This window comes from Penicillium canescens, assembly GCF_028828765.1.
Source record: "Penicillium canescens strain IBT 15451 chromosome Unknown utg000015l_segment0_segment0, whole genome shotgun sequence".
Taxonomy (NCBI): Eukaryota; Fungi; Ascomycota; class Eurotiomycetes; order Eurotiales; family Aspergillaceae; genus Penicillium; species Penicillium canescens.
The window spans coordinates 53,882-124,326 of record NW_026703977.1 but is presented as its reverse complement, the minus strand read 5'-3'; the positions used below and the strand labels follow the sequence as shown (position 1 = coordinate 124,326).

At 48.4% G+C, this 70,445-nt stretch overlaps 12 protein-coding genes across 12 annotated transcripts in view; 7 read left to right on the top strand and 5 right to left on the bottom strand.

Moving 5' to 3' along the window:
• The window catches only part of N7446_014188 (DUF3723 domain-containing protein), a gene marked incomplete at both ends in the record, with an annotated part of 3,239 nt that extends 1,708 nt beyond the window's left edge, over window positions 1-1,531 (bottom strand). Inside the window, 3 exons of the mRNA XM_058522927.1 lie at window positions 1-704; window positions 765-1,063; window positions 1,114-1,531. The exon at window positions 1-704 is cut by the window's left edge and continues 1,708 nt beyond it. Coding sequence (XP_058364765.1) covers window positions 1-704; window positions 765-1,063; window positions 1,114-1,531 — 1,421 coding nt within the window. The remainder of the gene's footprint in view (window positions 705-764; window positions 1,064-1,113) is intronic.
• Window positions 1,532-1,785: 254 nt separating this feature from the next.
• N7446_014187 (uncharacterized protein) lies at window positions 1,786-2,949 on the top strand (the record flags this gene model as incomplete). The annotated part of the gene is made up of 3 exons (XM_058522926.1): window positions 1,786-2,355; window positions 2,408-2,507; window positions 2,561-2,949. The coding sequence occupies 3 exons, from the start codon at window positions 1,786-1,788 to the stop codon at window positions 2,947-2,949; spliced, it is 1,059 nt and encodes a 352-aa protein (XP_058364764.1).
• A 269-nt stretch (window positions 2,950-3,218) lies between these two features.
• On the bottom strand, window positions 3,219-5,472 carry N7446_014186 (uncharacterized protein; the record flags this gene model as incomplete). The annotated part of the gene is made up of 6 exons (XM_058522925.1): window positions 3,219-3,543; window positions 3,593-4,730; window positions 4,791-4,941; window positions 4,989-5,042; window positions 5,094-5,288; window positions 5,344-5,472. 6 exons carry the CDS (start codon window positions 5,470-5,472, stop codon window positions 3,219-3,221), a joined length of 1,992 nt encoding a protein of 663 aa, XP_058364763.1.
• Window positions 5,473-29,402: 23,930 nt separating this feature from the next.
• On the top strand, window positions 29,403-29,651 carry N7446_014185 (uncharacterized protein; the record flags this gene model as incomplete). Its single annotated transcript, XM_058522924.1, has 1 exon — window positions 29,403-29,651. One exon carries the CDS (start codon window positions 29,403-29,405, stop codon window positions 29,649-29,651), a length of 249 nt encoding a protein of 82 aa, XP_058364762.1.
• A 143-nt stretch (window positions 29,652-29,794) lies between these two features.
• Window positions 29,795-31,090, top strand: N7446_014184 (DNA/RNA-binding domain; the record flags this gene model as incomplete). The annotated part of the gene is made up of 3 exons (XM_058522923.1): window positions 29,795-30,399; window positions 30,436-30,901; window positions 30,962-31,090. The coding sequence occupies 3 exons, from the start codon at window positions 29,795-29,797 to the stop codon at window positions 31,088-31,090; spliced, it is 1,200 nt and encodes a 399-aa protein (XP_058364761.1).
• A 6,966-nt stretch (window positions 31,091-38,056) lies between these two features.
• Window positions 38,057-39,631, top strand: N7446_014183 (uncharacterized protein; the record flags this gene model as incomplete). Its single annotated transcript, XM_058522922.1, has 5 exons — window positions 38,057-38,278; window positions 38,514-38,723; window positions 38,766-38,959; window positions 39,091-39,295; window positions 39,473-39,631. 5 exons carry the CDS (start codon window positions 38,057-38,059, stop codon window positions 39,629-39,631), a joined length of 990 nt encoding a protein of 329 aa, XP_058364760.1.
• A 6,867-nt stretch (window positions 39,632-46,498) lies between these two features.
• Window positions 46,499-47,391, bottom strand: N7446_014182 (uncharacterized protein; the record flags this gene model as incomplete). Its single annotated transcript, XM_058522921.1, has 2 exons — window positions 46,499-46,589; window positions 46,646-47,391. 2 exons carry the CDS (start codon window positions 47,389-47,391, stop codon window positions 46,499-46,501), a joined length of 837 nt encoding a protein of 278 aa, XP_058364759.1.
• Window positions 47,392-61,079: 13,688 nt separating this feature from the next.
• Window positions 61,080-61,604, top strand: N7446_014181 (uncharacterized protein; the record flags this gene model as incomplete). The annotated part of the gene is made up of 2 exons (XM_058522920.1): window positions 61,080-61,233; window positions 61,366-61,604. 2 exons carry the CDS (start codon window positions 61,080-61,082, stop codon window positions 61,602-61,604), a joined length of 393 nt encoding a protein of 130 aa, XP_058364758.1.
• A 1,019-nt stretch (window positions 61,605-62,623) lies between these two features.
• Window positions 62,624-63,239, bottom strand: N7446_014180 (uncharacterized protein; the record flags this gene model as incomplete). The annotated part of the gene is made up of 3 exons (XM_058522919.1): window positions 62,624-62,680; window positions 62,831-62,901; window positions 62,954-63,239. 3 exons carry the CDS (start codon window positions 63,237-63,239, stop codon window positions 62,624-62,626), a joined length of 414 nt encoding a protein of 137 aa, XP_058364757.1.
• Window positions 63,240-64,327: 1,088 nt separating this feature from the next.
• Window positions 64,328-65,248, top strand: N7446_014179 (uncharacterized protein; the record flags this gene model as incomplete). The annotated part of the gene is made up of 1 exon (XM_058522918.1): window positions 64,328-65,248. The coding sequence occupies one exon, from the start codon at window positions 64,328-64,330 to the stop codon at window positions 65,246-65,248; it is 921 nt and encodes a 306-aa protein (XP_058364756.1).
• Window positions 65,249-65,894: 646 nt separating this feature from the next.
• On the bottom strand, window positions 65,895-66,399 carry N7446_014178 (uncharacterized protein; the record flags this gene model as incomplete). The annotated part of the gene is made up of 2 exons (XM_058522917.1): window positions 65,895-66,081; window positions 66,146-66,399. The coding sequence occupies 2 exons, from the start codon at window positions 66,397-66,399 to the stop codon at window positions 65,895-65,897; spliced, it is 441 nt and encodes a 146-aa protein (XP_058364755.1).
• Window positions 66,400-68,477: 2,078 nt separating this feature from the next.
• Window positions 68,478-69,743, top strand: N7446_014177 (uncharacterized protein; the record flags this gene model as incomplete). The annotated part of the gene is made up of 5 exons (XM_058522916.1): window positions 68,478-68,848; window positions 68,907-69,201; window positions 69,259-69,335; window positions 69,404-69,503; window positions 69,564-69,743. 5 exons carry the CDS (start codon window positions 68,478-68,480, stop codon window positions 69,741-69,743), a joined length of 1,023 nt encoding a protein of 340 aa, XP_058364754.1.
• Window positions 69,744-70,445: the final 702 nt, after the last annotated feature.

Genomic DNA, 70,445 nt, shown 5'->3' with positions numbered 1-70,445 from the left:
TGTAGGAGGGCGGATCGTGCGATCTGATGATCAGGTGAACTCTTGATCAGTGTATCGATTTCGGTGGACTGAAAGCCAAGCTGTTGAGCGAGTTCAGCCATCTCGTAAATCGCCCTTTCATCGGGCTTGGCACGAGTTGATTTTGCCAACAACTCGTCATCGCTCTTTGGGTCCGGTGGCATTAACGTATAGTGCCTCATTGCGTAAAGCCATATTTGTAAATATCCTGTCTCGAGGCGTTCCATATCAGTTGCCGGCTGGCGTCGGAAAGTAGACTCGGAGGTCTGGATGAGGGAATCTGCTGCCCCTGAAGGCGCGGTTCCCTCTTCTGAGGGTGGATTGAATATTGAACTCATTGTTCTCCAGATCGACATATCGATCGGACCACAGAGGCGCTTGACACAGTGGGCACAGGCCTCTAGGTACTTGAAGTCTTCGAAGAAGGTGTACAAAGACGGGATCATGCTGTCAAAATTCTGCATTCGGGACCATATGATCCGTCGCTCTTCGTCGCTGAACTCAGCGAATGCTTGGCCACTAAGGATCATTCCACAGGCTGTTTGCCCATCAGTACGTGATTTACCAGGTGCCAGCAGCTGCAATAGCTCCACAGTATTCTGGTCGATCCTCTTGAGGGAAGCGTGGTCCGAAGCAACCAAGGAGGACCAGAAGTCCCAGATATGATGCAGATAAGTTACAGTCTCCTACTATGGACAAAGCGTTCAATTGGCACGGTGGAAGAGGGGCAGTTTTCTGAAACTCACTTCAACACATCCGGAGGCTATCAGTCTGTGAACTACACTAATCCTCATCCCACCTGGCCAAAGTCCAGGAATTGTTAGTAGCCTGTCAAAGGCACCTCGAGTACGGCGGTTTTTCTTATTGTCCAACTGATCCAAACGCTCTTGGTTGCTGCGCGATAGACGTACAAACCATCGCTCCCGGAAGGTCTCATCGTAATCGCCCTCGTATTGTCGAATCTTGCGATAGATTTCACCGTCGGTCGGCTTCCTTTCGTTGGCATATTCCTCCACCAAGGAAGCTCTGAGTTCTGCACCAATATCTACCATGATTGTCAGCACATGATTAGCCATCTTTTCTCGACATAGTTACCATCTGAGTAAAGATCCACCGTCCACCAACGATCAGCAGGAGGTAGCACCTCAGCTCCGGCCTGGACGCGGTGACGACCATGAAGCCCAAGTAGCTGCCCTTCCAGAAAACTAATTCTGGGTAGTTGATGAGCATCCGTCGTCAATAGTGACTGCTGTGATATGTTGGCCTTCCTCAACGCATCGGCGAGATCATGTGGCGACACGATAGCAGGGACATGATTGTCAACATCTAGACGGCGACAACGGTTCTGGCGGAAGACCCTGCGAAGTCGATCCAAATTCTTAGGATCTAGATCCCGAGGCAAAGGAGGATCGAACTGGATTTGACTAATGCTGACTTTCGCTGTTCCAATATATTTCAGTCGCCGCTCACTTGCCAGTTGCACCTCTTCTTCGGTAAACAGAGCGCGGCTCATTGCAAGATAAAGCAACAGGAAAGAATAGGATCTCACGGCATAATTCAGGATCGAGCGTCATTTATACTGGCCCTGGCCAAATTCAGCCAATCTGCCTAGCGTGGTACTTCTTTCTTGCCACATCCCTGCAGGGCCCCTCAGTGACCCGCAGCACATCACACCAGGGAGCCGTTAAAAGACTACGACAAGTAGTCCTTTGCAAAGCTATCTTTTCTTTACTTTCTCACCTGGATTGAACTATGAGCAGCCCGATCATGAAGTCAAAGGCTGACAAGCGAGCCACAAGAGTCCAACCTTCTCAGATTGCGCTGCTGCTGCAACTCCCACCCGAAAACGAAGCAGTATCGCCATCTTCCGACCTCAAATCAGAGTCGGGGCACTTCGTTCCCAGATCCCATCCAAATATATCCCCTCCATCCTCACTCTCTGAGCCTGGAGGCAAGGTCATCAGAGGTTCGCCACGAGCTATGAGTCTTCAAGCGAACAGCCCTACCGGCTCGGATTCTAATATACGGAATGAGTCCCCTTGGGATACTTACAAGAAATACTACGAATGTGATTTAGCCGGAACAGTGATTGTATGCGTTCGAGCTTCCGATGGGCGTGCTGCACGGGCGATTCGGCGATTCTCCAGCAGGGACAGTGACAAAATCCTGAAGGTTCTCCGTTCGACAAACCATAAGAATGTCGCCTCCGTCTGGGAATTTTTCCGCACCTCCGATGCCCTGTACACTCTTGGCGAATTTGACCCGCTGTCACTAGATCATATTGTTGCCTGCAAAGCTTTCCCGGACCAGCAGCAACTCGCTGCTATTATGTCCCAGGTTTGTGCATAGAATATTTGCACTGAAAGACTGAGTTGCTAACAATGTGTAGTTTCTGGAAGGACTGGCTCATTTAGTAACCCAGGGATTCCATCATACTGCTTTATATTGCTCCAGCGTCCTCATGAATCTTAATGGAGAGGTCAAGATCGGTAAGCCGAATGCAAGGACGCCTCTTCCGAAATGTTGCCTGACAGACGAACAGCGCGGGTTGACTGCTGTATCCCCCGGCAGACAAGCCGGGTCCAAGCGAGTGACCTAGCGCCTGTGTCGAGAATCATGATGGAGTTGATGCAAAAGTACGCCAAGGACGACGGGGCGGTCGGTATTGATGATCTTGAACGCTGGTCAACTTGCCCAGCTGCCATAGAATTTCTTTCTGCGATTACCTCGGCCAGCTCCTTTGAAGAGCTGAAAAATGTTTGTGAGCCACCCAGTAACTTCGCTCTGAATTCGCTTATTGTTTTTCAGCAACCCTTTTTGACAGAAATTCGGTGGAGTCTCGGCGATCTCATCGGCCTGGCCTGGTTTGCTCTGATATCCGCTCGTACGTTCTACTCGTACACATCGAATCCAAACGGAGGTCCAGCATAAAGGCCGGGGCAAAAAGGCCGGGGCAAAAGGGCCGGATAAAGCAGTTAGATCAAAGAAGGGAATTTAAATTGACATTCGTTGCCTTTAACAACCGAGCTCTAGAGATAAATGGAAGATTATGCGTGTGACTGCAGAATTGTCTAAATACCGGTGGGAAGACCCAAGTCACAAGAATATGAGGAGTGGCGACGATTACAGTTTTCGAAAAATCATCTAGTGCATATCTATTTCCAGGATTACGACACATGGGGTCTACGGTCGCACTGGTGCTACTTGTCCGATTCCCAGCCGAGATAATCCACCATTTTACGCCTTGCATTCTTCACAATGTCCACAGCTTCCCAGCAAGTCTGAGAGAGTTGAGTAAGTAGGGCTTGTTCGTCCTCGTTTCGAACCAGTACTAATTCTTCAGGCCTAAGAAGACCGCCGTCATTATTGAAGAGAAAGGCATAAGGATCGTGTGTGACATGGCCAAATATGAGAGATTGGACCATGGACTCCGTCGCCTCAAATACACGTTTGGACCCCGGCTGGGTTTTCAGAGAGAGTGTGACGAAAGCTTTGAGCTGAGCGTCAGTAAAGCTCTTGATGCACCTATTCACAGGGGTCAGCCGAGCCACGCATGAACCAGCGGAAGACATACATGTCGTGTACTAAAGAAGTGTTGCCCAGTAAAAGTATACCGACTCCTACGGTACCCGCAATTCTCCACCACCATTTGCCGCGACGAAGGTGGTAGCCTGTGACCCGATTGCGGCGAACCTGTTCTCCCTTATTAAGGAGAGGATCGTCCTGGTATACCTCGAGTATGTTATTCAGCACACCAGTCTTATCAGCCTTGTCCGAGGTACGATGGGTTAACTTGTTCCGGTTTCTGCAAAGGTCTTCGTAGTTGAAATACAGCAATACCTGTCCAAGGCGCACTGCAATAGGGTTCAAATGAGATGGCTTCCCATCGGAATCAAGTAATTTGAGGTAATTTGCAGCTGCACCTATGCCTCTCCATTGCACTGGGAGGCCTAGCGCCGATACGTCGAGTGACTCGGACAAATTCCAATGGCCCAACAGGGGCCATAGCGTTTGCTCGAGACCCTCCGCAATGAGGGGATTTGCGCTCACGTGGAGGATGCGCTGAACTCGAAAGTCATTAAGCGTAGCATCGCAAGAAAAGAGCAAACGTTTCACGTTCTGCACCCTATAATTGAGCGCCACTGGAACGGATAAATCGCCCGCGTTGGTACTAACAAGCTCATCCATATTTTCTGTTTGGCTAGCCATAAGGCGGCCAGATTCCGGCCGAATAGATTGCTCTCCCACATTGGAGACTTCATTGCCATACGAAGGTGGCGTCGGATAATATGAAGCTCCTTCGTCAACATTCGGTAAAATTATAGGGGCGTGAGGCGCTATCATAGTGTGAGTCTCCGAGCCTGGAAGCTCGCTTTCGCCCGGACTCGGATACGAGTCCAAAGGCGAAGATCGAAATGGCGCTCCATTTCCAGGTGTATGTGCGGTCACGGGTGAAGTCATTTCAAAGCACGAGTTGGGATCACTGTCAAGGATCGGTTCGGTGAAGGAAGAAGCACTTTCCGAGGGCTTATTGGTGAGCAAAGGCAAGTCCGCCAAACTGGAGTCTGTGTCATCAGGTAGATTCAGAGAACTTATCCACGGTTGAGAATCGCCAAGGGCGGTTAATGCATCGTGTGTTGAAAGACTAAGGTCGTAAGGAGGCTGTGGTGGAAGGAACGGAGCGGGTTGCATAGCACCAGTAATAGTGCTTTCTTCAAAAGAGGATTAGCAGTCAGATAAGACGAAAATACCGCGGTCGCATTCAATATTACCTGGTGCTGGTATAGACCAATTCTGAACAGCCTCTGCTGCGTAAACTTCATCCACAAATCCAGCACATTCGAGTCCAATGGCCACTGTACGCAGCTGAGGCCTCGTTAGCTTCCGAAGCTGTTCCAGGTCGGCTCCAAAGCGCCGAACGAGCTACCGAAAGTTAGGGCGAAATATAGTAACTGAAGCAGACGACTTACAGCTGCAAGGTGCTTCTTATCCAAAAGAAGAGCGTCCGCCGCGCGAACGCATTCCTGATAAGTCAGCTCGCAGCTCGTCTGGAAGCTTGAGGAGAATATGCTCACCCTGAAGCCAACCAGAACAGTGAACGATATATGGCAGTTGTTTCGATAAGTTGAGGAAAAAGGCATCCCATCGAGGGTCGCCAGCATGTGCCATCTGGCAAAGCCCGCCCATTTAGCACGCTCCAAGACTTCTGCCATCTGCCTCTGATCTAGTTGTCCGATCTCCTCCAGGATTTTGCCGAGTCTGTTTACCAGCTATTCCTGAGTTAGCACCGTTCAAAAGCGAGGTAACGAGTTAAGGCTCACTTACGTCGGAGGAATCGTCTTCATCCCACTCTTGACCGCATTTCGGGTAAGAATCCTGGGAGAGAAATGAGAGGAACGTTATTGAGTTTACTGGACGGGTGATTACCTGCAGACCAACCCAGAGAAGCGTCATGGTGGTATTAACAGTTCGCGTAACACACAGGCAGGAATGAATGAATGGATAGAATCAGCGATCAACGCAAACGGAAGGAAAGGACGCCGTTTAGCAGCTAGGAAGAAAGCTCCAGTCTGACATTTTGGAGGGAGAGAAGCAAGAAGAGGAAAATAAGGCCTTTAAAAGGCCTGGAAGGAGTGGGGGAGCTGGTGACCGAACCCCTGCCCCTTCGTAAAGGGAGGGTTCCCCAAAACCATAGTGAAGTCGTTGAAATCGTTGAAGTCGGCACAACTGTGGTCCGCCAGGAAGATGAGAGGTGCAAGCGCTAGTCGCTGCAAGAAAGGCTCATGATGTACGCGCCCAGAAACTCTGATTCACGCGAAAGCAGAGCATTCTCAGAGCGAGCAAAACGTTCTCACCTCAAAGAAAGTGGAAGGTGAGGATTGGTGAGAACTGGGTGATGAGGGTGAGCAGTATCTAATGCAATATAGTTCCTCCGAGAGAAATAACCCCCGCATGGGCCCACAACTGACCCGCACTACGGTGATCTAGCCTTCATGGCATTTCTGTGCTTTACGATAACGAAGTACCTTCAGGCGCCTTTTCAGACTGTATCGCGACTCATATTCGAATAGTTTATAGTCTAGAAATAATTTTTACTACCGTAGGAAATTCCGCAGAGCCTGTGATTCCGGGGAGGCAGATACATCGCCAATCCTCCAACCCTCACTGTGTAGCAATTCTGCCGCTGTTCGAATTCTGCCACCGCGTTCCAGTTTTGGCTACAGTTCCATTTTTAGCCACAGTTCCATTTTTGGCTACGGTTCCATTTTTGGCTACGTTCCATTTCTGCCACCACGTTTCTTCACACAATGGTGGAGCCAGATGATTGGACACAGTTCGGACAGGTGAATAAGCAGAAAACCTCCAACCTCCTGTATCACAAACAGACATTTACTATTAGGGCTCCGAAAGGAATAAATGAATGCGAATATAGGGCATATTCATATTCGCACCCCGCGAATATGAATAAATGAATATCGTATTCGCGCGAATAAGCGCATTATTCATATTCGCATTCATATTATTCATATCATGCATTTTGCGCGCATTAATGGATCTTCCGTTTCCCCGGTTTTTGTATTACAGAAAAACACGTTTCCACTAGCCAACTTGTATTTCAAGTGCGATCACGGCCTCGGTCAAGCATAGTAGAAAATATTTCCCATGCAATCCATGTTCTGAAGTATATACCCTATATTGTAGGGCTCGGTAAGCTCTATATATTCTGCGTCATTATTTTTCGTGATTTTTTATAGGTAAATGTCTAGTTTTGGTGACCAACGGTTGCTACAGAAAGTCGAGCGAAATTATATATATCTACAAGTCGTCTTTCCACATCTTTGCTGCTCTAGTTAAATCGACTACCATAACTTCTCTTGTTCCCACTCGATCTACTCCAAAGTTTAGATTTATTATAACCATGACTATTGGCACGTAAAAACGCGTTTATCATGCCACCTTAACTCACTTCTCATGCAGGTTACAGATTGTTTACCATGAGAGTCGCGAGTGAGAAACCGCCGCGTGTAAAGAAAAGACCTATCAACTTTCCACTTTACTGGGATTCGCATCAGGCGAAAGCATAGCTAGTGTTTCCCCATCATTGTTTCATTCTCACCGTTCATTTCCGACCCGCCATGCTATCAAGTATTGTCGAGTGATACTAAAGGTGTGCCCCGCCTCGCTCCCAGGTACCACTTGGACTACTAACACTGAGCAAATACAGAATGGCATCCTCACCTAACCCATTTGTGCGAAAGACGCGTGGTCTTCCGCGTCGCGACTACAATGCTCTGAACAATGGCACACCCTCCCTACTCCCTGAGCCATGGGAAGGAAATATTCGTGAAATAGAGAGCCCCTGCTCACCAGCACCATCCGAGTTTACAGAAGGCGAAGAGACGTCCCCATCCGTGCTGTCCTTACCCATTCCCAGGTCTTCGCCCGCACCGCTAGATCCCACGCTATCAGGGTTGACTAGCAGTCAGAGTAGCCCACCGACTTACAAGAGACGAAAAGCCAAGTCATATTCGAGCTGGACCCTCGAGCATTTCTGGATCACAAAGCTAGACAACACCTGGCGTCGAAAGGGTGGGCCACCAAAGAAGGATCGGCTCTTAGTCTGTAGGCAGTGCAGTTGGTCATCCAGGGATTCGGCACGCTATGGCTCCACTTCGAATTTGTTGGCCCATCTCCAGGCTAAGCACCGCATCAGTTCCGGATCAGACATCACGTCATCGTCAACTATCGGAACGACCCTGGACAGTTTTTTGACACCTGCAAAAGAAAGGGCGGGCCTTGAACAAATGCTGATACAATGGGTTGTCCAAACGAGACAGCCGTTTACGGTAGTGGAGCATCCGGCATTTAGGGCACTTTTTGAAGCGACAGGGGCTATATTACCCATCAAGACGGCCGACACTCTCTTCAACAGGATCAAGGAGGAATTTCGCAAAAACCGGACTTGCGTGAAAGAAGAATTAGCCAGTAGTAGTCGCACGCTTGCGCTGTCTCTTGATGTTTGGACATCGGAGAATCAGATAGCGATCATGGGCATCATTGGCCATTGGATCTCACCCGAGTTTGAGAAGCGGGAAGAGCTTCTGGAGTTTACTGACATATGTGGACCGCACTCTGGGGAGAACCTTGCGGAAATTGTGATTAGAATGCTCGAGGAACTAGACGTCGCGCCAAAGCTCCTCACAATTACGGGGGATAATGCTGCCAACAATGGAACTCTCTGCGACAGTCTTCACGCCGAGCTTCTCAAGAACTATGACGATAAAGACGACCAATTTCGCATCAGACCTCTTATGCGGTTTCGTGGACGGCAGAGCTTCATTCCTTGCCTTGCCCACGTCATAAATCTCATTTGCAGGGACGTACTTGCTTCCCTGAGGGCCGGCTCAGCTCGAGAGGCGAAGGTTATACTGGACGACATGGCCACACAAAGTAGCCCAACATTCACCTCTGCCCACAGCACGAAGGGAGCAATCATGAAGATCCGGCTGCTGACCCTATGGGTTGCCCGCAGTCCACAGCGCCGCCAAAATTGGAAAGATGTGTCACCAGCCAAGCAAGTGGGCTACGATGTTGACACTCGATGGAACTCAACCTATATCATGATAGCGGACGCCCTTCGGCTACAGAAGGAACTTGGACAATTTGTTCGGATGCATCCAGAAGTTCACGCCCTTCAACTAAACGAGAACGAATGGTCGATTCTTCAACAAGTAGCGAAGGTTCTTAAGCCATTCTGGGATCACACCAACTCCGTATCAAAATCTTGTCCCACGATTGTTGAGAGCTTGCCTATCTATTGGAGTCTAGACGACCTCCTTGACGAGGTTCAAAAAGCCGAAGGTGATTTTGAAGGTGTGGATACTGAGATCCGGGATGCGGTGGAAAGAGGAATCCAAAAGATGAACAAGTTTGCGAGGAAGATGGACACCAATCTTCTTTACTACGTGGCTTCCGTCCTAGACCCGCGTATTAAATCGTCTTTGATTGGATCGCAGATGAGCGAGCAAGATGCGGGACTGATCATCTCTCAAGTGCGGGAGTTCCTAAAGAGGGAGTATCCGCAGGAGTTGTCCATGTCGTGTGTAGTGGATCGCCCGCCGGGAATGTCAGAGACTATGTGGAGGACGCTGCGAAAAGTACAGCCATCACAGCGGACGCTTCTTTCAGACATTGATAGATATCTAGACGCGCCACCGGTGAGTTGGTCCCACCATATGATTGACGATGCAGACGAGGAATGGGTTCTCAAATGGTGGAAGGCGAATGTATTTAGCTTTCCACTCATGGCAAAGGCAGCCCGAGATTACCTGCCAATTCCATCAGCGGAGGTAGGGATTGAACGCGAGTTCAGCAATGCCAGGGATGTATTGGGGCTCAGGAGACACTGTCTAAATGCGGAGACTATGCGGTGGCTTATGCTACTGAAGGGACAGTATCAAAAATAGCGTTCCAAAAAAGTGATTGTGATAATATTAAGATTTATGGGAATGTAATATCTTAGAGATGGTGAACGCATTTGTTATAGAGTCTTAGGCACATGAAAATGGGTTCCTGTATTGAGACGTAACAACATGAACGGTAATGTATGCTCTCTCAGTATATGAATAAATATGATCATTCATGAATATTCATGAATAATGCAATATGAATAAGTCTCTTATTCATATTCATATTATGCAATTCATATTATTCATATTCGCAAATATTCATGAATATTCATGAATGATCATATTCCTTTCGGAGCCCTATAGGAGACCATGGAACCCCTAAAGAAGACATCTTCAACAGCCGCGAGGGGTTGCTCATCTCTGTTCGTCAACATGCTATCCGGCATGGCTATGTTATCACTATACATCGCTCAACAGCCAACAGACAAGTCATTCTAGGCTGTGATCGAGGGGGACAACACAGGGATCGATTGACAGCTCCAGACGGAGCAAAGCAGCGATTTACCACCACAAGGAGAATTAATTGTCCGTTCAAGCTCTACGGAAAGAGGCTCCCAAATAACAGATGGGAGTTACAAATTCGATGTCCCACTCACAACCATGAGGCTGACGATCTTATGGGTCATCCACAAGCCCGCCAGCTTACAAGTGACCAATTACAAGACCTCAGCCAAATGGTGGAGATCGGAACACAACCGAGAGACATTTTGGCTCTTCTTCGTGAGAAAGAACCTTCAATTCCATTGATATCTCGCGATATCTACAACAAGCGGCAGACGATCCGCCGGGAAAAGCTAGGCGGGAAATCACCTCTTGAATATCTTCATGACCTGTTGGTTCAAGAGGAATGGAGATTCGGGTTCAAGCAAGACTCTGAAGGCCATGCAATGTTTCTAATATTTGCGCATAGAGAGTCGATTGAGTTCGCCAACAGATACAACAGGGTCTTCGTCTTAGATTGTACGTATAAGACAAATCGATATCAAATGCCTCTTCTTCACATTGTTGGAGTATCACCATCGAATGCTACCTTCAGCGTTGCATTGTGCTTTATGCACAACGAGACCACTGAGAGCTATGTGTGGGCTTTACAAACTTTCTTCTCGTTTCTCCAGCGCTCTGAACATCTTCCAGTTCTTTGTACTGATCGAGATCTCGCGTTAGTAAATGCTATCGAGAAAGTCTGCCCTTTGAATCCGCACCTACTTTGCATTTGGCATATCAATAAGAACGTGACTGCAAGAGCTAAAGGTCAATTTGCCACTTCGGAAGGGTTTGATGAATTCTACGGTCTTTGGATGAAGCTTGTCCACTCCCCGACAGAAGATGAATATAATAAACGACTTGCTGACCTTGAGTCTAAGTGCGCGAAAAATCAGTCTGTTATTCACTATGTGAAGGGGGTGTGGCTTATTCATAAACAAAAATTTGTCGTCGCCTGGACTAGGCAACATCTGCATCTTGGAAACGCTGCAACTTCACGTGTTGAAGGCTCACATGCCTTTATCAAAAAGCATATCGGATCCTCATCTGGCAGCATGTTGATTGTCTTTGAACAAGTGAAGCGAGCCATCCAAACTCAAATTGACATTCTCAAGTTGGACGTTGCGCGTGACCGTTTAGAGAATCCTCTTGTCACATCGCGCCCGATTTATTCAAAGGTCACCACACAAATTACTCGACATGCTATTAAGCTTATTGAGCAACAGTTCCAGAAAGCTAGGTACGCCACAGAGCGTTCACCTCTACCAGCATGCAGCAATGTCTGGACTGTCACGATGGGCTTGCCTTGTGCTCATCGATTGACCGTTCTTCTTCAATGCAGTATTCCGATTGAACTTCAGGAGGTCCATTCATTCTGGTATACGAATGCTAGGCATGGCTCTACAGGTCTACCCCTTTTGGAACCTCGACTGCCAAATCCACTATTCAAGTCTCAGAAAAGACAATCTCCATTCGCAGATCCAGGGAGGATAGAGAAGCGTGATCGATGCTCGTTTGAGGTGGGTGTGGGTGAGACAAGTGATAAGAAAGTCAATGGGGAGAAGAATCAGAAGAGGGCAGTAAAATGCTCTAACTGTGGGAAAATTGGTCATACTTTGCGAACATGTACTGTAGCAAGGAACGCTTGATTTTATACATAGTCAACCTTGAGGCTGTGGCCGTGGAATGTGTGGCATTTGCACGAGACAACGATTATATAAGCAGATGAGGTGTCCGCAGTAAAAGTTGAGGTGTCCCTATCAGTTCCCGTTTTAAAAGCTCATGCCATTTAACTAATACTGTGTATACCATCCCTCACTATCAATGATAGCTTGCACCTAACGTAATCCACATGCGAGCCGGCCACACAAGCGAGCCGGCCACCTACCCTCGATGTATTACATTTAAATGCTTTCATCTCACCACAACGCTATTAAATTGAGTAATAAATCTAACTAGACCTATCTGGACATGCATTTCTTTTATGCCCCTGAATTCCACATAAGCCGCATTTTGGTAAGGCCCTCGTTCGGGGCTGTAAAGGCCCTGAAATCTGCTCACGAACCTGGGCTATACGGGCTATTTGGGACTCAATTGGCTCCGACCGTAGCTCACGAACCTCTTGGACGGAGATACTACCTTCGTGAGCTATCCACCTAGTAGACCGGGTCCTTTTTTGCTTCTGCGTCTCGTTGGCGGCACGCAAATCGCGTACTTCTTTCTCGAGAAAAGCTGTCGATTGCATCGTAATTTGACAAGCCTTTAAAACCTGATTAATCGCGGAATTAAGCGGACTCGGTGGGCTTCTTGAGCGCTGCTTTAATAAAGCTTTAATTGAGGATGCTTGCTTTTGTAATTGCATGTAGTTCGAAGGCGTTTTTGGCTCCCACTCGCTACCCCGGCTTGAGGGGGGTGTTGGGGTATAAAGGCGAATATCGAGCTTCGAGAGCACTCGATCGGGGCCGTAGGGCACTAGACCGGCTGCCGCGAAGCTACTTTTAATTGTCTCGGATTGGAATGTCTCAATTCGAGCGGATGGGTACGCCTCGAGGAAATCTAGCTTATCGATGTGATTGATATTAAGACGCATTTTCGTTTCGACAAGCCGACCGTAAGAGCGCTTTAACACCGCAAAACAGCCGATATCGAGCGGCTGTAAAAGGTGAGATGAATGCGGAGGCATACAAATTGGAATGATATCATTTTTTTCGCAGATTTGATCGAACTTCGGTGTTAAATGGCTTCCGTGGCCGTCGAGGATCAAAAGTCTATACTTCCCCTTCGTTCGTAAAGAAGTAGACGGAATAAAGAGCTTTTCGAGCCACCGAAGTCCAATTTGGTCGGAAGTCCATCCTTTTGGACTAACCTCGAAGTGCCAATCGTCCGGAAGGCCGTCGAACCAAGACTCGATAAAGACTTTGCCTTTAAAAATGATACACGGAGGTAACGCCCACCCCGAGGCATTTATACATTCAATTGCGGTAACCCACTCGCGATTTCCGGGCTGTAAAAGTAATCGCCGACCGTAGAATTCAGCCCTTGTCACGACTTTTGCGGTAGAAATAATACCCATTGCGAATCCAGTCTCGTCAAAGTTATAGATATCGTCGGGATCGATGCCGTATTGAAGTATAGTCTTTTGGACGAGAGAAACCAATCTCCGATGATCTTCGGATCCTCGCAATTTGCGCGCTCGTAGCTATAGCGTCTTGAGAATCGGGCTGATAGATCGGGATGTCTTTTTACGAAGTTAGAAACCCAATTCTGGCCGACGTGTTGAAGTGTAGTAGTCCCACGCGTCGCAAGTAATAAATCGGCCATTTCTCGTACAGTCGCCGGCCGGGGGCTGCTCCGCGTAAATCCATAGAAAGAATCCATTTTTTAAGCGATTCCTCTTCAATGTCTGTCAATTTTTGGCAATTTGGGCGGGTTTCGGCGCGGTTCTGATGGCCGCGTAGTCGATCTTGAAGTGTTGTACGCGGTATATTAAAACAACGCGCTGCTTCGCGAATTGAAGCAATTTCTTGCTTCTTAATAGCTTGGATAGCTAATAAGACCCTGCCTTCTTGCTCAATTAAATTTCGAGAGGATTGAGTACGAACTGGTGGCATGGTGGGTGGTTGAAGAAGAGAGGTCTAATTACTGGACGCGTTTTACGTTAGGTGGCCGGCTCGCTTGTGTGGCCAGCTCGCATGTGGATTACGTTAGCATCCAAAGGGGGGTGTCTGTATCAATGCCCTATATATATATGTATATTTTATTTTACACGTGAATCATTTAATGAAAGATTTGAAGAGATGCGGGGTAGACTGAATATATTCGCTAGTGGAAGTGTCTTTCCCTAGTGTTGATAGAAGCTTTTGCTAGTAAAAGTGTCTTTCCCTGTTAATTAAGCGATAAGCGAAAGACAAATCCAAACCTTGGGATTCGCCCCCTTATCCCCACTTCTTTTTTTGTTTGCCACGTGGACTAAGTGGGCCTCAGCACTTTCCGCGGTTCTTGTAGGGCCAAGCCATGTCATTGACACCATTAGGTCTGTTCGACGGAGATATTATGTACTACTTTCCGTCAGGGGTCCGAAGATTTTATTGGTGGATTTTCAGGTCAAATTAAGCCAAATAATCAGAAATATTCGGGCTAGTTTGTTACGCACGACTAACGGGTCGTCGCTATGTTAGAAGTTCACTAGGGTTATACTTGCCTGAATGCTTCCTTGCTTCCAACGTCAACGATCTGTCTCTCAACTGTACCGTCGCCTAACAGGCCTTATACGGGCTAAGTCCTTTTGAGGGTATCGAGGAGCGATGCCAGGTAGAGCGCCGAACTAACCTATACCGGAGTACGGGTCTATTCGTAGTGTTGTCAAGTTATAATCAAGTTGTACGAGTCACCAAAGGTTCTGAACAGTAGACACAAGTAACAATGGATGATTGAACACCGAGAACTAAACTAAGTACATGAATGAGTGTCCTTATATATCTTCTCGTTCCTACTCCCCGACCTACCCTCGAGGGGTAGCTTCTGGAGTCACGGTCACGTGGTGATTGCTTCGCGGTTTGATCCAGCGTATGCAGATATGGGCGGTAAGCCGAAAGTGGCTTCTTCGGCGCGCAGAGGTTTTCCATCACATATAGCCACATATGTACGTGATAAAGTCTGCCGGGTGGGTCCGCTCAGGGTAAATCATGCTCATGCTCACTGAGCATGATCACGTGATCTGACAGGTGAATCGGTTGGCTCTCGGTGGCCCATCAGTACGTTGCGGTCCCCCGACCGGTTGGTGCCTGGTTGGTCCGTAACATAGTTCCCTGTAGGCCTGGCTTTAAACCGCAGGTTCCAAATCTCAGAACCGGAACCTAACTTCATGAGGTTAGGTTCCAACCTTTCTAACCTGAACCTAACCTGAACCTCAAGGAGGTTCGTTGAGGTTCAACCTCATCGACCCGCATGAACCTGTATATGCATAATTATTTGACGCCTTTCCTCTTTTGGCTGGATAAAATTGATGATTCATCTCTGTTTGTTACAGCTGTTCCGTCAACCTGTAGACATTTTACTAAATACTTTATCAACATGATGAATTATAAAAAGATAGTCATTTCGAAGTAAACAGTAGGCATGGTAACCTACGAATTATAAGTAATATTCGATAATATCGACGTGGTAGGTGGTCAATAGAGGTACCGAGGTCATCGACAAAACAGCATATAAAGGTGCCGATATATATATCGCAGACACTGTAACCTATGTGTATCTTCATCAGTATAATCACTATTATTTAAGAAAACTGCTAAGACGTAGTTTAAATCCAATCATTTCTATATCATTTGAACTATTATGTCTTCTTATATCACTTTTTCTTTAAGAATTCAGGTCAAATGATCTAGGTATGTCGTGAATCCGGGTTGAAGGTAGCAATTGTTGGACTTGGCCGTTCTGATCAAGACGATTTTCTCAAATTGAGGTTTTCTTTGAGGTTTTATGCGGGTAAATGAGGTTCTCTTTGAGGTTCTATGCGGGTAGATGAGGTTCTCTTTGAGGTTCTATGCGGGTAAATGAGGTTCTCTTACAGGTTGATCCACTATACTAGCGAATCAGATCTAGATAGGTGGATACAAAAGACGATAGATCACTTTTAGAATATAGAACAGGGTCAAACGGATGCCCCAAGAATATCGGGTATCTTTTCGTACAAACAAATCAGTAAGTTCCTCACTATCTCCCTCATTATTATACTATCTTCTAGTTTACTAAATCTATTATGTCTCAGCCCTCCGGCGTCCACACATCGTCCAGCTTTGAAACTACAGATGGGTTACCATTAGACGCGCTACAATACCTCATTCCTGACGATTCCCTATCCCAACGCGAAAGCCAGAGCCAACTACTATCTGAAAGCCAGTTTGGATCAGTTCCAGACCTTCCAGACCTTCCAAACCATCGACCGCGCGTAGCATCTCATGCCCCAAGCACCCTTACGCGAATCAAGCCCGACCGTATTAACGAATTTATCGTCTACACACCAGAAATGACAGCGGAATTCGTTAAGTGGTGGCTTGATACTGGCTATGGGAAGTCGAAGCGGATCAACTGGGACGTAAACCCTACAAACCGTCGTGCAGAGTGCTGGAAAGGGTTCCAACAAGTTGCAAATGCCAAAGATGGAAAGCCAGGCGTTATGTGTAATAAGTGCCGCACAGTTCTTACGCATCCAGCTACAAACCATACTGGAACTTCATCGATGCAGAAACATCTCGCTGGGATAAGGTGCCGACAGCAACTACCGAAGAAGGCTAATATTCAGCAACTACTTAGTGACGCGGTACGTTCGAAGTGGCCTAGATTTAACGCTAATACTAATACGAAATTCACTATCCTTTAGGCCGAGAGAAGACCAGCGCCTACCTTTACCCAGCAAATATGGGAGCAGACGCTTCTTGATCTAATCACTACATCTCATTTACCGTTCCTATTCGTCGAGCATCAAAAATTCCCTAACCTCTTTTCCTACGCACGGCTAGCACCCACACCACCAAGCTTTCCATCAAGAAAGGTGATTCGCGAGCGCCTCCGGAGTTTCGTGATAGAGTATCAACAGGAGACACTGCAACGGCTCCCATGATGATGATGATGATGATATTTCTTATACCTAATGGAGCCTGCCTAAGCGTGCGGTAAGCTATGTAGGTCGGTGCACCCGGACTGGCACCACAAGAAACCTTCTTTTAACGCCGAATTCACAATAGAAATGACCGGACGGTCTGTCCTAGTGCTTTAAAGCGACCGAGTGACCAATTGTTCAGTATGTTGTATTTTGTTCAATGCAATCCAGGGCGCCCCCGGAACTCAGATCGTACTTTGTTGAGCTTTGCGGCACTGTTACACCTTTTCTCAATCTAGCTACCACAGAGGGGACATCCTTCTTTCCTAGCGGCCCGAGTTAAACGGCTAGTACTTCGGAAGGTAAGCTGAAAGGCTAGACCGGTGACAGTTTTCCCCACCCGCCTTTTATTGCGTACCGCAGTAGCTACCCCTACCCCGGGTCTACCATCCAGGTCCTAGCCAAGTCAACCAAGGCGTAGGCTTTCTTCGGTAGGTGCCTCTAGGGTAAAAGTTGTGAAAGTGACAGGATTCGAACCCGCAGTCCCAGCTAGCATTTTCGCGTAAGACCTAACCAGTGACGCACTACTGTTTACGCCACACACCCCCAATTGATTCAACGGCTCCCATCTAGTGCAAAACTATCACTTGCACTTGACTGTTGGACTTCACCATTCCAGGACGCATTCATGGCTATCACAGGATACTTCCTAGACCAGGAATGGGAGTATCGCGAGGTCCTCCTTGGATTTGAGCCACTTTCTGGAACTCACTCTGGCGTGAACCTCGGTGAGGTTGTTCTCCAGATTTTACAAAAACACCAAATCACTAACCGTGTGCTGGCGGTGACAACTGATAATGCGTCTAATAATAAGACACTTGTCACAGCGGTGAATGATTCAATCCGGGAACTACAGCTAAGGACGGATTCAACGATTATCCAAGTGCCCTGCCTTGCGCATGTTATCCAATTGAGTCTAGTTGAATTACTTGGTAAAATCAAGGCTTCACCGAAGAATGAAAATGCCGAATCAGAATGGTCTGATGATCGTGTACGATTACTTCGTGCGCGCCAGCAGAAGCGAGATATCGCCGATACTCTGAATAAGGTAGGCTTTAATTTAATAACCTTTCCTTTTGCATATATAATAATCTACTAACTATTCTCATAGGTTCGAGGTCTTGCGGTTTTTATTAATGGAAGCCCTCAACGCAAGGAAGCATTCCTAAATCTCAAGTCTAATAGGCAAAAGCTTGTCCCAATCCAGGACGTTTGTACGCGATGGAATTCGACTTTTCTTATGCTCCGACGGGCAAAAAGGCTTCATATCACATTTGACGAGTACTGTTTGCTCCATGATCAACCCAATTTTGCATTAAGTGCAGAAGGGTGGCGACAGATTGACTATCTGCTTTACATCCTCCAGCCCTTCTTCACGTTCACTACATTAGTTTGTCAAACTAAAGACTCGAGTATTCACCTCGTCTTTAGTATTTATAACAGGCTCTTTGATCATCTTGAAAGATCTATGCGTCAGCTTCGTCGAAAGAAGGTGACCTGGAAACAGCTGATGCTTTCCTCCCTAATAGCGGCGAAAGATAAACTATCAAAATACTACGGTATGACTGATCTTGTCGAAGGTGATCTCTATGCAATTGGAACCATCTTAGATCCGTCAAATAAGATGGAGTTCTTTTCAACAAGTGATTGGGCCCCAGAACACAATATTGGAAAGGACTATAAAAAGCAATACCATGAGAGTCTTCGGTCTCTTTTCGAGACATACAGCCAATATACTCTATCAGATATGACACAGTCTGATAGTATGTTATTACCAGCCAAATCAGCGCTTGAGAGGGCCTGTAAGGGCGATTCCTTACAGTTTCGGCAATCAACCGGTCCGCAACACGACGAGCTAACTAGATATCTCCAGAGTGGTAAGTGAGCAAGCCCACTGAATCAATCTAAATACTAACGTCCTTAGCCACTATCGATGAATCTGCTCGGATCTTCTGGAGAAATCATGAGAAGGAGTTCCCTATTCTTGCAAGGATTACCCGTGATATAATGTCAATTCCAGCGACTGGTGCCGGAGTTGAGCGTCTTTTTAACTCTGCCCGGGACGTTTGCCACTACCGCCGGGGGTCGTTGAACCCAGAGACCGTTCGTGATATCATGTTGTATATGTGTACAACAAGATTCGATACTAAGGAGGAGCAGCGAGTGATTCTCCAAGAGTATCTTTCAGAGGAAGAGATCGCAGCTTCGTCTGAAGAACTTGATATCCAGACAACTTGCTATGAGGCCATTAGTGATACCGAGGAAGGCGTCGAGATACATCTTAATACACCAGCTACAACAGTAACTACGCAAGCAACCCAAGACGCACCACCACTCTCAGCGGTCGCCGCTGGAAAGCGGCGGGCGGTCTCTTCTGACGATGAGGAAGACTCTGATAGCGATGAATTTACACATCCAGTTAAGAACTTGGCTTTACCCTTACCTGATATGCAGCATCGTGTATCAGGTAGGATACGGAAGAAGTCGAGACTACTACAGTCAACTCTCGCTTATACCACGGTGGGATATTGCACATTCTTGATAATAACACATCCCTTGCTTGGATGGCCCCTTCATTCCAGTTTTTTCCATATAAATTGACAGAATATAACACATTTTGTTTTACCACACTTTCTTCCTCTCAAATCTGCTTAGTCAGCGCAATCAACCAATCAGAATGCCTCAATCTACAAGCTCTCCTACCCTCCCGACCCCACCCAAGCGCGTCAGAATGGGACCAAAGCGTACCAAATTGGGTATATCAGACGCGCAGAAACAGGCACTACGGGCATTTTGGTCTAATACTAGCCCAAAGCCCACGCAGACTGCATGTGCTAAGTGGTTTGAGGACCAATTCAAACAAGTGATTGACCGGTCAACCATATCAAGGATCCTTTCATCCAAATACAATTATCTTGATACGGGCCCTGCAGGGGCAAACAAACGATCTTCATCCTCTCATTGGCCATTATTGGACCAAAAGCTATATGACTGGGCAGATAACCATATTGGCAATGGAATACCAATAAATGGCCCTTTGATCCAAACTAAAGCAGCTGAGCTTTGGAGACAAATACCGGAATACAAAGATCGGACCAAACCTCAATTCTCTGAGGGTTGGTTAACTCGCTTCAAACAACGCCACTCTCTTCAATATCATACTTTCCACGGAGAAGCTGCCTCAGTCCCATCCTCGGTACATGATCAGATCAAAAGCACCAAATCGATTTGCAATCAATTCAAACCGTCCGAAATCTACAATATGGATGAAACTGGCCTATTTTGGCGACGTATGCCAAATGGTGGTCTTTCAAAGGGAAAAATTGCTGGCAAAAAGCTTGATAAAACACGAATCACTATTGTTGTTGCATCAAATGCGGATGGTTCCGATCGAGTCCCTTTATGGTTGATTGGCACAGCAAAAACCCCTCGCGCACTCCGGGGGGTTAATTTCCGAGCTCTGGGATGTGTTTGGCGTCACAACAAGGCAGCATGGATGCGTCATGACATTATGGAGGACTGGTTGCGATCTTTCTATGGGCGTATTCCCTTAGATAAGAAAGCTTTGCTCCTTTTAGACAATGCTTCACCACATGTTATTGGACTCCAGCGAGCGCCACCACCACCCCGGATTACGGTTGTTTTTTTGCCAGCAAACGCAACTTCAATTTATCAACCCTTGGACCAAGGTATTATCCAAAACTTGAAGCACCATTATCGGAAGAAATGGATGCGCTATATGATTGCTTTTCTTGATCGTGGGATAGACCCAAAACAAAGAATGAGCATTTATTATACTGTTACCTGGGTAACGCAAGTTTGGAGAACAAGTGTATCAGACCAAACGATTATCAATTGCTTTAAACAAAGTACTTTGATTAGTCCAAAGTCTATACCTATACCTGAGTCCGCGCCCGAGTCCGCACCTGAGTCTGCACTATTTTCCGAGCCCGGATTGAGTGATGAGATTGAAAGTCTATATAATCAAGCAATTGATAAGCTTGGTGATAAAGATATTGTGCCATTTGACGAGTTTTTGAACCCTTCGGACGAAGACATGTTAGAAGATGGGACTGAAGGGCGAGATGAGACCAATGAGCAAGATATATATATTGCCCCAACAACCTCAGAAATTCAGGATATTGACATTGATGGGCCCCCACCTGAGCTTCTGTCTAATTCTGCTATATTGGACAGCCTCCAGGATATCCTACTATGGGTTTGTAGCAAAGAAAAGGGTACCTCGGACCATATTAGACAAATTGAGAGCTTAATCAGCGACTTTGGCAGGATTCAGATTGATGAGAAACGTCAGGTGACTTTGGATCAGATGATGGGATGGAAGACTAAATAGGTATTAGGGCTTAGAGTTAGCTTGTCAAATATTATGTCATCCTCTCACCAAAACACAACTCAATTATACCACGTAATTTGGCTTGGATAGTATGCTGTGGTATAAGCGAGAGTTGACTGTAGATGGGTATATAGTTTGATATTTTGACTCTTGACTGTTAAGAACCATAACTGGTCACTGCACTATAGATGCAATGTAAATAATTGACAATAAAAACCCCAATTAGAAGATAACCCACCTAGAACATGCGCTAAGGAGTAGACATACAGGATCCTTCGGTAAGGCCATACAGTAATGAAATCTTGGCTTATAGTTACAAGAGAATACAGCATGTTTCTACATAAATTATGCAATTAACCTAGAGTCACGTTTTTTACCTGTTTGTCATGTTTGTGGAACCTGAGGTTCACCCGCGGGTAACCTGATGAGGTTCGGTCCTCAGATGGAACCGCCCTCAGGTTCCAAATCCTGGAACCTGACCCGCCCAAATGGAAGTTCAGGTTAGGTTCGTGAGGTTCGACCGCGGTTCCCAGCCAGGTCTAGTGCACACATCGAAGTGACTTTTAGCCAGTCCCCATTCGAATCTTCGCTTGCTATGAACATTTTGCAATTTTTTCAATGTTTTGGTCTCTCAAAGGTCTGAAAACTGAATTATCCGTTCCGCCTGATACATGCTAAAACTATATAAAGGGCACAACTGCCTTCATGGATGCAAGGGAGCCCTCCCTCGAGGAGACGGACAGCACCCAGCCAAAGACAAATTGGGCACATACCATGGTCTCATACAGTGGATGCACCACTGCCAGTGACCCTCCAGGTTTGGAAAAAAGGATGGAATTTTCCAGGGCCGGGGTCGGGGATGTTGCTCAGTCTCATGTGGTCAATGTGTGGTCTATCAATTACACTTTCAACGACCGAGTCAAACCCCTGTCTATTGATGAATTGGAGGTTGAAATCAAATTCGATTGGGCAAAGGAGACGGTCGTGAAGCTTATGCAGTATCGCGACGTGATGGCAATGGATGGAGGCGAGGATGCAGTGGCAAAATTTGCGCCTATTACACACACGTTTACATGAACTGCCCGACAAATCAGAAATTGGATACATGTAATTTCACTGATTTCGTACGGTTGGACTGACCTTTCCCTGGTATAGACTTGAAGCTAGAACCATTTGAGGGTATCCAAAAAAGCCATCAGGTAGTTAGTCAAAATGAAAAACCCCTCGCATGTACCTTTAGACTCGGACATGCTGGAAAAGGGAAGTAGCTCTCCACGCCGAAAACCAGAATCCTGGTTCTCGCCCGCAGACGCCACTGTCGTACCTAGCAAGAGCGATGACTACGATAGGGTCGCTGCGGACCCAGATCCGTACTCATACAAGGGATACAGATTGCGATTGGGCGGATTGCCATATTGAACCAAAATTCCAACCATTTCCCTTATAACCGGTGTTTGTTTAGCACACTAAGGAGGGTATGAAATCTGAACCATACCCTATAGGGAAGGCCCCAATGCCAGAATCCTTCGCCCCTTGCGAACTGCACGTCCCTCTTCCGGCATCTCACACAGATCAAAATTCATTTATTATGGCTTCCACGAGCTGAAATAGAAGGATAACCTAGGTTCCCTGGATATAGGCCACCTGTTGATGGGAGATCTGTATTGTACAGTTTACGGGCTTTGGAGCATGCGGTGGTTCGCTTCATGTACGTAGCATTCTTAGCTGCAACATTGACCTGTCAATCACAAGGTCCATTTCACTATAACCGACTCATATTACCTGTGATCCTCGACCCGCTATCGAAAGTACTCAAGCCAACTTGCACCAAGCTCCGTGTTCCATTCAGGACCACTCTAGACAACTCCCTAGGGAACAGAGCAATCCTAACTTGACCCATCCACTGAAATCCATGAGTATCCAATAGGTAGGAGCTTCTACAGAGCTTAATGGTCTGGATTACCCCTAAAATTCCCCAGCAGTAGTAGTCCATGAACTCGTCTCTACTCATGTCTCGGTTCGCAAATTTTGCTCCTCGGCTAATATTGACATTGCTCATCCGGGGATTGGAGGCCGAGATTTCTGCACCATACCGTATATTTCGAACCTGCGGTAAGTATGAGCAACTTGACAAGTCAAGCCAATAATCGCAGAAAATGTTTTCATACCGTACTGACGTCCTGGACATGCGATTCAGATTTCCTGACTGCCGGCGTCCGGTTATTCTGCTTCGGCTGTTCTCTATATTTGTGCCGAGGATTTTTGATTCCGCCATTCATGATTGATCCGCCGTTGAGGATGAAATTTGACATGGAATGTATGGTAGTGTGGCCTGTAAATGTTGCGATCAGGAGACACGTTTGGGGAAGGGGTAAACCGCCGGGTCGGTTATGGAAATACCTGGGTTCGTTTTATGCTCGCCGGTCTGGTTAGCTTCGAAGCCGGAGGAACAAGTCTAGTGTTAAGGCTTAGCACGTAGCTCTATATGATGAGCAGTGCTTGCTTTGGCAGAAACATACTTTATTGCCCTGGTTTGTGTGCAACATCGCTTCCCCGGCTACCGGCACATCCTGATCAGAAGATGAATCATTTCGAAGAGGTAACTCTCCCTTCGAGTACCTGATGATCATGGTGTAAAATACTAGTCACAGGGCCAGAATATTTCTAGTGGATAGAGTTGAAACTAATAAGATAATGAAATGCAATGGAGAAAGTGAAGATGAAAGAAGGCTAGCTGCCTATTTGTGTCGTATTAACACTAACCTAACCCACGGACACACCGTATTAACTTTTGTGATGGTATGTTTTGTAAAATTGCTGCGGGCTTGCAGCAAAAGTGCTAGCCACTGGCGCCGGCCAACCTGACCGTTAACGTAAGAGCATTCAGGCCAAAATCCATGGGGCATCTGGCTATCGAGGGCAAGGTGGCCAATGATGGCCAAGTCATGCTCCACTAAACCCAAATGGATGAGTGGTTTGATCATCAGATTCTGCTAATTTTAGGGTATAACGAGGAGTAGGGGGCAGAGGCTGGAGCGTGAAGCGGCCTTCCAGCGTCTAGTTCATTGCGTATGCTGGAGTCCAGTCGTAATGGAGGGAAAAGGTAAAAAAATAAAAATAAAATAAAAATAAAAAGTTTGTCACATTATAAATGGCCTACCAGGCCAATAACCCATTTACCGCGGGTCAAGAATGTAGGCAGTAGGTAAAGTGAAGGTTCAGACCAAGAACTTGAGGTCGGTCCGGGTCAGTTCGGGACACCTATGTGAGGCAAGATCGCCTATCATTTGATCCACTCACCCTTCCAAGTCTGGTTGCTAGGATTCTACTGGCCACGAGTGCCTCTGGTGGTGTCGTGCTCCCAGCCAGGTGTAAAATCAGTGTCATGCCCTAGATTTCTGATCGCCCCTTCCGATCTCCGCACCTGCATTTTGGCCAGGAGGCAGGATACAACCTCGTCTCATATTCCAGTCGGCTTCAACAAACTGCTTGCAGGTAAACCGCCTCCACAGTCTTCTTGGGCGTAAAAGACTGCAAGCTAATTCATTGTTGTGGCAGAATGTATCAACCTTCTCGGCCTGATGTGACTCATCGAGAAAAAAGTCCTACGCTGCCGCATAAATCAACACCTACATCACCTCCACCGGAGACAGGGGAAAAGGAGAAGCACAATAGGGACCAGGACTTAGGGGGCCGGAAACACTCAAAGCAAAGAACACAGTTGAGCTCCAGGCGCGCCCAGGGGACAGCAAAAAGTGCAGGCCGGACGGTATTTGAGGAAACTGGCGCGGGTAACTTACCAGCCAGAGATGATCAAACAAGGTTTGCATTGCTGTACTTTTGAACTTGTCTTTTCTGCAGTGCTAAGTAGACTATTGCAGTCAAGCGACAACAACGCCAGTGCCGCGACCCAGTTCAGTCACGCAGTGCTCACGCTCTTGGTCCTCTGAAACCCTTCCAGACCACCAAACTGGCTCTGCTCATGTTCTCGTTGAGGCTCTCCAGTCAGCCTTAAAGACTCAAGTTTTACAAGCACTGAGAATTTTGGGCGTGATCGCTGGGGAGTTCCGCTCATACAACCTGGAAATTGAGACAATTGATAAGTGGACGGTAGAAATCACCGGAGTTGATATAACACTGATCCCTATAGTATCAAATAGCGTGCTCCAATTGCTTGCTCCGTTTGAAAGCCTCAATGTCATCCTCACCAAATGCATCACTGCTCCAGGCCCCATGCGAGACCATATTATCAGAGACCAAGCGCTCGAGTTGTTGAATTATATACAGATTTATGCGGAGGAGTACCACCTATTCCAAAATCGAAGGTTGTATCTTGATGTTGGTAGATGGATAGAAAGGCTTAGCTCAGATACATTCAATGAGCAAGTCAAATGAGTCTGTTCTCCCTGGAGCTCCCACTGCTCTTATTCCCTTAAACTGAGTTCCAAGCCACTGTTTCAGATATCTCCGGTCGTTTCCTCTTCTGGTGCTTCTGCATTTCTCTGGATATAGAATTGGTATCATCTACCATGGGCTCAGTAGAATTTTCCCTGGTCACTGGCTCCATCATGACAGTCTTCAATTTTGGGGATGCAGAGGTACGATTGAGGCCTCATGTACACTCCACATCCCCATGACTCTTTTCCGATTTGACGACAGGAGTATCCTTGTTGCACGCATTTATCGTTCGCACCTTCTCGTTCGTATGGTCCACTTTGTTGGACCGACTCGTACACGGAAATACCTGCGAGTATATCAAGATCATTAGCAACGGGCTTTCACTGTAAGGGAGCATCGTGAGGCTCAACATACCGAGTTGCGGTTTTCTCCTTGGACCACATGGCATCCCATATACCACTCCTTGGAAGGATCGCCTCGTGCTTGTTCGAGATGATCGGCAACTGGGTAGGAAGTCAGCTCTTTGTCTACAGAAAAGAACATTAGCTGACTTCAGAAATGCGTAAGAGAATATGTAGTCACTAAACGGATGTGAGAATGTGAAAGGAAGAAGGAGATTTCGCGGGAGTGAAACTCGGACAAACAGGAAGGACATCTCACTTGAAAACCTGGAGACATCTTCGATCAAGAGGAGCTGCCCATGACTTCCCCACATACATCAATACTTTCGTTATGATTTCCTTCGCTGGCTGTACATCCAAGTAGGACGAGCTTGAACAGATTTCAGGAGACCTTCAATTGCCTCGGATGTGCTTTGTGGATGCTTTGTGGACAGTCGTTGCTGAGAGAGTGTCAAATGTTGCTTTCTGTTACGCAAATGCTCCTTAGATAAACCAAGGACCTCGATTCGCTTTAGTGTATGTTGTTGTTGTTGAATCCCGGGAATGCGAGGCAGAAAGCTTGGGAGAAGGAGAAACTTAACACTGACTGTCTGTTTTAGGTAAGTAACCCTTGGTTTGTCTACTCTCCACCACACCCTCACACACCTGATTATTCCCGCCCTGCTTGTCTCTTTCCATCATCATATCCCCCTACGATCAACACAAGCCATGCCTGTGTTACAACTTTTGTTCCTTTTGCATTCTTTTCCGGTAACTTCAATCTCACCGAATCCTCCAAAACCCTCCCAACCGAAGCTGTTCAGACTTGAGCCTGGAAAGTCTATGCACCAAGATATTTTGATACGCAAAAGTCCTTCGCTACTCAATCTTGCTCTGAATCATACGAGGTCCAGCAATGGTTATCCTCAGGCCCGCCGAACTCTGGCCTCTCCCATCCGTCGCTTCGTTACCCGATTGTCCTGCATGATTGCTCAAGTTTATTGGACCAAAGACCGTATAAAGCCTATGTCAAGCAAACGATATCAGCATAATGATCTTGGAATAACAGTGGACCTCCCCTCCACTGGTGCGGAGGACCTGGTGTGGGCTCGGAGGGCTAGTCTAACCCCGAGCAGAAGCGCTGCGACCGCTGGGAGACAGCTCTCACGCATTGGTGTTATAAAGAGAGACCCATCTGATGAAGCTGCCGCATACCTATTCCTGGCTCTATTTCTTTTGGTTCCTTTGGTCAGAAGAGTGTTTCTAAAAACGTTGGTAATCTTGCTCCATGAGTATCTAGTGTTTACACATATACCATGCGCCTCGACGAGGAAACAAATCAGACGTTAGGCTGTTGCGGGTCACCTAAAGACGACACTTGGCCATTGAGGATACCCGTCTCACGCAGCCGGCACTATAGGTCATGAGTTCAAGCAAGACACCGCCGCCAGTCGCGGCTACGCTGAACCAAGTATTTCAGGCCAGCTCAAGTTTTAGTTCGTCTACTATATTATCCAATAGAATGAGAGAATGGGAGCAGAAGTAAGTAGTTAGAGGCTCTCACTAGTACAAGGGCCTGAGAGCGAGGTAGAACTGCCGATCCCATCCCCCGAGTCCTCAAACAAAGGCCAACCCTACTCCCCGGCAACGTGCAACCATAATTCTCATTATTACCCTTCATCAAATAACCGTTCCTTGTAAGGAACACCTTGTGGTAGCCCGTTCCTCATATACTTGGTGAATCTCGTGAGTCCGTTCAAGAGCGTCCACTCCGGATCAACATGGGCACCCGAGATGACTTCGCATTCGGTCAGATGAATCACCCAAGCTCATATACCTCACAACATTATCTTTCAGAGTACCCTCCGGTAGTTGACAACAGTGTTCTTGCGACTTACTATGAGAACTACGGCTTCGTCTACGAACAACCTCCTCCAGCACCCTTCCTGGCTGCACCACCCGCGCTCACTACCTCTCCCCCATCGTCGGCCCCCAAATTTCGCGCGATCCAACCTCGACCCAATAATGATTCCAAGACAGAACGTATTGGCGATATGCTTTATTCTAAGCCTCAGAGGCGTTGGAGAGGCCGACAGAGTCGACGGCTGCCACAACAAAGAGGTAGCAAGCCCAAATCCACTCAATGTGAGGCAGATGCGAACATGCTCCCTTCAACTACACCCGGGAGAGAGAGGTTTGAATTCATTTGATACTACCATATGTCAGAGTCTAACTCACGGATCACAACATTTAGTTCCGCACCGTTCAACCGATATACGGAGTCCGACCTGCGCTCGAGCAGCCAAGAGCCTACTTTCGCTCCTGGGTCAATACCGCCTACAAACGACCCTGTGATCCCAGAGAGAAACCAATCGTCACCCATCCCCAGTGATCTATCCGAAGCGCTTGCCTACGGCCGGCCCGCCGATCACCACGGCATACACGGGTCCCACGTCCTACCAGATAAGCAGGCTCGATGGCCGAATTCGTACTTTGAGAGGGGTCAGAGCCAAGACGCTACACAAATAATATGCGACGAGCTAGCAGCGCGGCTTGAAAAGACCCAAGTTTTGCAGTCATTGAGCATTTTGCAGGATTACATGGCGAAGCACCCTTCTAGCTTCGAAAAGCAAGCACCTGAGACGGTTCAAAGATGACTGGTGGGCATTAACAATATGGATCTACGGGGCCATCATCCGAATGAGGACATGCAAGTCAAATAGAGCAGATTGCTTCAATGAGAAACGAAAGGAACTGCTCGGAGGCCTATATTCTCATCATCAGCCAGCAATAAATATAGATATACAGGTCCAGATCACTACCTCGCGGTGCTTCCCCGTTACAGTGGATTCATCGACCAACGCTGGAGCCAGATCAGCCTTTACCACGGTTAGGCGTTTCGTAAGGCACCTCAATTATCTTGCCTATCCCGCCACGTCAGAGTGGAACAATGGAATCCAACGTCCAATATGACCAGGCTGTGCTCCTAGGAATTTGCATCCGGCCCCAAGCCTATTGCAGGTTTCTTCAATATAAATATAACTAGGACAAAATGGAATAATGAAAGAAAAATCAGTGTCAAGCAACTCGTAACGGGATGCTTACCGTGCTCGAGACAAGAAGGCTCTAAGATTTCACTGGAGGGAGAGGATACCCCTTGGAGCTAAGTAGAAGTAAATAGAAATAAAAGGGATGAAAACGTAAATAAAACATAAAAAAAGCAATACCAACGAGGAGCATGCATTTTAGCTAAGTGGAGATTAGCCTCATGCCCCCTCCAGTAAAAGCTCCACCTGGGCGTACTGTATGACCAGATAGGATTGGCGCCGAAATCACCGTAATTACGCGTATAGCTCCCATACGCTAGGGTTCTGATTCCCTCATGCTGCAAAGATTATGATTATTACCCCTGAAAGAATCTGGAACTGAGGCACAGCAGATCGTGACACGGCCGGGCTTTCTAGGGTGCATCACTAGGGCTTTTCGCAACCTATTTAAACGAGGGCCCACCTCATTCTATTTCGATTCCAGTTACCCCAAGAAAGTCCCATTGCTGCTGATAGCAATATCTGGTGACGTGCAAGGGCTCGTGATAAAGCGCAATATCCAGCCTAGGGTATGACTGGAGCAAATTCGAAATGGCAAATCACGCTTCAAATATACAGATGGCCAAGCAGTTGGCCAACCCCATTCCCGAAAAACAGCTCGTCAATGAAGTGGAAAAAACATACGCACGGCTAGTCATTGCAGAGAACAAATGCATCGAAGTGATAAAGAACATCTCACAAATGCCTATCACGACCGTCATCTCGTTGCACCAAACACTCATCTACGAACATCACGACTTTTTATTGCTTCGCAACATCCAGCGGCCAGTCCAGTCGTGAGGAGCCAAGCTGAAAAGCACCAGATGCCTGGACGCATGTGGCGCTACGGAATCCATTCCTGCCTCGAACTATTGCTGGAAAGACTCCTTGCTACACCTTTTATGCAAGACCATATATTAGGCTTCATATATTTCTCGTATTCGATGGTGACACTTCTGCTAGAGCAGGTCCCGAATTTCAAGGGAACCTGGTTCGAATGTCTGGGGGACCTAGCGCGTTATCGTATGGCAGTGGAGGATACAGATGTCACGGTCCGCGATATATGGGCAGAGGTTTCTAGATATTGGTACAATCAGTATCTTTATCAACGTTCTGAACCCGGCCGAATCCAGCACCACCTTGGCGTCCTCTCTCGCTCGGATACTTTGCAGCGGTTCTTCTGCTACTCGAAAGCATTGCTCAGCGTGGACCCATTTGCAAATGCGCGTAAGAGCATGATTCACCTGTTCAACCCTATCCTAAGTGCACCCGCTGACAGACACACACTGATCACTTCGTTTGTGGCCGCCCATGGTGTTCTTTTCTTGCGCATGCCAAGTGAGCAGTTTGATGCTCGGTCAAACTTCTTCCTTGTGAATCTTCGCCAGGGGGCTAGCCGGTTAGGCCGAGAGGCACAGCAAGGCATTTTCATCACGTGCTGCAATATCGCTGCGATTTTCCAGTATGGGGATGAAAATGGAGCTTTTGCTACGGATTTTGCTGGCGACCCAAGTACATCCACTGCAGACGCCTATGTCAATGCCAAGAAGTGAGCATCTACAACAGCACCTATCGACTTAAACAGATATCCCTACACCGACTTCTCATCTCAATTTGCATTCGGTGCAAGCTCTCTCGCTTTCCACACCCTGATCGTCATCTTTGGCCAAGCCAGCGAGCCAACTATGCACCCAGCCGTGCATGCCTCTTTGGCATTCCTGTGGTGCCTCTCGCTCCATCCAGCAGCCATTCAACGACTAGAGCTGCTAGTTCCATGGTTGATACTCGCAAATTATCTGAATACTTTGCTTCAACCCAACATCGATATTACAAAAATTGAAGCCGAATCATTTCCCCACATAGATGGCACACCCACCCAGCAATTACCGGAAGACTTGCTGATTAGAGGACACATCTGGAGCCGGCTGTATTACCCTGCGAAATTCTTTGATCAGACGGGTGTAGACATTGACAGACCATTGATTGAGGAGCCGTGGACGATGCTTCTGAGAAGACATAGGTGCCTGTGGCTTGGAGTGCGGATTGCAACTGTTTGTCTTACCTAGAGATTTGTATAGTACATTGTTTGCTGACCATATCTTGGCATTTAGCTTTCTCGCTGGATGACGTATGACCGGACTCGACACTTTACGCCTACCCTACTTACCCATCGATTTGCGGCAGTTGCTCAATCAACTGGCCACTTGAGTGGGAATCCATACTTGAGCCCAGGCCTCTAGAGCAGAAAATGGGGAGCTTCGAATACGCAGGCACGGGTGCCTGTCCTAATTGAGGCCTGTTGAGACCATTCATTCGTTTAGCCACCGTTGTTGGTCCTGCATTGATAGCACCTAGGAAGTGCGAGGTTCTAAAAGCTAGTCAAGATACAGAGAAAAGGATACCTCGCAATTCCAACTAGATGCGATTAAGAGTCAGGGGCGGATTTTTCTTCCTTGGTGAATTATCATTTTGTGGATTCGCCGCTCCATGTACATAATCCATGTCAGACTTAGGAGTCAGAAAGTGACGTTGGAAGCAACCAATTTGCGCTAAATTGCATGGACAGGGAGTTTCAGAACGGCGTGATTGCTTCTAGCCCAGTTGAGCCTGCGAAGCTCCCGAGGTCGCAGATACTGTGGTAACTCGATATACTACTAACTAATATGAACTAGTAGTGGCATGGTTCTTTTTTAGCTTGAACGTATCTAGAGTCAGTAATTCTGCTTCGTCATGCTCGGTAATTCTCTACAGATAGCAGGGCTTTTATCTCAGACGCGGTCTCATTACTGCCTCCAGAAATCAGGGAAACTAAATCCACTAACTAGGCTTGATGCGTTTGATATCAATTTCCTTGGGCTTGACGTCTTTCACGGCTGAAGTCTGGGAAAGGGGAGATTTTCTTTACTTATGCGCATTTTCCGTCTCTGTCTGTATAAACAGCAAATAGTTATCCATAACTGTACCCAACTACGAACATGGACATCTCATCGTCATTATCAATAATCGGTCACGCTCCTGTTGACCGTTGCATCGGTGCTAGGAATTCATCTCTTAGCCCTAGGAGTTCTCTTGCTCCCGGGGGCCCCTGAAACGTTTCTGGGAGCAAAGAAACAGCCTCTAGGAGCCACGTAGCCCCCAGGAAGCCCGATGTAGCTTCTGGGGTCTGGTGTTCCCACCTCGGGGAATCAAAGCCGCGTTCCTGTTGACGACTTGTTGATTCCTGGGGCGATGATTTGGCCTCCTGGGGGATCCAATGACGCAGAATTGTGCGCAGGTCCGGTGAAGGTGTTTGTGAGGGCTTTCGGCGATCTCGGAAGGCAAGCTATTGACTCTAGGACCCTAAAGTAAGCTCCCAGGGGCTCCACAGCTCCCAGATCTGGTCGATGTATTTATTCCCAAAGCCAGTGTCGTATTCAGTCAGGAACGTAAAGTGAAGATCCCAGGGGCAGATCTCATTTTCCTAGGGATTAGAAATAGCCCCAGGAGCTAAACAGCAGTTCCTAGAGTACAAATAGCTCCGAGAAATGCCTTTGAGGTTTCCAGGGCGTGACATATTGATTCCCAGAGTAAAGTTAACAAGCAAAAGACCTCGTCAGTTCTCCCGCCTGTGGCCTTTTTGCCAACAATCCCCCGCCTTCACGCAACACGGCTCCACTGAGATGAATCCATGTCTGTTTTTCTTTGGTCACCGCCCTTAGGTATGATGAAAACAGAGCTTTTATCGATACAGTTTCGAGCTAAGACATTCTCGGAATCAGCGAAGCAGTCAATAGCTATTGGCTGAGGTGTAACGGTGTCCTGCACTTGCAAAGAGGAACCGTCGCATTGTATTCTAGGGTTGAATGATCAGGATTTCATATTTTTCATTTCTCTAAGCTTGCTCCGAAACTGGATATCACGGCCATGACCTCCATTGCTGATCACGAGGCCGGTGTCTGGTCACGTGTACTCGCGTGTGATCGCTTTTCGCGTTTTCCGTCATACTCGGCTGTAACTTGTGATCACCTACGCTGAGTGGAATTCAGTCGTGCCGACCGGCGAAGCGGTGCAGAGGTGGAAGGTCCTCGCGGTAGATGAGTTCCTGCTAGTCTGGCTGAGCGACGGGGGCCACTCTCTTCGACTGAAACACCTGGGGATCCCACTGACCGCTGACGCGGCTGACTTTGAGGATCGTTTGATGATAAGATCCCGAGGGTGACAGGTTCTCCATCGGGAGACGATTCACTTGCTGTCAAAACGGAATGTGTTTCGGCATCCGATGGGGACTGGTAAAGGGCGAATCAAGGCGTCTAGGGCTCCGTCGTTTCGACTGTAGTCATCAGTATCTTGGTCGTCTCAGAAATAAGGTCGGCCACACTTACCACACACAGCATGACGTGCCAGATCCTGTATCTCGCCTTTCCAACCACTCTTCCGCGCAGGCTAGGTGAGAAAGCGCTTGGCACTGACCACAACGCAAGATCACGCACTCGTTTGCAAGGTCTCCATCCTCGGCCAGGCAAAACACACAGTGGATGTCGTTGACCTCCTCACTCAGGGTAAGACTCTGGAGCGTCAATTCCTGGAAACCAGCCCAGATATTAGTGACCGACGCCAGAATAGCCAGTTGGGCCGGCGAAACCCGCCATGGAACACTGTTCGTCCGCAGCATTGTGGAAGTCACAAATGGATTGAATGGCTGTACTGGCTCGGGATTGGTTGACAGGCGCACCGGTGGTGGCGATGACCGGGTGTTGTCTAAGGCAGGGCGTCGCCTGGAGGCTGACGACGTCTGACGCTGGCCCCGATGTACAATGACTGATGGAGAAGCCATTCTGGAGCCGTGTGGTACTCGCGCCTGGTTGCGGACGGCGGCTTCGTACCACTGCTGGCTAACTTGGTCGGCCTGCCGTTGCCGGTGCCATCTCGCGCAGAGGAAGTCTCTGGCGACATCACAGAGCTTGGATTGCAACGTTGACAAGTCAAATGGCTCTCTGGCGAGAGTGGTCAACTTTTGATGGCCGATCTTGGTGTCTTCAACTTTGATCGAGTTTTTGCACGGCTCGCCTTTTTTCGTCATGCCGCAACAGGAGCCAGGACCGCCATTGGGGCTGACCTCTATCTCACAAACAAGAAACGGATTCCAAGGCAGCATGGTAGTTATTGAGGTAGTCGTCAAAGGCAGAAAATGCTTCGGATTGTGGTGGTGTTGGGCAATCACTGCGGCGTTCCCTCGCCAGCTTTATATGCCATCGCGTGGGCTCCTTACCTACATGGCTGCGTGGCTGCTGGCATGGAACACTTCCTTGAAACATTCGGTACGTCGAAGAATGCATTCACACGCAGTATGCGCCGTATACAGCCGATCAGTGGCCTGAGAGAAGGGATATCATTCCAGACCACTGCTGCAATCAGCTGCACATTTGACTATCCATCGCGGTGACCACGCATTAGCGAACAGACTGACTACTGCGGTGAGCAGCAAAGTCGACAAATGCCGGGTTAAATTCTGGGTTGCCTATAGAATTTCGAAGTGTGATAGGTTGTGATTTATTCTTATGGCGCTAGACGCAAGATGTGGGTACGTAGAGATAGATTCGGTTCCCAGGCCATCGACACACTACTGTGAGGGTCTCACGTATCCGTAAATGAGGACAGCGTATACAGATCAGTGATCAATATTAAACAAAGCTATAGTCGACTCTAGATACAAGACGTAGCGCGAGGAAGCAAAAGAAAGGTAGCTTCCTCGCGTTCAGGGGAACCCATGTACACCATGTGGGTCCCGTGCGGATCATATCTCCATCCGTTCCGCATGCTTCATCTATATCCCTGACACAGAGATTCTACAACTCCGCCTGAACATTGTTGTCAACCCTTTGTGATTGCTACGCACCTCTCAGCGGACTGACAGACTACACTCCTAGCTGACCATGGAATTTGGCTGAGGTGAGTATATAAAGGCCTCCCATATCCTACTTTCACAACTCTCACCTCACCCCCATCTACATTTCGTTAGCTCAATCCGCTGTCCCATCATGGTCTGTTCAATTCGTTCTTACGGAGTTTACCGATGAGCTAATACATTACAGCCAAAAATCAGAGACCTGCCCAACGAGCTTTTGCTGTGGATTGTGTCGTATTTGGACGGTAGTACATTATTTGCCCTCGCAAAATCATGCAAAGACTTTGATTTTAAACTGCAGCCCAGCATCTGGAAATACAACATCAAATTTCAGAACAGCAATCTTTTGCACTTGGCCGTCAAATACGACAACGTTGGTCTTGCGGAGGCTTTGCTCCAGCACAACGCCAACATCAATGCATTTTACCGAGGCAAAACTCCTTTAATGAGGGCGCTCAAATACTCTTCCGCTGCTGTGCGGGACCTCTTGCTCAGTCGTGGAGACCTAGACATCAACATTCAAAATCAAGCGCAGGAGAGCGCCCTGTGGTATGCTATCCACTACGGAACCTTTTCCGCCGTCAAAAGTGTCTTAAATCAACCCAACGTCCAGGTGGACATCAAGCACAAACACGGCCGAACGGTGCTCCACCTAGCAGTCTTCGCAGGCCGAATAGGGTTCGTGCATCTGCTACTTTCTAGAGGCAGTGACCCTGATCTACAGGATGATTCAGGCCACTCGCCATGGGACCGGGCACGTCGCTTCAATAGACCAGTGATGGAAATGATTTTTTCAAACGATCCGATGGCCGAGGTATTTCTTGGTACCCAATCACAGGAGGCTGAGCTACCTCTTCACCAACCAGTATCCTATGGGTCGGTAGATGTTGTCAAACGGCTTCTCGGAGAAAAGGGTCTGAACTTGGACGCCCACGGCCCGAATGGTGATACGCCGCTCCATCTCGCCGTCCATAGCAGACGCCTCGAAGTGGTCAATATGCTCCTGAGTTACACTCGTGCCAATGTGGACTGCAAAGACAAAGAAGGCAATACGCCTCTTTGGCTGTCAACGTACTTGTCATACGACGAGATAACCGAAAGGCTACTGGCCGAGAACGGCATCGATGTCAACTTCGTCGGAGGCTACGGGAGGCGCGAGGGGCCTTCTACATCGCTTCATCACGCGGCAGCCAGATTGGACACTGCAGTTTTACGGCAGCTGCTTGCGGTGCCAGGAATAGATCTCAATCACTGTGTTGCAGGCCACTCTCCAATGTCTGCTGCCGCATCGCACGGAAGTGTGGACACGGTTGCTTGTCTACTGAGTATGGCGGGCGTGGAGATTAATGGAATGGATTTAATAGATCCGCCTATTTGTCGAGCGGTTGCACATGGCCATCTCGACGTGGTAAGACTCTTAGTGCAACAAGACGCACGTCTGAACATCAATTAAAGCACGATCGCAACTCACGACACTGCTCTCTGCATGGCTGCCCGTGGCGGTGACGTGGAGATCGCCCAGGCACTGCCACGCCATGATCGAATTGATGTAAGCGTCAGAAATCGATATTCTGAGGATCCATTGATGTTGGCAGTCAAGGGTGGACATTTCCCGATTGTTGATGCAATTGTGGTCAATCCCGGACTGAAATACTTCAGCCTGAAGAGATCGCTGGATCTAGCAAGGAACGATTGCATCCAGAGGGCCATTCGAAGCAGAATGGAAGACGTCAATACTCCACAAAGATTGTTGAAGCGATCTTCAAGGGGAAGGTTGGGTGGTCTGTTAGGGCTGGCGACGTCTACCCCAAGTAGCTCTTTCGATGCAATGCGAGACGGCCGATTCATTCGACGCTTCCTCCGCTAGCTATACGGCCCACATTGTCACTGGATCCGTATTTTTGTCTATAATATATTGAATTAATAGAAGTGACCTAGAACAGGCCGGACTATCCGCTGACACACTCCGCAAAGGCTATCATATGCCTTCTTAATGTGAACAACTAAAAAGACATAAGCTGGCATGCGCTAATCCTCTTAATTGTGAAATTGTTGGTTATTTTCCACGTTGTAAAAGACATAAGACAAATATGAACATGCAATGCTTCACTCTTCTCTTGCGTTGTCCAAGAACCCTGGTAGATTGGGTCTGGAAGGGTGATCCCAGTCATCGAGTACGCGAGTCAGTCGAACCCGAGATGATTCCAGTGCCTGCTCGAAAAAGCGCAGCCGAGACAGCTGCTTGTCGTGCCGAAGCTGAAGTCCGTCCCTCTCTTTGGTCAGGTGTCTGCTAGCCTCCTCCAAGATACGATTGCTCTGGTACGCCGTTTTAGAACCTATAGTAACAAATATAGCACTGGTAGGTTCTTATTTTATGCAGTGCTCAAGATTGGAGCTTTAACAAGAGCTCTTTGCCGGGACACACGAGCTGTCACGTTTGGATGTCTATTGATTAGCAAGACCGTCCGCTGCGTAGGCCCAGTCCGCAGACTCGTAACTACCATTTGATTCGGCAAGAGCGGAAGGGGTCTCAAGCGGAGCGAAGAATTAAATGAAATGAAGAAAACAGAGAAAAGAGGGAGATTTGAGAGTTTACCTCACGAGTGTATCCGTAGGGAAATCATTGGCGATGATATGTGCAAATCAGCTGAGCGCAGACACGAGACTGGGGGGCTGAGTGCTTTGCGCCTCATCAATATTTTGAGTAGTCACACTCAATTGGCGCTTCCTTTATCTTTATAAGAGAAGTGGTAAGAAGGCAGATGTGGGTGAACACAACTTGCAGTCATTCAAGACCTCCCTATTTTATGAAGCCAAAACTCAAATTCTCTGCTTCTGCCATCCACGTCGAAAGTACGTGGGAGGAGAAAGCAACGCAGAAAACCGGCTACCGTGCTTAAACTCGAGTTATTGAATTAGACCTGCAACACGATACATGGTTTATCTTGCAAAAGGGTAGCATCCGATATATTCCGTGATTGGTGCTCTGCGGATAGGACACTTCTCCGTTGTTCCAAGACTTCCTGCGCATGACCTGCAGACCATGTGCCCATATAGAATGAACACCAGCGATTTGGCTGCACATAGCAGATCTTGTGCGGAGCCTGGGATGGATCCCCATCGTACAAGTTACTAAGGTATATGGAACCCTAATGAGAAGAGGGAAGCCGATTGCCCCAGGCAACCAGATGGGTGGTTATCAACCGCTGGGCTACCGGTCGCAAGCCTTGTCCAATAAGCGGGGGAAAGTTGGGGCTGCGCTTAGTGGAAGCTGCTGCCCCGGTTCAGGCCGGCGCCTGTATGACCACCCTGCAGAGGCGACATGAGCGTCACGACCACCGCAACCGTACCATCGCGACCAGAGCACGGCCCGGTAGAATGCGGCGACCTCAACACATGGGGTCGCAACTCTCTTGACTCCGTAGGACGCCGACGCAAGAGCTATGGTCAGGCCGAGACCGTACCTATGCGCTGCAGTGGCAGGGTCGGCTGGGTCACCGTCCACTACAGCAACGTCCACGCCGACCCCTTCGCAGTAGCTGGCGTCTGCCTCGGGCGGAATATAACCCTGATTATGGCCCATCTCTGTGTAGCGCAATAATTGCTGGGCGTCGTCGCCATCGTCTAGGAAGAGTAACAGAACCCAGGGGTTGCTGTACGCGCTAACACCATCGGCAGCTGAGCCAACCAGCTCAGGGAGACTGAGGACGTGCGGCCTACCCAAGTGGTCGGTGGACATAACGCTGACGAAGCAGGTCCGGCACAGCTGAGTGAGCCAGGGGTCATCGAGCGCGGAAACACCAGCCCAAGTCACATTTTCGGCGAAAGACGAGGCATCGAAACGCCGGTCCTCGAGCCTAGCTCGTGCCGCCGCGTACTTGTCAAACGTCCCCACGCTCCTTAGCACGACATCAGGTACTTCGGCGGTCATTACTGCGCAGAGGCTTAAGGGCGAAGAGGGAGCGGAAGCCGGGAACGCGGCAGCAGCGGTAGCAACCCAAAAACCGTCGATTAAGCGGCGCCTAATGTAGGGCAAGTATGCGGATGGCTCAACACCCGCGCGCGCCCCGGCATTACCGCGAATTTCTTCAGTGGCCTGGACGATTTCTGTGGATAGTGATGGCGGCGGGGCTACTCTGCGGGTGTTGCCCACGCCGAAACCGCGTTCAAGGCCGACAGCCCAGTCGTTCATGCCCAGGGCGGCTGGCAGTTCCGAGTGTGGAGTGTAAGCCACGATGGTAAGCTCGAAAAGGGTTCGTGCGCCAGAGTGGTGTGCGGTATCGGCAACTTTATTTGGCCTGAATTCGCCGACAATGTTCGCTAAATAGCGGGGCCCATAAGGGTCATATAAGTCAGCAAGGATACGTGCGCACTGCACGATGGCGCTCGCGCGAGCAGCGCAGATCTGGCCCCGGCACCATTTCCAAGCATTGCTGGCACACTCACAGGCCTGGCCATCACTGCCTCGGAGCGCATCGTAGGTCGCGCAACCCAAGCACTCAGTCACACGAATGAGCGTGAGGGCAGTGGCCCACCGAGATCTGCCCACATCCGCAAGGAGGTATGCGGTGAATAGCATGAAGTGGCCAGTGGCAAGGCAGTGGCGGCAGAGGGCACGACCTGCACCGTGGCACAAGGTGGCACCGTACAGTGAGAGCGCGGAACATAGCGGGTCTCCGATAAAGTCGAGAAGGTAATCGACACACTCGCAGTCCGCATGCAAAACACTCTCCGGTAGAGTCATGTCGTAACCCAGAACCCCCAGCATTCCAAGTATACGCGACCAGTCACGGACCATGAGCCCCGGCGGCACACGACTGGTGGCCGTGATGGTAAGACACTGGTAGGCCTCATGACTGAGGTCACTGGCGTTGGTGAAAACGGCTTGGTTGTGTAACGGACGCTGTACGACTTTGTCACCACAACGACAGTCGAGAACTGGTACAGGGAATGGCCGACGCATCGGAGCGATAGCGTGGATGAATGGTTTGCCGAAGTCGATAGGTTTGCAGGACGAGCAGGGATGGCACAGGCGACGAGGGCGACAAGGGGCAGAATAGCTCACGGCGTGCTTAGTGTTTCCAAGAGTTATAGTTAGTCGGCACACTATTATTAAGCTGTTGAAGGTCACCAATATAGATGTGGAAGTGATATTGTCCGGAAATCGTTGGCTTGATTGGTGATTGCAACGATGACTGTTAATGATGCTGGCACAAGATCTGACAATAATTCAGTATAGGAGAAAGAAGTCCTCCTTATATACCATAATCCTCCCGTCCTTGGCACGATGATCAGTGGTGCGTTGTGATTACTGTTAGTCTGTGGAAGCAGGGATTCACCCACGTTGGCTAATCCGATGCCACCATAAGCAATCACTTTTCTCTTTCAAAATGATACCCATGTAGTTACGCCTGGTAATTAGGGCCACGTCACACTTTACATCAATCGACAGCAGCTTAACAAGGTTGTTATCAAAAAGCACGGCATGTTTTGGAACCACAGTCATTCATCGCACTCCAAGACACTCCGAAAGGTCAATTGGATGGCCCGTGCGACGCAAGCACATGCAGAACCTGTGCCTAGGCCGACCAACTGCTGCATGTGTACTGTTCTATGCACGAGCGAAATCATGTGGGAAGAAACGGAGGATACTCGAGTGAAGGGTAATCCGTTACCTATCGGGTAGTGATTTGGCCGGCCGGGGGCCGAAGTGGGAACAGCTGCTGCTAGAGTGCCGTTTCACGAGCCTTGTAAAGCTCGTGTGTGCCTTCACTACTATTTTGGTAAGGGATGTAAGTCGTGAGGCCTAACATAGTCCTCTGTGTAGCCTACTCGGAGGTTTTCCGGATCCTGTGGGTCTAGTTGGAACCAAAACGAGGGTCGATGCATAAGAAGTATTCAGCTAAATGCACGAAAGGTTCAGCTGGTGCGACATAAAAAGAGGGGCGGCAGGACGCACAGCGGACCAATCAGGAAGCAGTACATGGTATAGCGGAGGGGTCATAAAAGGTTGCTAATCGCGGCTCGGCCCGCTTCCATGCGGTGCCCTCCCTCCCGAGCGATGGCAGCGCTATCGACGTCTAGCCAGACCTCGAAGTTCTCCGCATCCCCTATATTGTCGGACTCGAGATCAAGATTGACTGGCGGGGTGGGAGGAGACGACTCCCCCTGATGCGAAGGAGGACAGTTCTCCAAGTCCTATCCGGAAGGCCGGTGAATACTTTCCCACCGTTGCTCGCCGGGAAAGAGGGCATTCCAATCGACCTATAATGGGTGATTGATGGCTGAGAGAGAACATCGGGGCAGGCCCTTGCACTAATCCTGGACAGAGAGGCTTGATCGGAAGTGGAATTCGGAGGTGGTCCACTAGGGTGCTGCGAGCATCGGTGGGCTTGTTCGAGCTGGTTGACAAGGCTCACAGCGAGTGGCCCAGGAGGGAAATGGGCGCACCTGCCATCCAACGGGAAGTATACTGTATGTAGCGGGGTTCCATCCCCTTGTCGCGCTTTAGCGTGGTTTCAAACCGATCCTTCAACGAATCATACCGTTTGGCAGTGTAAAAAAAGAGTAAACCTAGGCATAAAACCCCACGGAAAGTATCAATCTGGGTGAACTCTATCAGTTTTAGCATTATCGTGCGCGCACCTGAATAATCTCTTCTTTCGTCCTTTTTATTATGTGGGGCGGTTGTGTAGTTCGGGGCAGAAAAAGAACGATAAACTGAAAAGCAAGTGACAGCGAAGGGGATATGTCAAAGGAATAAATGACGGTAACAACTAGAGATGTTGCCCATGGTGCATTTTCAGTCTAGCGGTGTTATTGCCCCGTTCTGGTCTCGATAGGATACTATGCTGATAGTGGACCAGTATAGTATGGTGTGCAGCAAAAGACCAAATATTCTCAGGCCTGATCCCGGTTGCCATCTTGGGGGTTAGATTAAAGCCGGTGAGAATAAAGTACTTTATGGTTGTAGGCCAGGTGCGTTAGACTCTTATCTTTCCGTCAGTACTAACAGCTGCAAACCCTAGTTTGTAGTTAAAGTACGGAGTACCTTATCCTCCACTGAAATAATCCGAAATAAGAAATGGTATAGCCCCTTGATCGCAGTGAAGGGCTGACAAGGAAATCCCCAGAAGCAGCCTGGTGTTAGCAAGGTGTCCCAGAAGCACAGTATGACCTCCCGCGTTGATCATTCCTCGAGAAGCCTGCTGAGTTTGCGAGAACCTGGATTAATGCGGGTAATTGTTAAGTTGAGTCTCATCTCCGTCAGTGGAGACCCTCTCGCCACTCTCAAGGTAGATTAATTCACAGATAGCCCAGGCCAGACCAAGCTGTACAAGGGCTCAAAAGTATGCAGTGCGATTCTGGTCGTGGTGCCCGAGCTAGCCGTTTCGAAGCCTGTTCGGTATCTGGTTATGACCTACTAATAAAAGTTAATGAGTTATGCACTTAATACCAGGCTGGAGTTATAAGGAAAGGATGGGGCACAGTGGGGATATAGTTGCCAGATGGCAGCCAATACATGTGTGCGGCAGTGCGTATTGGCTTACTCCTGCTGCACTGATTTGGAAACACATTTTGCCCCCTAAACCGCTACACCGGATTTAGCTTATCCAGAATGGACTTCTTGGCACATTTCAGAACCGAAAAATTGCTTTTTTTAAAAAAAGAAATGGTTCCCTGATTTTAAGGGCCTGTAACTCGACTGTTTAGCGTAATTTTCTGCGAGAAAGGTAGCGGAGAGACGATTAAAGAAGCTCTGTCGGCTTGATAACTATTCGGAACTGTAGTATCAAAATGCCTCATCAGAAAACCGGGTAAGGCTTTTGTTTTGAATCTTGCTTTTAGCTCCACGGTAGCACTGCAACAGGCTCTTCTTGGATTCCGTCACCGACCAAGCGTATCCATCCCCAGCCGATGGCTGTAGCCGGACTTGGCTGGGAGCGACGACAAGGCCAAGTCAGTCATCTGACGCGAGTTAATGTAGTTTCGCTCATCAGGCGGAGAGAAGACCATAACATACTAAAATGGGCTGCTAATGCCTCACGGCACTGTTGTCTGAAGAGGCGCGCTTCTCATTGCTTGTGAGAACCATGATTGTATTTGATCCTTCAGACAAGGCTCAAACCCTTGATATATGTTCAGGCTAGGCGGTAGAGATCGTATGCCTCGACGACTTATCGGCTGAAGTCGATCTGATTGTCGTTCAACCATGAACACCCCCTTAGGGCCCACCGGTTACCGATGACCACAGTTGAACGTTGGAAATTGTCATTTTTTGCGGCGTTGATTTAACCACGACAATCATGAGCAATATTCGACGGGTTTGTAACTATAATCAAAAGAATTAACTCTTTCGACCATGAGTCCTCATCCATTGCAGTCCACACTCGCTCTGGGCTGATTTATCTAAGTACGCTTCTGCCGTTTGTTAGACCAGTCATGCAGCCCTTCCATCCGAACCACGGGTAATGCGACCGCAGGATTCGGATTCTCTCCCGCGGGCTGAGCTTTCCACGAGGTTCCAACCCTAAAAAGGCTTCGAGAAAGCTTGCCAACTTTGCACTGGAAAAAGGCAAGGTCCACTGCTGGCGTTTCACATCCACTCTCGCTTTGCTTTGGAGGACTCTGACAAGGCTGCCAAGTTCAAGCAGAGCCCGCCCCGAAGTACGTTATCACCTCCAAGTTTTTCCGTATTTATGATTCCGAGAATGTGGAATGGAGGAGATATCTGGGATGAGCAGGAATACAACCGTATAACAAAACGCAATGCCCCAAACCTCTGCTAACAACCACATTCGTCCTCGAACAGCGCTCAAGGTTAACGACGTCTCTAAGCGTGGCAAGAAGAAGACCAGAATGCTGTGGGTTTTTATTATCTTTCCGTATCTCTCACGTGCTAGACGATGAGAACGCCAAAAGATCGTGCTTATCTCCCGAGAGAGATCATCCTCACGGCGGAGACTCTCAACCCCCGTGACCAATTATCACTCTTACGCGCCGTTCCTGACCTTGCCCGAGTCTTGACGTTCCGACACACTTCTGTCCAGGATGAAGAAGGGAAATACAATTTTGTACCTTCTCGCAGAAGAAGCTGAGGGCAAACTGAAAGAGCTGCTATTAGCGAAAAGTAATACTCAAGTGGACCCAAAGAACAAGAACTGTCAAACGCCACTGTCTCTCGCAGCTCTGTATGGACGTGAAGCGGTGGTGAAGCTGCTTCTGGAGCGAGATAATGTGGAGGCGGACTCGAAGGATAAGTACAGTCGGACACCACTGTTGTGTGCTGCTTTGCATGGATACGAAGCGGTGGTGAAGCTGCTTCTGGAGCGAGACGATGTGGAGACGGACTCGAAGGATAATGGTGGTTTGAACCGCTATGGTATGCAGCTCTGTTTGGACATGATGAATTGGTGAAGCTACTGATTGAACGCGACGATGTGGAGGCGGACTCGAAGGATAATAATGGCCGGACACTACTATTACGGGCAGCTGAGTGCGGACGTGAAGCAGTGGTGAAGCTGCTTCTGGAGCGAGATGATATTGACGCGGACTCGAAGGATAAGTACGGTCGGACATCACTGTTGCGTGCTGCTTTGCATGGATACGAAGCGGTGGTGAAGCTGCTTCTGGAGCGAGACGATGTGGAGGCGGACTTGAAGAATAAGTACGGTCGGACACCACTGTCTTATGCGGCTGGGTTACTGTCTTTTGCAACTGAGCATAAACGTGAAGGGGTGGTGAAGCTACCGGTTGAGCGAGATGATGTGGAGGTGGACTCGACGGACAATAATCATCGGACACCACTATTATGGGCAGCTTGATATGGAAATGAAGCGATGGTGGAACTTCTCAGCTCCCTGTCATAAATACCCAGCAGAAATTCAAGCAAATATGCGTGAGGATGATCAAGCTCCAAGATAGCAGGAGATGATACCTGACGTAACCTTCAAAGTGAGAAGCGATGTAGGCTGGCTTAGTGGAGAGACACAACCACTCTGAGGATATTGCTAATCTGCTGAGGTCTCTCACCACTATACCGCGTTTGAGGCAATACTGACATCCACAGTGCTCCTAGAAGCCGGTGCCGATAAGGCTGACTCGCGAAAAGATAATTGTGAATATGCATTCAAATGCCGACATGACCGCTTCAGCCCACAACATTTAAAGGTCATAATTGTCCTTGTCTTGCGGTCGATTCTCTCAAGTTTTCTTTCCCCTATAAGATCTTGTCATTACAATACCCATTAGGGGAACCAAGCAATCATGGATTACAAGCTGCCACGGATATCAAACAGGCCCCTTACCCCGGACACAGAAGTTCAAAACGGACATATATGGCAAGCTGGTATCATCCTTCTGGATCCCCTTTCTCGAGGAATCCATTGGCTAACAAGCCTGTTTCATGGAGGCAAAGAATCGGGTGACAAGTTCCGTCAGGTCATCGGCCATTTCATCCACAGAGATCGCGGCACCGCAAACCAGGTTCGCAGCCGTCCGTTGACCGGTCCCTCTCTGACTCTGTGCTACCTTTCTTGCTAGCTCAAGAGACTCTAAATCGCCTGAAAGCTGCATGAAGGCAGGAAACCAAGATCTACCCCCACTGGAAGGGAAAAAGAGAGCAGCCAAATCCTCAACCCTCTCGCTAAAACTGGCGACGCAAGAGATGCAGCAAAGGACACTTCTAAGAGTTACAGCAATCAATACGATGATGATAAACGATACGTGTCAATACATACAAGCGGTGTCTGACCACACCTCAGCTTCCGACACTATTTTCTCCAGGCAATGGGCCAAGATGCACCTCGCCGAGCAATTGCTACTGAGCAGGCACGAAGATATAATCGCGAGGGAAAGAATACCGACACACGGTGCGTTGGATTGTTTTCCTTCACAGGCTGAACCAGAAGAAAAGTCCCCGAGGTGTGTTGCTGCGGATGAGGAGCGGTTATGTGATTGAGAGGCTCCTCGTTCTTCTTAGCTACTGTAAGAACAAACGGTTAAGGGCAAACGGTTAGGAACTGAGTAAGGAGCGATAAGCGGCAGATTGCCCAACAACTCTGAAAATTCTCGAACATACTGCTTCGGCCTTGAGTGGCACTCCGCCTTATCCTCAGCTTATTATTCACTTATCTGGATAATGAACAAGAGTACGAATAAATACCTCCATTATGAAGACAACTTGGGCTCAGCTATACCCGATCGGCTCCTTCTACATATGGGAGCCGACATTTTTTACCTTCACAACCTCTGTCTCTCGGACAAAGGAAGTCACTATCATAGTGTCTTGCAATTTACAATTCCACGTTTGCATACGTGGAGAAGGTCCAGGGCACAACTTGCGCGAAAGAGGGCTAGCTGGAAAAAGGTATGGTTTCCTAAGCAGCGTCGCCCAGTGAGGCATCGCCTCTGCATCAGGGATCAACTCCGTGATATTGTTTCGACCATCTGCGACGAAGGGTCTGTTACGTTTAAGTGAAACAGGTGCAGTGTGTTTCATGAGCCTCACATGATGCAGGGTTGAAGCACTTTAGCCGTGCGTTATCCGAAGTGTTATCTCCGTCGTAGCTGACCGGCTTGAGCAAGGTGCAACTGAGGGGGTAACGAAGAGTGATTGCATCTATATCATGCCGTAATGCTAGTTCTGCAACATCGATGTACGAGCGCAGTCGGTTCACCACTCTAGACGGGCGTTCGGAAAGTTCCTTGTACGTCCAGCCATACGCTAAGAAACCCTGAAGAATCAATGCTGTTGCCACTTTATTTAGTGAGCAGCCTTTCTCCAGGATTTCAGGCCGCTGCAATCTGAGATATTCCAGTAGAAGAAAGACATCTCCCTTAGTTTTCTTTCCCACCTGTTTCAATCTAGTCAGTTTCTTGCAAACGTCTGGAAGGCATACAACACACTTACACTGTGTTTACCTGGCTACCAAGCATGAGCAATAGCCCCGGGCCGGCATCCATCAGAATTTGCATGTACCTCTGGCCAGCCTTACGATCGGTTTTCACAGCGCCTATGGAGGCTGATATGCTTGCTGCGTGCAAAGACAAAGCGGCAGACTTTCTGCCACGGCCACGGGATAAGTGGAGGAGGTCAGAGGTCGCCAACTGTTCAAGATCATGATCCAAGAATATGTGACAGAGGCGACTTGCACAGTCATAATCGTCGCGGCCACGCTTCACCCGAAGAAAACCATGAAACAGTCGCTGAAAGCGAGCGACTGGACCGGTACCAACGTCAGAGAAAATCCTTTCCCGAGTGGACCAAAGATTCGCGTATGTTGCTCCATCGAGTTCCATGGCATTGATTAAACCCTGGAGCGCTCGGGCTAGATAGGTCGCCCTTGAGTTTCGAGATCCCAATCTGGCCCTGAAGAAAGCCGCCGCATTCGTATGATTCTCTAGAGGAGCATAGGCCACATCAGTAGAGCCAGTCTCAATCACTCCGTCTGGCCGGGAGGAAATGGATGAAGGCAATTTAGAAGCAACCATCGACAAGCTGGTTGTGTCTAATCCCTCTGGAGTGGAAGGGAAACAAGTCCATTGTTCCGGACCAACTACAACAGGGCTCGATGCAGCTTCAGCTATGAAGGGGGTGATATCAAGCGAAGAACTTTGTTGAAAAGATTCCATAGACATTTCTACTTCCACGGCCATGGTGCGCCCCTTCCTGATATGATGGCGAGCTGAAGAGGATCTGTCGTTCGATTTCTGTGCATCGGAACACAAAGCCGCGAAAGCACCCAAGTAGACCCTTATAACGCCGCTCAGATATAGGAAATAACACGATGAGGGTGCCGTACTCACCGGTGAGTTGACAATAACAGATGGAGAAAGCGTTCTGAGTATCCGGGCTATAAGTTGCTCGTTGGTTTCATAATCCATCAGAATCGGGGACCTGCTAGGCCGTACAAAACAAATTCAGCAAAGCCGGGAGAGATAGCCAGGGCCACAACGTCGGCCTTTTTTTTGGACTAAATTATTCGCAAAAATTTGAGAGACAATGACATTAAGTGAGAGCGAGATAATTCCTGGCTAATTTAACTGAGAGCAATGCGGTATTTATTTGACCCCTATTCCAGATCAATGTGAAATCTATATAAATGCACATGTGAAGTTACAGCTTTGGTTGGAGCTGACAGGCTGTTTTAGTTAGATTAAAATGCTGGTATTTAAACTTCCCGCCACATTCGGTGGGATCAAGCCATGTGGGGGGGGGGGGTGTGGCGTAAACAGTAGTGCGTCACTGGTTAGGTCTTACGCGAAAATGCTAGCTGGGGTCCTAGCACGGAACGTAGGGACTGCGGGTTCGAATCCTGTCACTTTCACAACTGTTACCCTAGAGGCACCTACCGAAGAAAGCCTACGCCTTGGTTGACTTGGCTAGACCTGGCTACGACCCTCCGCATGGGTCCCTACCCCGGACCCTCGAACCTCCCCTCAAGAGGGGAGGTTCCAACCTTCCGACCCTCAACCTACCCTGAGGGTCGTTGAGGTTCACTATGCTGACCCTCGGCGACCCTCAACGACCCGCATTTGCATAAATTTTCGACGCCTTACCTCTTTCGGTTGGATAAAATTGATGATTCATCTGATAGGTTCTATTTGGGACTGTTGCGTGAGAGCCCCCTTGCGTCGGGCCCACGATATCCCGTGCTGGACTTCGCACACAAATATCGCCTGGCCTTCCCCTCCCTCGAAAAGAACATCGCCGTTTCGAGGGAGAGCCGGGCTCTCTCCGCGACGGTTTCTTCCCGCCCACCGCGGAACCCCCTCATGTATATACAACGTATGCTCCCGCATAGCTATTTTTCCTCCTAGAATATACGGAGTGCCACGGGCCCGCCTGCAGCCCTCACGGCGCTGTAGCCCTCCGTCAACGAGGCCTACATCGCCAGTGTTCAGACCGCAGGTGCCCCGTGCGGGCCAAAAATATCTCATCCGTCTCCATTTGTGCCAGTGTAGCAATGGTTAGAATAGAGAGTTGTTTTTTTATACATCATCACTTCAGCAACATACATTGCACCCCAACACTAATGATTCACTCACGTGCCTGCTTGCGGTAACCTGGTCACTATAGTTGGAGGTAAATATCCGGGAAATGGATTCAGAGTAAACTCCAGCCTGTTCTGGAAGCTTTAGAGTCTAGGCAGCTCCGGTCGCATCCCGTGTCAATTCTAGCTTCACGCTGTGCTAGGCCAGAGCGATGTGACGAATTATCCAGGACAAATACATGCGCGGTCACAGAGATAAACGCAGGAGGCCTACGACTTGTCCAAATGGATGGATTATGCCAGGTAACTTATTGACACGTTTGGCTAACCTAGAAGCCGCCTTCGATGATTTTCTGCCGAACCCACGTTTTGTGATTGGCACTCTGCGCCCCAATCCCCGACACATCGCCCTGCCAGGATCGTTTATTATCGACCAATGTTTCTCCTGAGAGCCGCGTGGCCTGTTCAGGGACAGTATGTGCAACAGGCAAAAGGGCCGGCGTCCAACTGGTCTCAAACACCGTGCCAGTATTGGAAGATTCTGCTCGTTCGGAGGCTGTAATCGTTTCGGATGTTGCATGGTAGAAAGGGTCATCGTCCGTCCACCACGTGCAAGAGGGTTCAAGGTCCAGGTCAATCAATCGAAAATCGCCACTCGTTCTAGGATGAGCGAAACGGCGTACTGCAGCGCGTAACGGGTTGCTTGCGCATACTAAGACCAGTTAGCGTTGGCATAATCCAAGGGGCAACCGACGGAGCGCTCATACCCGAAACCGCGGTCGTTCCGCCTGTACCATCCATCAGGCGTGCTAACTCCTTGGCGATATCGATGGTATGAAAGTGGTATTTTAAGCGCGTACAGTTGCGCTTGCGGTAACGAATCTGGTCCACGGGCTGAGTATCTAGGATATGTGTGGTGAATTGCAATATCTGCCACCGAGTTAAGCCCCGACCTATTGTAAAATTTATAGCGAAAGGAGAATTCACTCACATCAAATCCCCGGTCATCTCGACGTCTATGCTCGGGACAATCGTCTCGGTCAAACATACGGTCGAGTTCAAGGATTTGCGAGATTTCCTCTCCCACCCAGTGGGGATGGTCTGTTTCGGTAAGCACATGACACCGCAAAGCATCTGAGAAGATGAAGGACACCTACTGAAATTTTTCAGCCTAACTTGCCATAGGACCTCTAGCCGTCGCACCGTGTTCCTCCGGCTTCGGCTTTCTTGAACGAGATGTCGTATGAACGGCAACGCGCGGAAGAGTCCAATATCTTCAAGAATGAAGACGACGGTCCCATACTGGCCCAGGTGAGGTGGGTGCCCGTAGGGACCCAGCACGCACACCGGGAAATGAATCGTCGAGTGCGCACGATCCGCAGCTTGTGCGATCCTTCCGGTCACGCCCGGTCCAGGCCGGGCCACTATGCGTAACACATGAGTTGTCGATGCTCCTAGGTTGCTTTGCCCTGTACCTACCGAAGCCACGTAGAATGCGGGAAGCTGCAAGCAGGACCTTACTCCAAGGCGTGGCATCCAGAGCTGTACATACTGCCCCGGTTGAGCCATGCACTCCGCCGGTACCGCAATATCAAGCCATAAGAGCCTGTTGGAAGACCGCGCGAGGGCCCGTCGAGAGGTGATGCGCCACGATCTGTGGAGCCACATGGTATGCAGACATGTCCCTGCGCTCCAGGCAAATCCGGCGCAAATACTGCCTAGTAAAACCCAGCGGTAGGACGATACCCGGTCGGTCAAATGGTAGAGAAGGGCACCGGTGGCGATCAAAGCAAGCACATGGTGGACCTTGAGGCCGACTTGCGGCCATCGCCGAAAAATCGCAGCGAGCGTCCAAAGAAAGATCGAGACGAAACTGCATCCGGCCTATGTAATATTAGCCACTTCTAGTCAGACATCCTTTGGGGAAATGGGAACGCTGCCGTTCTCTAGCCGTCACGTACCAGGAGTGGGATGACGAGGGAAGCTCCAAGGCTTGTATTTCGAGCAACTGTGCCTAATACGGACCCATGAAGAAGGCAATGCAGCACGCAAATGCGGCCTAGCCACCGATGGGCCCACTGGAACGTGCGCCGTTCGATACGGAAGACGTGGGCCGGAAGGCTGAAGCTAAACCCGGAGCAGAGGGGAACAAGGTGTGTGACCGCTAAGCATCCGGCTCGCTTTTGCACATCTGCCCAGGTCTGAGCATGAAGACTGATTGCAATAATGTTGGTAATCACCAGGGCTGCAAGTACTCCCCCTTGCAAGTATGACGGGATATCCAGCCACTGGAGCACGCCTGGCGTTGGCGCCTGGAAGAAGCGTCTCCAAGATACTGCGTGTTGCAACCTCAAAGGCAAATAGCTGAATCGGCGTGCGAGGCTGTAAGATATCCAGCATACAAGAGCGAGGAGCCCACAAAGACTAAACTTGTCTTGGACGGGAGCCCTGGCAAGCCATTCGGCAAACTTTGACACAGGGCGGGACATGCTTTTAGGCGAGACAATACTGGACATCAGCAGGTTTATATCGTATTTTCCATACGTTGTCTGGACAACGCTGACCAGAGCTTTGTTTGAGCGGTCGAAAGCAGCTTGGGATGTTGATGCGCTGGTCATCACTGCTGGTGAGCAAGATGGGAAGACCCTTTTCTACGGCTCCTTGGGCTGAGATGACCGGTTGATGATTGAAAATGATCATCACGGAGCCCCGTCAAAAAATCATGGACAGCGTAAAAGGTGCGTCTCGTGAAGTTTATGTTCAACGTTGAACCCCAACTCTGCGCTTATCGTGTGCCTGCAATATAATGCGGTTTTAAATTGTCCCATGTTTTCAACGGTTGAACCCAGTCAACGTGTTGGGATGCATTTTCAGATGTCGCATGGTCGCTTGTTTTATTAGGCAGCGACTGTCATTGTTAGGAGGATCAGGGAGGCGACCGTGGAAACTGTTGTGACCCTCCGCCCGTGGGGTCTTCACACCATAATTTTTCAATGGACCAGGTCATACAGGCTATCAATTCAATCATACCCGAGCTCGTCGAAGACGCAAAGAGCGTTGTTTCTACGGAAGGCAGTCATGTTGTAGCAAACATGCCTCCGAGCTGTATTCCGAATAGGATTCTAATCTAGTTCCCCGATATGACGAGGCTGGTCGGATCACTGCAGAATTTGTGTTATATAACCCCTTCTAGTTATGCAGTATTGCAGTTACATCAGGCATCTTTTCGCTTAGTCTAAACCTTGGCATTTGGTTCCTAATCTTGAAGTCCCCAGACGTGTTGCGGTCAATGTTTGGCTGAAGACGATTACAAGCAATTCTCTGGCCCTAATGTGAGCGTGATTGGTAGATCGCACAGATATCAGCAAAAATAGCTCTTTGCCAAAAGATTTGAAAGGCTCCTTTAATCCCTCATTGGGCAACGTATACCTGATTCAAAAGAAACAAAAGAAGTCAAAAGATAGATGACAGCAGCGGATTTGCCAACCGCCAAACCCTTCCAACATCAAGCCGGTCCTAAGAGTGAGTGATGGGCTTATGAGAAGAGGTGACATGTATATGAGAAACTTCCAGGAGCTCGGCAAGAATACCCGCTTTCTCCCCGCTTGACCTTTCGAGTCTGAACATGAGCTTTGCCCTAACAAACCAGGATTTACCGTTCATCTGCTTCAGCATAGAAGAAATTGATTGCTTGGCTGGACTGGAGGATTCGCCCGCGTCAATCTTAAAGTTTGTCGGGTCCACTGTGGAATATATCCAGATGAATCCGTTGGAGTACTCGAAGGAAGCCGCACTCGCGTTCCATTTCGAAACCAGCGTGTTGAATAATGGCCCGAAGACTGTGACTGGAAGGCCAACACAGACATACGTTGCCTCACCAGGGCTCTCTGGACGCACAGCCTTGAGTACCGATTTAGCCTCTTCAATGGATCTTGAATCAACAACCACCGAGTCGGATACCCAGAATTCAGTTGACCAGCGATTGGAAGAAAGAGAGCCTCTCTGCAACAGGGAATGCTGGATGCCAAAGAGGCTTCCGCTGAAACGTTTTGTTTGCTTCTCTTGCTTCGCACCGAGAAGGATAATCTTCAGGTTTGCTGAATGCGTTGTCTCCAGAATTCCAAGCTGATAGTCATGTGGTTCCAGGTTCGTGAGCTGTGCTTGAGGGAAGACATGAGTGAAGCCATTCTCGATGGATACGAATTTGCCTTGGCTATCAGCTTTGTTTGGTGGATGACCTTGTGGAATCATGGTGGACGAGAGTGTGATGTTGATGCTCTGGCCACAGAGCTTTGACTGTTCCCACTTCCAAACTAGCTCCTCGGTCTTCGAATATATAAAAGGGGTTTTGGTGATCGGGACTTCCGAGGAGGAGAGACCAGCATGAGGAACATGATCCCTGCTTTGCTCAGCATCTTTACAAATGGCCATTGGAAGTCAAGATACGTACCTATTCGTACGCCACAAATGCGACAGAAACGGATGTTCCAGTACTTGTAACATCGAGTGCAGTATCACACAGTTCTTCCCAGCAAGATCTTGTCGTAGTAATCCGCAGATACTGGTCTCTGTCGACGTAAATGTGCAGGATCAGGTATAAAGTTGGCCGTCTTTGGGATGAGATTAGTGTATAAGACTGTATGGGAGCGCCTTACAGTGAGTGATATTCTGACGGTCTAGGATAAAAAAAGCGCACTTCACGAAGGACCAAGCGAGTTTAAGTGTTTTCCTATCGTAACTTGAATGTGGTCACACTGATCTGGGCTTCCATTGTGGAAAGGTATCCTGGTGTGAGTAGCAAGCCACGAATGTTGGCCAAACTGTTCTAGGTTACGTTGGCATCACGCCAGGCACTACTTATCGCTCAACGTTGGATACGAGCTGTTTAAATATGATTCTTTCCCACGGCGAGAGACAACACGGTCAAAGCGGGCAGGGATGCAGCTGATGGATACAGTACACAGAGACTTTCGATCTGTGAGTAGCGTATAATAGAAGGAAGTATGCGATGAAACTGTTCGTAGAAATTCCAATCAACTTATCTGGATTTTTGTACTGGTCATCAAGCGCGTCAATCCATAACTGTAGCTGGAGCGTAAAGCCACAAAACTAGACTGCTTCAGTGAGATCCTTCCAGATCAACCTGAGTTGGCTTTGCTAGGATTTATCACTTTATTGCGGGTAGAAGTGTTGAGCGGACGGAAGATGTAGATGTTGGGCGCTGCCATACTCTGGCGATATCAGACACGTGCAATGAAAAAGAAGACACTTGCTCAGATCGCACTGTGGAGATATGATGCAGAAAGCCTACCAAGTGATGTACATATTCTCTCCAGCGTATGGAGACAGGGCCAACTGGTTGGAAAAAAATTAACATAACGAGCCTCTCGGTGAGAAGCGATCACATCGCTTAGCACGCGTCAATATAAAGACCGCGTACTGACAAACTGGGATAATGCACAGCTCCAATACCAAGTACAAATCAAGTCTCCTCAACAGCGCCACTTATATGTGGTTTTTCCTGCTCCCAGGACCGCCATATAACCAAATATTGTACAACCGAACTCTCATTCTGTTGAATAATACGTTTGCTCAGTATGCTTATTGGTACTTTCTCGCCATTCTGGAGATGTCAGCCCATTAACTCAAAATATTCTCCTCAGGCGACTTACGAGAACAGAAGAGTCATGGCAATGCATGTGGCAATGCCGGCTGTACTGGGACGACACAGATGATCTGTTCGAGTAGGCGGATTGCCCTCCGTCGGATACCACAAATGCGCGGTCTTCACTTGTTTCCGAAATATCATCCTCGGAGTGCTCGGAGACTGACTCTGAAGCACAAGAGTCATTGAACTCACCGTGAGAGGACATGACTTCGACAAGTTCACTTTCTCCTTTCGTGGCCATCTTGGACAGGGACACTAGGTGTCAGAAGACTCAACAGAGTACGAACGAAATGATGTGTTTGACTTTTCCAGTCTGGTGCGCCGCCCGCTTATATAGCCAAAATGTCTATTTGATGACTCTATGGTCCTGACCATCTCTAGGCGGTGTCCCAACGGGCGCAGTAATTCTTGGAGGGCGGATGGAAGTCTCAGAGACGTGCGGGAGTAATTCAGCCTAGCTTATGGTGCAAACCCAGTAGACAGTTGATTCACTAGATTCCTAGTGAGGAAGACCCGGTGAGAGGCAGACTTGTTGACCAGATTAGGCGTTGAGAATCGTTGATCGATTGACTTCCCTGCGTATCATGTATGCTTCGTTTATAGCCCTGGCCATATCGATGCCAGTGAAACCATCAGCAATCCGATAAACCCATCATCAACAGGGTTGCAGTAAACATTTTGCAACGTGTACCGCGTTGACTCAACAATGGCGAAGCAGAGCCCGGACCACCACCGACATTTCAATTTGCGGGCCGCCTAAATTGAGAATTTTGGATCAACATTGCTGTTTCTTCAATGTGTCACGGAATTCAACTTCAACACCCAAGGCAAAAGAACGGACGGATTAGTCAGGAGAGCAAGATACATAATGTCTGACGCATTGACTGATTCCTGGGACCCAGCGGTCGCTCTACCATAAAACCCTAACATCCGTCTCGCTTGGTTTGCCTATGATCCTATCTATACCGACGGGTCTCCTCGCCAGTAAAACACCTCTTCACCGCGATGTATTCAATTGGGACAGACTCAGACCCGTCATCTGTTCCAGTATCGCGGTCTTCGGTATGTCTTCCCCGGATGCAGTCAATTGATTCTCACCTAAGAAACGACTTACAGTCTTTCGCTGGCCACTCAAGGATCGTTGCTTTGGAAGCTGGACCGAGAAGTCCCTCGGCCAACCTCACGCGGTTTGCACCCGACCGCCGACATTGGGTGCTCTACGAGACCGCCCAGGAGCACGAATTCTTATCGTGGTGGCTGGAGACCGAATATGGACAACAACTGACCAAAAATGGACAATACAAATTCAGATGGTCGACCGAGTCGCGCTCCTCGGAGGTGTGGAGGCACTTTGACCAGGTGGCAGAGCTCAGGTCTGGTCGACCCAAGGTAGTGTGTCGGTCTTGCCTCACGCCGCTGAATCACCCACATCACCCACATCACAAATCTCATGGGACAAGCGCAATGGGTAAGCACCTGAAATCTAACTCTTGTCGCAGAAGCAAGGAGAAGGTGTCCGTTTCCGCTGTCACCCCAGGTGCAATCCAGGAGGCCCGTGCGGGCTTTCCCCCGAGAGGAGCAGATTCACCAAGGCGCAGCTCAAAGAACAGCTTCTGCGGACAATTACATCCGCAAATCTTCCATTTGGGCTCACGGAAGAACCCACATTCAGGGAATTGTTGAACCTGGTCTATGCCGGACCTCAAGTTTTGGAGCTTCCCTCGTCAAAACAACTCCGCCAGCATATGCACGATGTGGCAACTACCTACCAAGAGTCACAACTGCAGGATCTGCCCGGGGACTCCAAAGTTTCGATTGCCTTGTGCTGTTGGAAGAGTCCACTCGGATGGGACTTCATGGCTATTACTGCGTATTACTTTGATAAAGAGTGGAGCTACCGAGAGGTGCTGCTTGGATTCGAGCTACTTTGCAGGCCCGAGACAGGGACTGACCCGGGTGATCAAATACTTGCACTGATCGGGAACAAAGGGCTGCTTGGTCGGATATTCAGCGTGACAATTGACTATAGGGTCGACGAGAATCTGGTGCTGTCATTACAAGAGAAGTTGATTTCCTCTGGTGGTATCAGCCGTCTGCAGTGCTTTGTTGGGCTTCCTGGCATAGTGCAGGCCATCCAGCTCTGTCTTCGGCGGTATATCGAAAACATCACAAGCTCCCCAGAAAGGGAAAGGGTTGAGAATGTGCGAGCAATATCACACGCCAATGGTTGGACTGAACCTTCAGATGGCGAAGAATAATGTGTTTTTTGGAAAAGGTGAATGTCCTCCGTCCTCCTGACGAGAAACAGCTCTGACCCTTGTGTCTTGCAGATTCGATCGTTTGCAAAGTTTGTCAACGAGACCCCCGGGAAGCGCGATGAATTCTTGTGTCTTCAGCCCCCCGGGATTCGACTCTTGCCGTTGGACGATGCAAACGCCCGCTGGAATTCGGTGTTTTTGATGTTGAAGCGAGCCAGCAGATTGCGAAGATTTATCGACCAGTACTGCCAGGAAAGCGGGAATTTACGGTACAAATTGACGAATACGGACTGGCGCAAGGTTGACTACGTCCTGCAGCTGACAATGCCATTCATCCAGTTCACTACAGCCCTCCTGGCCTCGAAAGAGGCGACAGTCCACAAAGTCTGTTTCGTGTTCAAGATACTAGTGACGCATATCGACCAGTCAGCTGAAATATTGAGAAGAAAATCAGCTCCATGGAAGCGAACACTACTTGAGGCGTCGCTTGTCATGAAGATGGAACTTGGAGAAGTCTACGAAAAGACATTTCAAGACTTTGGGGTCATGTATGGCACTGGAACTTTTGTTGCGCCCCAATATAAAGTGTCCGCATTCGATGGCGCCTCGTCATGGCAAGGCTTGGGCCATCCCGAGCGCTACATCGAATATCTGAGGATCTTTCACCTACAGTATCGGCCGCAAATGCCCACGAGCTTGTCTTGTATGAATGGACTGTCTTGCTCTCCGCAGTTGTTGGGGCTCGACCGGCTTCTGCATCCACTAGCTGGTCTGGCGGGTAGTTCAAGGAGTGGGCAAGATGAAGTTGATCAATATCTTCGCGAAGGTCTGAACAACTGCTCACTGTATTTTCTGCTGACTACTGACACATAACAGGGGTTGTCAATACCTCGCCATGTGCTTACTGGAAAGACCGTCAACACGAGTGGCCTGTTCTCACTCGACTGGCTCGAGATCTACTCTCCATTCCGGCTACAGGTGCTGGCACAGAGCGACTTTTCACAGTTGCACAAAAAATCTGCTATGCGCATGGGGAATATTTAGATGAGTCGGCCATGCAAGACCTAGTGATGTATGCGTACTCGGAGGAATCTGAAAGAGGGAAGCAATTGATCAGCCGGCTAGAACGTAACAAGACAAGTAACGAAGAATGGGAGGAGTTCGAAACAGAGGCAGAAAGGCCTGAACCGATCAGCGGTGATGAGTGGAGCCCAGCTGAAGCGAGTATGGACGAGCGCCCAGAGGACGACGAAAACAGCGAGGCAGACACAGTGATTCTGGAAAGCGCACCTACGGATGACCTGGGCCAGGATATGGCGGATGAAGGCGATGATGACTCATTCCTGCCCCCGCCTGTCACGCGGCTCATCAATAGCGTTCGAAGAAGATTCTCAGGCAGAATGACAGTGATCTAGCAGGGTGTCTCATCATTCTTCTCCGGTGTTTGTTTGTTGGAATTCACCCTGCCTATCCTGCAAGAATGATACTCGCATTACAACTTCATTGTCGCTGATTTATAATAAGCCGCGCCCATGGAAAGGAGAAAACGTCATATCAACAGATCCTGTGGAAAGCGCGTATGCAAGACAGTCAACGTTACAATTGTCACTTTTAGCACTGCCAGTCTTGTTGCGTTTTCTGAAAGAGATGTGGTGGCGATTAGCTGACGCTTCTCTCCATCATGGGCTCATCAAAATACGTAGCAGTACCTTAATGCAAAAACGAGCAAGTGTTACAACTTTGAAAGCAGAATACATAATATCATGAGCTCTCAATTACATCTTACTTCTGACACGCGACAAAACGCGGCTATCTCAAACAGATCAGTGGACGCGTTTATATTATATTGTCAGTGCTAAAATACAGTGAAAGTGACAAATCAGTTTAAGGATAATCAGCGTTCCTTATTAATCTCCAAATAAATGATATAAGTGCCATTATATGTCTTGCTGCTGCGGTCGAATGTAGTCAGACTGTCGTCCGTTCAAAGTATGGAGCTTTTGGTCATCAAAATGATCGTTGGCTGGACGAATTCTGGCTATCCATTCCAGGCTTTAGCTGAGCATCAATATTAGTACAGTACAGATGGATTAAGAGAGCAAGATAACCTGTTGAGGCCGCCAACAATCAAGCTGATGGAACTACCGGTAAAACGTGTTGACCATTGCTTGTGCAAGTATAAAGACACTAGATGGGAGAATGGTAAGAGTTTCCAGAGTTGCCTAATCCATGTACGTCTCTGCCACTCCTACGTCATTCCTCCGTTTAATGGTGCGGCGGTTCTGTCAGCAGCAAGCCTCTTGCTTTAATATCCTGTTGTTATTATCTTTGCTGGCAAATTAGCATCGTGGTAAGATTTTACAGCAACCCAAGTATGGCATTACGAGATGAGGTTGTTAGCGTACGCGAGGCCCAGTGATCCTCTATCGTCTGCACTCGGGCAAGATTGTACAAGAAACGAATAGTGCATTATTACCATCCCAACGTTCAAACAAGCTGGGATGAATCTTACTTTCTATTTCGATATTAACAGAGGTTTTGACTAGTACAGGAACATGGGTTATAGGTGGCTGCCGCTGACAAACATTTGTCTTGGGGACGTAACTCTGTGTAAGAAAAAGGGATAAGAATGCATAGACTCCTTTAGTAACGAAGAATCACAGCCTTCAGAAACACAACAGGCAGACTATGGACGAAACCTAAGTTGGGAAGGTGCTGGAAGATTCCCCCGTAGACACGACACTCAGAGAAGCCCAAGCTTTTGCAAAATCCAGGCCCGTTTGGCACCTTTCATGGTTGCCCCATTCTTTTTGAGATATGCTTTGGTAAATGGGAGGCCTTTGCAATCAGGACGCCCGGCGTGTTCCAGCCACGACAATGGTGTCCCGTACATATCGTCGAGAGCATTGACTTGGGCTCCATTTTCCACCAGAATTCTCGTTGCGTTGTAAGAGCCATACTCAGCAGCCCAGGAAAGAGGGGTACGTTTGTTTTGATCGCGATCGTCAATTGGCGCACCAATATCCAGAAGTCGTAAAAGAAGCTCAGTACAGTCCCCCATAGCGGCGTAATGAATCAGAGACCTCTTGAAAGGGCCCCTTGGGTTGCATATGCCCCGGGATTGGACCGACTTCTGAGTTGCTTCGAGGAAAGCCATGATGTTCTCGTCCAGCGCATTCATCTGGATATTTTTGAGGCGCTTGAATTCACCATCCATGGTTGTGGTGGATTGAGAGGACATGGTCTTTAGACACTTCGAAAAAGCCAAAGGTCAGGGTCGCGAGAGCCCGTGACCAAGCTGGGGGATCATAGGCTATATAGTAATGGTGGGAGAAGATGTCCCATGTCTCCCAAAGTATAAAATATGAATATGCTTTCTGCTATCCATGTGCTTTTCGGCGGGTTCTATTTCATTTTAATGATGCAGGATGCTACTTGGAAGCACAGGAGTAAAGTTCAAGGGCATTCTGTTGTATCAGTATGTGTTTCATGGCCTCGACAAAGTGCGGCTGCCGGCCGCAACATACAGTATGCAGCGGACTGTTGGGTTGAAGAGACGAAAAGGCTAACAAAAAGCCAGAGGCAACTCACCCGCACCGTGTTGTAGTGCCTCAGAAACATGAATTGGATCGTTCAACACAGCGTGTTGTGGGGACCAAGGCTGGGCCGACTTCCGGAACAAGACCGCCGACCACACACGCGGCCTGATACGCCTCGTAATTGGATACATGGGTCCTCGGTTATGAATAGCATAGCTCTATCAGAATGGACAAAGACCAAGGTCGAAATCTATGGTTGTGCATTTCGCGCCCCGCGTTATCGTAGACGCGGCACATCACTTCGATAATGGCGTGCTACGCCACAAGTGTCCAAGTGCATATCCAGTCCTCACTTCTTCAGCCACGACGACACGCCATAAAGCTGTAACAAGCCATTTTCCTTCGGCCGGGTTGTGAGGTGTAATCTGGTGAGATGTTGAAAGGAAGTACCTCAGAACTCCGGAGCTCATCAGTTCTGAAAAGGTCGCCCGCATGTTCTAGCCCTAGATACGTCGAGGGTTATTGGGCAAGCATCAAGTTGTCTTAGCTGGCCTAAACTGATCTAACCGATTCCTGACCGCATAGTGAGCCTCAATAACCGACCATACTTGCCAAAGTGTTAATCTCCCATGCACCTCAACTTTGGTCAGCCGACTGACATTTTTAATTCAATATGTGCCCCCTACAGGCTATCTGAAGGCTCTCAGAAATCTCGGTAATTCTATAAAAGCCTCTGTCGTCCTTCCTCGTTTTGCTCGACTACACACAACGCCAAATCAATCGGTTAAGAAATACAGGACACAAGAGACGCAACACACAATATATTTTCGAATTTTAAGCTCCTATAATTCCTCAGAAGACAAGGAAAATGCGTTTCTCCATCATCATGATTCTCGCTAGTGCCTATGCAAGCGGATCTCTCGGTGGCACCCTTGAGATCATTGATATTGATGGTCAATGCGCGATATGGTCCTATGACAACCATGGCTGCACGGGATCTTCGGAATTCTTTAGCAAACTTGACGGAGATGACTGTGCAAGTAAGCAAATGCCGGGGATGGAAATCAGAAAAAGGTACTAACAAAGTTGTAGATTTGCGCGTCAAGACCGGCACCCCTCAAGGTTACCCTGTGAGTGGTGTGGGGGCTTGTGGCACGAAAAAAATTCGTCAGTTGCATGGATTGAGGTGGAACATACTGGCCTGGTCAGCTTCTTCAATTACCAAGGCGACAAGTCGGCATGTACATTGGACAACGGACTCAAGCATGGCAGCCGATGTATCGCTACTGACACGATATCCTCCACCAAGGCGTCCTCCGCTTTGACGACACCGAGATCTTCGTCATCAGTGTCGGAGTCATCCTTGACTACCTCCCAGACCGCACCTTCTTCCGATTGTTCCGCGGATTGAGGAAATATGAAGAACAAGTGCAACTCTCGGGATGTACCAAACATACCCTTCACTACTTTGCAGGTGCATGGAATTTTTGGCTTCCTGTTACTTATGTTTTCCAGTGTCTGGTGTAATTTCCTTTCTGAACATTATATGTACTGAGGGTAAATTAGACGGAGATGTGGACAGCAATGCATTGAGTTAAACTGGATGGGTGTTCTGATAGATTTATGCTGATTCATAGGTTGTGATTCGATTCTGCATTTTGTTCTTTAGGTTCAGTTGGGAGAGTAGTAATAGCTTGTACTGTAGCTATGCTTTGCTTTCCAATTTGGGCGCTTCTCTTGAAGACTTCCATCGATATGATAGTATTCGAGACGTTGTCCCAATCTGAGGAAAAGTAAATAAGGAAACTACTATATTCGGAAGACTGGGCCATGGTGATTGAATAGGCCCTTTGATGCTGCGAGGTTACTTTGTGCGTTTTATTGTCGTCCCAGGGATTGAACATACATATAATATGACACTTCTTGAGTTTTCCGACGGTCTTCGAGCTCGACGACAAACAGCTCGCCGATCACGGGAGCACGGGTAATGCAAATACCAATAGCAGGCTCAAGATGTATCTTGTTACCTTGAGAATCTGCCAGAATCAGTTCGGAATTCGCATGGTTTGCTTGGAGCGACTGCCTGCTTGTCCTAGCGCATTGTTTAGTCTTTCAATTTTCTTTCTTATCACTTGGATCGAGGAATCACATACAACAGATCGCCCTGTTGGGAGTAAGAAGCTATGTCGATGGAGAAACCGTGCTTGAGACTTGCAAGTTGGGGTTGGGTTGTATGCAACTCCCTGCAGTGGTATTCGACCTCTAGCACACGCACGTAAAGTGGGTTTACGAGTGCAGCCTTGCTACTAAAATCGACGGGCGTGGCGTATGTTCTTGCTACGGTGTTTTTCCGGAAGCCAACATACCCCGGACGACCGCTACGGAACGTGCTATCACTCGTGGATTGCCGATTCCGCAGTGCAAATATTTTTATCGGTAGGGACTCTCGCAGGGCGGTCTTTGGGCCGAATGGTCGGTTTTGGGGCCCTAACAAGGAGTCATCAGCAAGCTGGTAACTATCTCTCTGTTCTGGACCGTACTCAAGATCCCTTGGGAGTTGTTAGATTGAGATTTCCCAATTGCGAATAATCGGTCGACTATTGTGAAACAATTTGTTGTATAAAGCTCCCCGCTAACTTTGTCGAGTATTCTCGCAAGGTCCTGGTGGTCGTAGTTTCTCATAATGCATGCTAGGACTTCGGATTTCTCTGGACATACATTAGCATTAGTGTTAAAAAGAGTGCATGACGTAAGACTGACCGGATTCTTGCATACCTGGGGCACCTTTGAAGCCCCATTCATCAGTAGTGGGCCACCACTTAGGTTCTTCTTTCAGTCTCGATTTCACAGTGGCCAAAGCCCCGTCATTAATAAAATCCCAATCAACGGCGGTTGGCCACCAATGTGGTTTGTTTCCCAATCTCAGTTTTGCAGTCGCCAGAAAGTGGTTGTAGAGCACTTCCCTATCGTTAGGGCAGAGTGCTTGGAACTCTCCATAATATTGATCGGCGTAAGTTGGAACCGAAAAGTCGACCTTTGCGTCCATTGTGTTATTCATGGATGGGTAAAGTTTGAACGTCCAAATAGTAGGAGGGCAAGGGATTGTTTTAAACACAAGAGCAACAGATCAATCGTAGGGAAAAGTCACTACCCTGACCTAGCTGCCGAGCTAGCTTGGAGGGCATGAAAGCTGGACCATTCCTATTTGGAGAGCCGCTAGGGGCCTGAATCCCTGTTTAGGTTTCGCAGGCATAAGCAACCTATAATCAAATTGAAGGCTTCCGACTGCAATGCGGTGAATCCAATTTTTTCTTGGTTTGGTTTATCGCACTTGGCTGCTAGTAATGGAGTCGTTTACCTCATTGAGAATTTTCCCCCTGCATCCTTCAACTCCTTCCTTACGAAGACTCCGTGTCCATGTATCACGGAGCCGATAATTCCATGAATTTTGATCTCAAATGCCTACTGTCAAGGCTGACTACGTTGTTTGAATCGCACCCACATGGCGCCTTGTTCACATTCCTCGTAATTATATTGAAGACTAACGCCTGGCGGGGCCCCTCACAAAAAGCGTGGCAGCTCCTAGGATCAGATCGGCCGATTCCAACATAAATTACATTAACTGTGTCGTAAATGGAACAGGAGTGGCAGCTTCAGAACTAGATTGCAAGCAGGTCTCGCCAACCCATGGGTGTTGGAAGCCTTGGAAGGGCGGCGCCATCCTGGCCGATAGGCTGTAGCCCTCCTGAGCCAGGAAGTGTCGGTGTTCTGTGTGTACGTCTAGCCCGAAACCTCGAAATTGTCTTAACCAATACACGTCCGGCAATTGTTTACTAGCCCCACCGCCAAGGCCTTAGCGCGACTCACTCGCGTCACATCCAATGGAATAGCTCTTACGGGGCCAAAGAACAACATCAAGCGTGTATTGGTCAAGGCAACTACAAGATTGCGGGCTAGACGCCGTAATATAAGTAGCACGTACGCTCCTTTGTATATCCTAGCAAAATTTCCTGCATATCATCTATCAACTGAAAGAACTGATGTTCATATCGGCTTGGCGCATGCAAACATCCCTCAAAAGCTACACCGCATGCTCTCTGCAAGCCGGCCACAATTGCCCCACCGCATCCAGACATGAAGCCAAAGGCATGGGTATACAGATTCCCAATACCCCAAAGATATCGTAACGTCATCGGGTCTATCTTTGAGTTGGTTATGACGGAGAGCGAGTATTACGAGCTAGCCGACCCCTTGTTGAGTGGACTCACCGCCACGGAAATCTCTTTGATAGCGCACCTGCTCGGAGTCACAGAACAATTCCTCTACGCCAGCAGATATCTGAATCCGCTCAGGGAGCAGGACCCTTTCATGGTCTACTTTGAGCCACTGATCAAGAAGGGACTGCAAGTCTTAATTCTTGGTAGCGATATTCTGGATTTAATGGAGAGAATCCAGCGTCCGGCGACGTACTGGGGCAGTCGAATTGCGGAGGTAGAGACCAATGGCGGACTCATACATACGCCTGAAATTTGGATCGTGGCAATACGCCCCAACCAGCCCACGTACGAAGCGCCAACAGAGCTCGCGGCATCTGAAGAGCCATTTGACGCCTTAGTCCAGCCTGTGGAGAGCAAATACATGTACAGAGACCCCGATACGAGCATGCCGGTGATGTGGTTAAAGGGTACGGGCGTATACTTGAGACATCGACATCCTCAAATGGAGACTCAACGGTCGAAATACATGTGTACCGTGGAATCTTCCTCTTTTGCGATCGACTGGGATGATCTTTACCAAGACATACGGCCCGGCTCTACCCTACCCTACATCGACGCTTCAGGAGAACCCCACACGATCAAATTTTCAGAGCATGATACGGCGATGGAATACAAGTCGGATACCCATAATGAAGATCGCTCGGTTGTTTTGTGGAAGAGAATGTACGGTCCAGAGGCGAACGCGGTATTCAATGGCAGGGTGCTAGACAGAAATGGGAGGAATATTTTGGGAGAGGTTGAGTTTGCTTTCAAGTTCCCTTTTCAGAGTAACATATAACTGGGGATGACATTGTAAGTTACAATCGAAAGTCAGGCATCGAATCCACTAAAGCCGAACTGCTTAAGTCAGTTCCTATGAATATGGTATTCAAGGTTGGAGGGTATCGTCATCATCAAAAAAGAGTGGTTATCATCCTCTCAAGGCAGAAGGTGGCACTGAGGAGCCTAATTGTGGAAAGAGTAGGATGGGAAGCATGTATTTATGAATTTCTTCACCCACGACGTCACGTCCGGGTCAAATGTTCTTCCACGAGGTGCACTAATATGGTATATGCAGCGACCAATCCAACCCCAGAATACCTGATGCAAGTTTTCAAAAAGGCAGCAGACCCTGGGAGCTCAGGGTGATTCCAGGAGCTGGGTTACTCCCAAGACATCGGACACATTTTCCGGGGCTGAGGACATCGAGGTTCAATATACCGTGATTCGGTGAGGACAACTCAACTAATGCAAGAATAACATGAGGGGAAGCATCTCTTATGAAACGTAAGAAAGAGGGTGCGTTATAACAATAGGCTCGTGCGGCATTCAGCCAGCCACGTTTTCACCTCCGCTTCATGGGCGAAGCGGTGCCGGTTATGAATAGCTTCATGGAAGAGAAGATAGTAACTCTCTATGACCAATTTTCCCTATGGCTAAATCAATCATGTCAGCTGGTATGAGGATGGCACTGGCTCCGTCATGTCCCAGAAATCCACTGTCACATCGCAGTTCTTGTAAACTGCATAACATTCCGTTCCCCCTCCAATTGCGGTGGGCAACCTAACCCAGTATGTGCCGTCGTAAGAGCCAAGATTGAAGTTATACGTCAAGTCGTGGTACCGAGAGTTGCTATATATAGACAATATTAGCAATGGAAGGTTCATTGTCACCTGGATAGCAGATGATGTCTTACCCATTGACTGCGGTTGACGATTGAAATTTGGCATACATAGTACCACCATGGAATCCGTCGGCATAGTAGGTGGAGCCTACATTGGTTGGTAGTTTATGTGTCTGGCGATGGTGATTTGAGCCGCAATTTGGAGAATTGATAACTGTGCATTGAACCGCTGCGTCACAGTGCATAGTCAGCCTCAACATGACGAAGGCTGCTAACAGAGCCCGTTTCGGACGGACACCTAGTGGGAAATAGGAGATGGTACGCATTGTGGAGGACAACTATAACAGCTGAATGAAGGCAAGAAGCCTACTAACTTATGTTCGAAGGAGGATATAATGTGCTTCCACTTTTTTATCCGTAGTGTGTTGCGGCTTTTATAAGAATTTAAGTCTCCAGAATCTGCTTTAAGCTGCGCCACGAGACAAGATAGAAACAGTGTGAGAGGCTGGGAGTCTACTGGACAATACTGAAACAGTAGCAACATTCATTATCTCGAGCAGATCCGCCTACGCTAGTGGGCCGCGTTTCCCACATCAATAATTAACTAAGCCAAGATCAGTTAGTGAGTGCTGCCTCCTACAAGGCTATCAGCTGACTCTGTAATTCTGGGAAAGGTGTCTCCTAACGGCGTCTGGGCGCATTTTCAGCGATAATATTCTTCGCGATGCGGAATACCTACTCGATAGTAGAAGCCCCTAGAGAGGCAGGTTCTCTTTTTCGGGCACGTTTGGCTTTGATTGCTGCATTTTCATCCCTTCCCTTCTTGCACGCATGCGGGTGGTAGAAACCGGAGGCCCGATTTCCGAAACTCGCGCTGCTGCCCTATTCGGGCTGCATCGGGTGCCCCGCATGCACGTGGCATTTACCCTGCTTCTTCTGCTGGTTAAGCAAGAGAGTAAACCCCTACATGGCGCCTGTGTGGAGGAAGCTAAATCGGCTCAAAGATATTGATTTATTGGTTAACTTTATAGTTAAGCTTTCTAAGAAACTACCAGACCACCACCGCTCCACCACCGCTCCACTTCGCAAACAAAATAAGGAGTGGGGATAAGGGGGTGAATCCCGAAGTTTGAACTTGTTTTTCGCTTATCGCTAGATTAAGAAGCCTTAACTAACCACAGAAGTTTGGTTGGCGGCTTGAGTCAAAACCTTATTGTCCATCTTCCCCCCACACACGGCTCGGAAATTCGAGAACTCCAATTAGTCCAGTCATTTGCTTCAAGCAATGTAGTCAATAATGCCGTGCTCATGCCGCTTCTATCGGCACTAGGGAAAGACGCTTTTACTAACGAATATATTCAGTCTATCCCGCATCGCTTCAAATCCTTCATTAAATTATTCACTGTAAAATAAAGAAAAATATATATATACATATAAATAAAATAGCGGTAATTGGCCGGAGACGCGAGAGCCTGAGAAAATAAAGACATACTCATGTCAGACAGCCATTTAACAAAGGACGATAATCCCCAGAATAAATTCCATATCCTTTGGTGAGGCTGGCATTCGGCCCAAATAAGAGACAGTAATATCGGAGGGGTCCGAAGCGGGTACTCTATCAGGCAGCCGTCGAAGTGTATTAAGAGGGATAATAGCGATAGGAAGGTGGCCGTTTGGCCTACCGAAAGTGTCAGGGTATAGGCCCGGGTAACAGGTATATTAGGAGTTGGGGGTAGCGTGGGTCCGGAAAGATTGGTGAATTTCGTAGTGGCCGGTTATCTGTTCGGCTGTGTTATCCTTTCCGTCGTGGATTTCGTTACCACGGAATTGTACCCTGTCCGAAAGCGGCGCGGAAGCGATATGAGGTTGTAACAGGAATGGCCTCTATAGCTATGAAATACACTGGATGCCAATCAGAGCAACTGAATCAAAGAGGGAAAACAGCTGAGACCTGGAAAGCGTGTTGATTCTGGTGGACGATCTACTGAAGGCCGAGGGTTCAAATACCCTCGAGAATAAGGTGTCTCGAAGGATACCTGTCCGAGGTGGCAGAAGGTCGCAAAAAGGACGCTAAACCAAAGAGACGGTATTGGATGACCGCAGATCTCGGCTAGTCACAGTTGTACCTGACGAGTTAATACAATACCTATCTCCGTTTTCATGACAGGTTGTAACTTTCCACCTGCGGGAAACGACAAGTTATCCGTATCCTGTGTGGCGCCATGTCAGAGATAAGGCTCATTTCCCGAAGTAAACAAATTTTCCGATGCCTGATATGAACGAATACAGCTGGTCATGTCCCTGTGCAGGTATAATTAGTAGTATCCTCGAACAGTGCTTCTCCATACTAGCGAACATTTTTACCAAGGCTCCTCTGCTTTCAGCTCAACTCAACTGCTCCATAATGCTAAGTCTATTTATTCTACTACATTTGGGTGTTCGCATCGCACATGGCTATCCTAGCCCTGTACACCAGCAAAGTGCCGAGACCCCACCGTCGCTATTCCTCAAATCTCTCAGTGAAAGCAATGAAACCGTTTTTACTCCTTATAAATCCCTTGATTATGGACGGTGGAAACCTGACAGCACTGTCTATGACGGTGTTTCTATGGTTGAGAAGCATGCCGCTGTTGATGGCAAAAGCTTGACATACCAGGACTTTGATATACCTGCACTCACAACAGAGCAGATTAGGAAGTATCTGATGTCAACTCCAGAGTTTTTCAATAGCCATGGGAAACTATCTTACACGCTTGAAGACGTTGAAAAATACAGGTAAACGCATACCGCGCTTACATTTATGGAACTTGAACTCACTACGATTCTAATATAGGCATTCCCTAATGTCAGCGGACCATAATATGACTATTGCTGTACCCAGTCGTTATGCCAAAAGAATCTTACCCCACACCACGGATGTTGAGTGTGAGTTTGGCAGCAGTTCATTCTGTATACCGGAATGCAGGAGAAGCTCGTCTAGGGCTGTTATTCAGTCGACAAACCCGAACGTCTATGGGGACTATCATTACGAAAGCGGCGCTTTGTGTGGCACAGGCTCTATATCAAAGAGCGTCTCCGTTACTGACGCGTCAGGGGTCAACATTGGGGGCAGTGACAATATTCCCGGGGTCAGTTTTGCGTACTTGCTGCCTTTTAAAACTGCATATGCCTAACTTTAGCAACAGTTGGGGAAAGGATGGACGGGCGCACTAACAAAGTTTCTAAGCACCTTCGGGCTATCAACTTCTCACAATGCAAACACGTGAGTTAAATTAATAACCCAATCCCGATATGCAGAACTTAGGGAGTACTGATAACCCGTCTTATTAGCGTCACAACCACTATTTCCTATTCCGGCACTTGTGGGCCACATAATGTCTGCTTTCTCTGGGAGAGACCCCATTTTACCGTTGACAAAGGAGTCATTATTGTGAGTAGTGAGCAACTATTCTTGTCACTTTTAGCTGTGTAAGCATACTGAGTAAAGCAGACTCAGGAGTTTGATATCGCCACCAATAAGGCTTGCGGCTCTCCATCTGTGACGCCGTTTGAGGCCCATATAATGCATGAGGATAGCGATGCTGGAGGCGCTGGTATGTACCTCTCCATCTCATCAGTTCTTAGGTTCTGTTTCACCTGCTTTGTCTTCCCTGCTCTGCTACGTCATTGAAACAAATGAGAAAAATGAAGGCTTGCTAACTGGATAGCTGACTATGGTGCTTGCTATTCTATGACGTACCATGGGTGTCCAGGCCCGGTAGAAGCTTCATCTACTCTTCCCCGCTGTCCAGATGGCTATTGAGCACTGTACCCGACTCGGACGGATGTCTCTGTTAGATCTTTCAGTGGTAGGCATTGGTCGTCCTTGAAAGCTTCAAGGTGGCAACACATGGCTATTGTGACGATGGGGACGTGAATGGGAGGATGGGAGGACCGAGTTTGCATGATGGTTTAGTATGGGGATTTGACGATGTGAATAAACACAGCCGAATGGGGTGATAAGGGGAAGCACCGCTTACTCCGTCAGGCATTCCAGAGCAACCGAATTGCTATCTCCGGAAAGCTTAGTCTGCCCGCGTGGTTCCAAGTCCGTTTGGTGTCCAAACGCAGTCTTCCGCTGTCGTACAACTTCTTGCTCACTCTCATCGGCCGAGGTGCTATTGTCCTGGTCGACAGAGTCGTGTTCATCCTGACAGAATGAATCGTCCTCTGTGGTATCGCCTGTAGCGGATCTGGATGGACTACCCGTATCCTCAGACTCGGAGGACGACAAGGACAATCCACGTTGCAATCGGCTTCGAAAGTTCTGTCGTCGAGGAGCGTGCGAGACTTTTCGAATTCCGCCCATACTTGGGTCTGACTTACGCTGGGG